Here is a 72,089-nt window from a genome sequence, read left to right on the forward strand (position 1 = left end):
GCTAGAGATAATTATGCTAAAATTAAAGTTAAAAAAAATATATGCCAATTATTATGACCAACTAAAAGGTTAAAATATTTCACACTTGCTTGATTCTAAAAATAAAAATTCACCCATGGGTAAAAATTATAGAAAAAAATTCTATTCTTAGTAAAATAATAAAAAGTTCATGTAGATATGAAACAATTACTATTTTAAATACCATAAAAAGACAAGTTAGTGACTCTCTTTAAGGAAATACTACTCATGAAGTAAGAGTTACTAAAAATAAACAGTTTTGTCATTAAAAGAAAATAATTTTAGTTTATAGTTCACTTCTGAAAAAAAGTATCAATATTTTTTGATATTACAAGTGTTAAATGTGGAGCTTCTAAAATGTAGTGAAGAAAATTCAGCATTCAAGTTTAAAAAATTAAGAAATTTTAAAAATCTAAAATGTATGCCCATAATTGAAAAAAAAACTATCCATGTTAACATGTACTGTATGAATGTATAAACTTCTTTTTAAAACCCTGCTAATACATGTAATTTACTAAACTTAAGAAGTAAGTTTTTTAGCCTTACCCAATAGGCCTTGAAACAATAATTTCAACTTGAGGTTCTGATTTTGATTCTAAAATAATGTTGTAAACTTCTTCATTTGTAGCTCCCGGCAGGGGTTTACCATTCCATTCTAGAACTTCATCCCCTTGAATTTAAAAAAAAGGGTATTTTTTTACCTTATATATTCTCTTTCTTTTTTTCTTATCTTTCTCTTTTTTTTAACAAAGAAATGCAAAACATATACAAATAGTTTAATTGTCTAGACCCTGCTCTCAAAAGCAAATTGACTGACATATAATGTCAGCTAAATGGTTCTTCTAAACACTTTTTTCTTTTCTTTTTTTTTTTTTTCCCTTTTTTCTTTCCTCCATAGAATATTACTGGTCACAGGAAACAGTACATTACAAAACTACCTTTATCTTTTGAAATATACCAGAAATAATATAAAAAATAATCTCATTCTATGGGATGGAATTAGCACAGCCTATTTGGAAACATAAAAAATAATAATAGCACATGGTCCTCCATATAATAAATGCAGGCCGGCTCTATATGTGAAAGATTCTATTGAACTCGGCATAACCTGCTTTTGTTTTTGGGGTTGAAATAGCAATTAATCATTTATTAGCATGAATTTTCCAATTATGAGTCATGCTTCATTGGCTTTTCAGACACAACAACAGAATAAAAATGCCTGAAAGATTTGAGTTCATTACCCATAGGGTTAACGCAAGGTAGCTATGGCAAAGTTACAAAGCAAGCATATGTAGAAACGTGCATGACAAGACAGTTAACCCCACTTCCATATGTTCATAACACACACATTTCATCCATATTATTATATAGTGTGGAGCATTAAATATAAATGATGAAAGAATATTTTAGTAATAATAAAACCTATAGTACTCTTATTAAATGAAACATTGGTTAAATATTTCTAAGCATTTGATCACGGAGAATAATATGTATATAAAATCACATAGAGCTCATTTTGATGATATTATATAATTAGACAGAATCATCACCCCAATAGATCATGTAGCCCGGAAAATTATTTTATTTTCATAGAATATTTAGAGCAGTGTTTTTAGATCCATAAATCAATTACTCTGAATAGTACCAATATCACATTCACCACGGAGTGGGAAGGGCTACCGGGTAGGCTTCTATATAGGCTACTAACCCAAAATAGCCCAAAAAACTTAAGAGATTACTTTGAAAAAGTAGTTAGTGTTTTAAATTTGTTTTTTTTTTTGTTTATTTGATTTTCTACTTACATGTTTTTATATCCTTTCAGTTGCACGTGTCTGCTTGTTGTCTTAGTGTACACATTTCAGGAGCTAAGGAAATGTAGATTATGAACTAATTAATTCAATATGATTGGTATACACCTAATGAAGCTAATTGTAAGCCCCATGAAAACTTTGTTGTTTTTAGGTCCATAATGTGAAAGGACGTAGAAACAAACGTCTTGTTTTTCCCCCAAATGCTGGCTTACTCAAAACCAATTTTAAAAAACAAAATTTTTTTTTAAGCATATATGATATGCCCTGCTTTGGTTTGTAAGAGTAGCTTAGTATCTAACACGTTAAATGCGAACATCTAATAGTCTTGTCCTACAGAAGTTATCCAGCAAGGTTTTTTTAAATAGGCACATTGAATATACTTCATTTTTTTAAAAAGAAATTAAAATGATAAATCTTTTAATTTCAATATATTTTCGTCATTTAAATTTTGTTTTGACTCCCCTTTCCCGATTTTTTGCAAAAAAGAACGCAAATAAAGTTTCAGTCTACTATTCATGTGGAGTTATGATATTACTGTATGTGTCGTGTGTTTATACGAAAAACCCCTATTTTCTGAAAAAACAGCTATGTACTTACCCTGCATATCCTTATCCTTTATCTATGTGCTATCTCAATTTTTTTAAAAAAATGGATACAAACCATTAAATTAATGTAACTACCCGGTAATGAGCTGCAGTCAACATTTTGCAAAAGCAACTGAATATAAAATTATTCTCCTAGGACTTAATAGACAGCAACACTGGAAGTCCATAACTTTTAAACACCATATTAACTTTTAATACATGCGTTTTTCTTTACAAATCAATACCTCCTAAACTAGAAGGTTGGGTGGTTTTTTTTAAACAATATGTATTTTATGTGGATAATCTCTTCAGGCAGAGACGTAGACAATACGATGATGGAAAGATGAAAAGGAGATTTCCTCTGTCCTTACATTTTGTGGGGGGAGAAACAGGAATGATTATCTTTACTAAAATGTCATATGCAATGATAGGAGTAATAGAAGTAGAAGAGTAAGAGCTAGTGAGAGTTACTGTTCCAGGTGAGGTATCAGGAAACACTTTAGAATTAAGGCAACTTTAGATTCCTTTTTGAAGGATGAAAAGGACTTCAAACACACACAGCACAGAGCAGAGAAGCAGCCAGGTAGACAAGAGGCATTGACCAGGTCCTCAGAGACAGGCAGCGTGCCAACGACATGAGGCAGACTGCCTTGGCAGAAGGTAAGGTGAATGGATTAATGGCTGGATAGCAGAAGAACGAACTTACATACTAGAGCTTTGACTTAAGCAGTTCTTTTATGAAGAGGTGGAGACAGTGAAAGGCTTTAATAAGGTGCATGTCAGCGTCAACTTTGTGCTTTTGATGATTAAACAAATTTGTGGCACAGTGCATGGATTTAAGGGAAAGAAGCAGTACAGAAAGTTAAGGCAAGATTTAAAGCAACAATGCAAATGCGGAGCAAAGGTCACGCTAATAAATACAGCATTGCATCGGCCCAATGGTGCTTATATGCAAACAGAAGGAAAACCATCCCTAAATGACAATGTATATCAAACAGAATATAGGACTTAATTTAATTAAAATACTTTTTTCAAAATGCATCAATTGCTTGAAGTGAAAAGTCCACTTGTATGTTTTATACTTATTTAAGCTGAGCTTTAGCATTTAGATTTAAGTTTTTTCTCTCAGGCTCTAGGCACACTAAGGGTTATTTAAGTGTGCCTAGAAGGGTTTTTTTCAGAAAAAACCCTTTACTGACTCTCTTACATAATCTTTAATTAAAATACAAAGACAAAATCAAAAGCTATATGTTTATGATATGATTTGCACATTCAGGATTTCTCACATTCTTCTTCTTTTTTTTTTTTTTTTTTTAAGATTGTATTTATTATTTGACAGAGACACAGCTAGAGAGGGGAACACAAGCACGGGATTACTCGGGAGAGGGAGAAGCAGGCCTTCCTGTCAAGCCCGGAACCCATATATGGGGCTTGGATCCCAGGAGTCCTGGATCATGACCTGAGACCCAAAGGGAGACGCTTAATGACTGAGCCACTCAGGAACCCCAACAAATTCAAGATTTCTATAGTAAAATTAGAGCATTACATTGATTTAAGGGATTTATACTTTTTTTTAAAGGATTTTTCACTTTCTAAGGCTGATTTTTCAGTCTTTGAACAAGCAAAGACTCAGTTTATTTGACATAGTCACTGCTGATTGAGTTTTTTTCTAACTAGTTTCATAACTATCCCTAATAGTAAAACAACAGTGCACTGTACCTCTATACATCTTCAAAGCCATATGTACTGCAGATGGATAAACTCTTTGATTTGACTTTTTTTTTCTCCCTATACAACACCTGCATAGGAAGTCTCAATCAAAGAAAAAAACCTAAATGATTTTGAACTGATAGCCTGGTAATTGATTACAACAAAATGTCTTTAACAGTTACAAACACTTTTCTAGAGGTCTCGGTTATTACAGTCTTAAGTTATAAAAATTGAAATCAGCCAAGAAAATGTTCTCTTTCTGTGTGTTATGGGTTACTGATCCTCAATTCTAACAGTTTAGCTTGTTCTGTTTTCACTGTAATTGTCTTTCAAATGCATAAGCAGACACGCCAACCAAAAGGTTTCTACTAAACTGTGAAGTAAACCAGAAAAAAAAAGTTAATATGATTTTTAACTAAAATGAAGAATAAACAAGTTAACCAAAATAGATTTTAAAGTATGTTGCTACTGAATATGGTATATCCGAATATATTAAATGATTTTATTAGATCACGTTAAGGTTACAGAGCAACAGGAGGTAAATTTCCAAATACCAAGAATTAGCACACCTGCATGAGTTCAATACACACCACAATTAAATTAACAAATATTTTATTACATCATCTGTGTAAGAAATGTGATGATGGTTGTATTTTTTACTAAAAAACTACTACTAGCAAGTGTTTGGGACCACTGTGAAAACCTTTAGCAATTCTAATAGTTTAAGATATAAACTAAAGAATTAAGTAGGATACTATTTTTTCTATAAGAGTAAATTGCTTTGGATTTTTGTAGCAACATTATGTAGTTATCTACAAAAACTAGGAATCCTGCAGCATTTGTATCTATTTTTAAACAAATAAAATTTAAAAAAAGATTCCTAAACTTACTCTCTCCAAACTGCTGATGTCCAAATCTCCAAACTGATGTATCATTGGCCTATTTACTGCAATCAGTAAATACCCACATCAGGACAAAAGTCTTTATTCATGCACTAAAATTAGTTATTTGATTCATATGTAACTTACCCCAAATTGAAAACCACCAATTCATGCAAGGAGTACAGACTGTTTAAATGTTAAAAAGAAAGTTTACCTGCTCTTAAGTGGTCCAACTACATCTGCAAGGCTACCCTTCTTTACTTTGGGTGATGAAGGCACCAAGGCGTCCTAAGTCGGTCATTTTTTCCTCCAACAACCTAAATAATAATAAACTTATAAGTGCCCAAAACTCATATCAGAACATAAGTTTATTACTTTGAGGAATTACTCTTACAGTCTTTTACAAATGTATTTAGGATTGAGTGTAGGTGTATTAATAAACTGAAACATATTTTTTTATAATTTTTAAAAATTTTTTAATAAATATACAGTGTATTATTAGCCCCAGGGGGACAGGTCTATGAATCATCAGGTTTTACAGACTTCACAGCACTCACCAGAGCACATGAAACATATTTTTGATTAAACAAGGTTTGCAGTATGTTTGTTTGTTGTTTTTGTTTTGGGGTTTGTTGTTGTTGTTGTTTTGTGTTTTTTTCTAGGTAGCCCCCCAACACAGGGCTTTAACTCATGGTCCTGAGATCAAGACCTGAGCTAAGATCAAGAGACAGATATTTGGGGTGCCTGCGTGGCTCAGATGGTTAAGTGGCTGCCTTGGGCTTAAGCTGTGACCCCAGGGTCCTGGGATCAGTCCTAGATCAAGCTGTGGCAGGTTCCCTCTTCTCCTCACCCTGGTATTGTTCTCTCTCTCTCTCTCTCAAATAAATAAATGAAATCTTAAAAAAAAAAAAAAAAAAAGACATTTAACCAACTGAGCCGTCCAGGCACCCCACAGAGTGGCAGTGTAGTTTTAAAAAGAAAACTCCTCATTGTATTTGAGATGACCATAGGTCCTATCGAAGTTCATATACTAATTACTTATATTGACCTAACAATGCAGGGGGACCATGAGTAACATATATTCTTACAAGAGAAGTGCCAGGTCTTCCCTACTTACTGTGTGACACAGTTTACATTAGGGTTCACTTTCCTTTATCTTCAAAATTCATACCTATCATTTGAATTACAGTTCCATATGCACATGATGCTGCACTGTTACATCAGTTATCTCTTGTGTATAACATTAGTAGAATACAGGTCTAAGACATAAAGACTATGGATTCAAACCAAGAATAGGCTACTTTGGGGAAGCAATTTACTATAATACAATGAGTAATAGCCTAAGTTTATCCCTGCTACAACCATCTGACTGACTTTATCCGAAATATATATGTATTTTATCTAACTCATGAAGTCTGAGTTATATTACTGAATATTTAACACTTTTATGTGGCTTTTTTCATTGTAACTAAAATTAAATATACATCTGAAAGTTTCTAAGTTTAATTTCTTCCAATGCAGTTGTTAAGTATATGTAATTAAAAGTGCAAGGCATATTCTCAAAGCTTGAGGCTAATCCATAATTCTTTAGGACATGCCCATTAGTGGAGGTGATCATAATTATCTCACAGCAAGAAAAATTAATGGCAAATAACCAATAAGTTGATATTATAATTTTTTTATTTTTTATTGACATATAATGTATTATTGGCCCCAGGGATAAAGGTCTGTGAATTGCCAGGTTTACACACTTCACAGAACTCACCATAGCACATACCTCCCCCAATATCCATCCATCCACCACCCAACCACCCTCTCCCTACCGCCACCCCCGGCAAACCCTCAGTTAATAAGGTGATATTATTAAGTGCATTAACTGAAGAGAGGTTTTAGTTAGATTAACAGTCAATAGTTTTGAAGAGGTCAAAACTATCACACAATTATAATACAATAGCTTGGTAAATAATTTCTTTTTTTAAGATTTTATTTATTTGAGAGAGAGAGAGCGAGCATGAAAGGGGCAAGGGGCAGAGGGAGAAGCCGGCTCCCCGATGAGCAGAGGGCCTGATGTGGGACTTGATCCTGGGACTCCAGGCAGTTGCTTAACCAACTGAGCCACCCAGGTGCCTGCTTGGTAAATAATTTTAAAGCCCATCTTTGAATGCTTCTCTAAGATCTGAATGCAAACAAAACCATGTGATTTAACATACACATGCACACAAACATAGTAAAATAAAACATGTATGTGTATTTTTTTCCTATAATAAAACATAATCTTTTGTAATTAATTAGTTTTTCATTATATCTGTTGGAAGTCAGTTAATAGTTTTAAAAGATACATTTTACTCTCTTGGTATTACCATAAATTCTATTGTACTTAGGAAACAATCTCTTTAATGATGTTTTATGTTGCTTATCAAGTTACAATAAAATTATGCAGTTCACATTATCTAACTTTACTACCATCCATTAAAACCTTTTTAATGTAAAAATCGTCCTTGAACTTTATACTCAGATAAAAATTCTTTATTTTCCTCCTTCTTATGGCAGTTTTCCTAACACATTAGTATGCCATATTAATACAATGATTTTAAAATATTAACCTAGATAAAAAACACTAAATCTACCATAAGATATCAATATATAAACAAATATATTCACTAGGAGGACTGTATTCTAGAGAAGAGAGGAAGATATTTAAAAATCATTGTCAGAAACTTTGTTGAATGCAGCCCACACTGTGCTCCAGTTTTAAGAAACACTTTAAACCAGCATACTTACCTTCAGACCCAGTAATGCACCTGATTCTTTGGGCATGGTTGTTCTCTTGTTAAGAATAACACGTCCAATTAATCTATCCCCCTCTTTAGATGGTTGCCACGTTACAGGATGCTATTAAAACATAAACAGAGTTAAAAAAAAGATAAGTTGTTTTCTTTCCTATAAACACATAATCATTGGTTGTAGCATGATGTGATTTCCTCAGTTAAAGGCACTCTCGAGGGAATTCTTTATTCTGGTGGGTTCTATCGTAGGCTTACAACAATTTTGCATTGACAGCTACATTTTATTTGTGGTAGATTCTTAAACTAAATAGTTCAAAAAGTTGTCAGCAACTTAGTGAATCTCTCGACAACTGCTCTGAAATAAATTGAAATTTAAAATGTATCTTCTAGGGGCGCCTGGGTGGCTCAGTGGATTAAGCTGCTGCCTTCGGCTCAGGTCGTGGTCTCAGTGTCCTAGAATCCAGCCCCGCATCAGGCTCTCTGCTCAGCAAGGAGCCTGCTTCCCCTCCTCTCTCTGCCTGACTCTCTGCCTACATGTGATCTCTCTCTGTCAAATAAATAAATAAAATCTTTAAAATAAATAAATAAATAAGTGAATTAAATATATCTGCTAATAGAAAGAAAACTGAATCTGTATTATGAGTTGTTAATGTTGATACCTTTAACAAATAATATCTCATTTATATACACTCATTATTTAATAATTATTTTCTATTTCTCTTCTAAACTGCACTGCCTTAAATTAAATGAACATTTTCTCTCTTAAAACTGAGTAAGATTGCCATCTATCATACATCGAACATAGGACAATACACAGCACATTTTGTTCCTAAGCTCCAAACTTTAGTTCTCCAAAAAGCTTACCGAACTAATAGGTGATGTTTCCCGGCTATGCCACGTGGCAGGATCCAACCAGTAATAATCCAAATCACCTGCACCACAGGAAAAAATGAAAAGTGCAATGATTTAAAGTGGAAAATGCATCATTGTAAGTATGACTTCTTCAGTCTATAAAATAAAGGGTTATAAATATCATAATCTTGACTGTGCACATCCCAGAATGATACACCCTTGCATTGCAAAGGCTGTGACCTGAATCCTTGCAATGAATGTGTGTTACACATGCACTTAATAGTATATACTACTTTTTATTCTCGTAAATCGGTCTAGAAACACACATAAAAAGTGCTGAAAGAGCTGGATTAACCTACTCAACCTTCCCTCAAAAGACGAACCATTCCAAGGCAAAGCCTGCCATCTAGTGATACTGGCAAAAATCTATTCACTGAGCTGAAATAAATACTAAAACTTAGTGTCTCTCTTTCTCCTCTTCTGTTATCATATCCTTTCATAATCAGTCTCTGGTCTCTATCCTCTTCCCTTAACAGCTGACAATACGGCATACATTTTTAGCACAGTGTTGAATAAATTAAGTACCATGAATAACTTTTAGCAATAGTACCATACAACAAACAAAAAATTCAATTTTATTAAAGCCATAAAAAAGACTTTAAAAACTTTAAAAATCCTAATTTCATAAGCATGAATTTATGAACCATTAATTTTGATTTTTGTGGCTTAAAAATAAATACTACAGAAAGCACCTGAGGGAAAAAAGAAAAAAAATAGTGGAAAGCCGCAGTGCTTTGCGTTTAGTATTTGCATAGGAGAAAGGCCAGCATGGGTCAATGTGAGAATAAATGATCTTTTACATTTTAAATACTAAATAGATCAATGGATATTTTTCTCCTGATGGATCTTTAAAGAGAAAAATATTAAGAAAGTGAGTCAGGCATGCCCACTAAGTGAGCTATCTAGCTGAGTGTTGGAAAAAATGCATTTGGGTGGTATCTGTGAAGGTCATAAGTAAAGAACTGTATATATATGAAAGGCATGGCTGATACAGGCACTATAAAAGAAATATGGTAGGAAATGTAAAAATGTTTAAAATCTACAGGCATAAAAAATCCATGCACCTAAGTTTCTTAGTAGTTGCTTCTCTTTTCCTTTTAGGTAGTATCTTAGAAAAGCTGAAGGAGATTGTTATATATAGTGCAATAAATACTAAAATGTTCTTCAAATACGTCATGGACATGAAAGTATATTCTGGAAAGGTTTGAATATTAGAAACTGCATTAGCAGAAACTATATTCTGTTTCTGTTTCTGTTTTGGACAGAGTCTCTACCCCTTTCAAAATCACATACTTTATAATGTATGCCTTGATGTCGAAGACTATATATTTCTACTCTTCTTTCTGGATCATCTCACTTAATGGAACATAAGGAAAGTAGTAAAAGAACAGGTTTTTTTTCCCCCCTTTTACTTTTACTGTTTGAAAAACTTTACTTTTTAATTAATTTTTTTCTTTGACTATAGCTGACAGGTAATGTTAACATTAGGTTTACACATATAACATAGTGATTCAACTTCTCTATACATTGTGCTAGGCTCACCACTAGTGTCGCTACCATCAGTTACCATACAACACTATTATATTATTGATTATAATCCCTATGCTGTACCTCTTATTCCCATGACTTATTCATTCCATAACTGGAATCCTGTATCTCCCACTCCACTTCACCCATTTTGCCCATCCCCTGCCCACATACTTATTTTTAAAGTTGCTTTGTCCTTACTATTATAACACTGTTCATTTTGAAAGAAAAACTATGTAGCATAAAATAAAACTGTTAAGTACTTTTAAGTAGTAACTACAAATTTCATTCAAAAGATTAAAATAATTCATAAAGCTTTTTTTCCCTAAATTTTCATATATGTAGGAGTAAGAAAGTCTGATGACTTTTTAAATGCTGACTCATTCTGAAATACTGTGACAGATTAATAGAATCTGGGATTTGTGGGGCTTTAAAGAAGAAAATTAGTCATTAAGTTGATAGCTGAACTGCTCTGAGAAGTCTTTGAGATTTAAAAAAAAATGACAAAATCCATCCCATTTTAAAGATTTCAAGGGAAGTTTTTTGTATTCTTCAATAACTTAGCTCTTAAAAACGGAACTTCTTATTGGGATCATTCTCTGGTTCATGTACCAATTCCTTGTATGGTGGGGTTCAACCCTGTGTTTCACTCCCCTTGTCCTAAATAAATCTGGTTATACATATCTGATGAATATCCTCTGTGTAAAAAGTGCTCCTTATATACAAGGGACCCAAAGCTGATGTTTCTGGTACATTTTGGTGATGATACCGAGCACTTTATTATAAAAACAATGCTTTCAAGCAATGGTATCCTACCATCTATAAGCTTTGTATCATAATGATCTCAAATGGAGAGTCTAATTTAAATGGTTTAAGATGGGATAATTTTGTTCATGCATAGTATTGTTGATACCTACTAAAAATTGCTACTTAAATGTAAATTAAGAGGGGATTCAATATTTTAAAAATACAATAATATTTGTACATATTTTAGTATACAATTATACTTCCTTCACATTCTGAACAGTTCCTAATAGTTTTCTTACCACAAATTTCATTATCATCTATTAAAATCTAGTATTTTTAATTAAAGACTTATGAAAAATAAATTCTAAGATCTAAATATGTATTTTTAAACTTATTTTTCTTCTTTCCATGTAATCACTAAATTTTAAAGATATTATTGACTTTTAAAGCCCTGTAATTTATCTTTATAATTCACATTTCTCTATTATTAATGGACTAAGCAACACTGGACAAAACTTTCTTCTAAAATATTCAGAATCTAGTATTTCATTAATATAAATCATTTTCCTTGATTTTTTTCTAACAGGTAATTAAAGGAATTGATTTCCAAGTAGCATGGCTACAAAATGATAAATTCAGGGTATTTTCTTATGGACTTAATACAAAACCATTTTGGTTCTAATATTCAATATAACTATAAAAGAACAAATTTACTATTAGCATTAACTTAGATCCAGGGAATATATCAGATGTCTGAGTCTACTGAAATGGCTCAAGTTCATAAACAGCCAAAGTTCAATGAAGTTTTGTAATTTTGAGTATTATTTTTTGTTAAGACTTTAAAAATAGACATTTTTATCCTATCCCTTATGAAAAAGTAGTTAATTAAACTTAATGAACAAGCACACAACATTCACTGAATGAATAAAAGTCAGCTAAAGGACCCCTGGGCCTTCTGTAAAGAGAACTAGCTTTTCCTAACCCAGGTCATGGTGACTAGAGAATGTAACAATGTATAAACATGCACCTCTATGATTTAAAATTTTGTATCCTGTGATATTTAATGTCAAAGCACAATGGATTCCAATAAGACCGAAGTCACTGGAACAAAAATGCTTTCTAAATCATACAGACACATGACTGTGTGTGAGTATGTTAAAACCATAAAGAGAAAACCATAATTCTGATTTCACACAATAAATATCTAACAATACATGATAATTACACTTGACCAAGTGGAATGGCTATCTAATGTGTAAGTAGTAGAGCAAAGGTTATCCACACCAAAGCATTTATGTATTAAACAATTTGAACTTCTTTTCCATTTGCAGAAGAAATACACCGCAGATTTTTAACCTCATTATAATGACTGGTGATAAAAGATGGGACTGAAATGGATTCCAAGATTGACTCCCAGTAACTGTGAGCAATTCCAAATACATATCCATAAGTGTGCTACTTGTCATCTCAAAGAAAACTATTCTTCCTATATAGTATCGATTGTTGATATCCAAAGAACTTATAAAACTCATAGACCAAAAATCAATAGAATCATCTTTACCAGAGGTTTTCTATACCTCTTAAACTGCTTCCCTCTTTTATTTCTGTTTATCCTCTATAGTAGGATGTATGTTGGGACTAAGAAAAATTAAATAAATCCTCATATATTTGATTATAGCATAGTACATAAAAACAAATACTCAGTAAAATTATGTTTGTTGAAAAGACATTCATGTTGAATAGACATACATGCGCACAAAAAAAACCAATTCAAGTTCTAAGTAGTTTTTAATTTGAGAGAAGGGAGGGTGTTTTTTACACTGAGCACCATGGTCAACACACATGAGTTAGTAAGTATTGCTTTGGTTAAAATGTGATTAAAAACTTTATACATTTTAACTCATTTTAATATTTTACAAGGGCTTTCTTTTCATAGATAAGAATTAAAATCCAAAGTTTAAGAACTGAGAAAAGAAGTTCTTAACTTCTGATTAATATGATAAAAATACCATTTTGAAATAACTTCCTCTTATTTTAGAAGTTTATTTCAAATAGTCCCATGCCTACAAAGGTCAAGTGTGTCTGCCCCCACCCCTAAATTAAAAATTATAGTGGAGCTAACTTTGAAATAAGCCATAATTTGCTATACAGTACAGCGAAGTCCCAGAAAGCCTGATTTTACTTAAGTTAAATTAGCAGTCAGGAATAAGAAACAAATATTATTTGACAGGTCTTAGAATACAGGCATTAAAATAAAATGGGAAGCTATACTTGCTAAATTTAATCATGAATCATATAATCAGTGAAATATTAAAGTCATAAATAACTATAAATACTATGTGTATGTAAAATCAATAAATTATCATTCACTACTGAATTACTATCTAAGTCCCTAGAATAGGGAAAACATTATCCCCCAAACACTTCTTGGTGATTTCATTCAATATATACACTAAGGTTCATTCCATAAGTTGACAGCATATGCTGCATAATTAAGGAATTTGTGTCCCTTGAGGCATGGTTAGAGACATCTCCAAATCAGTAGTCTTCAGCAAGAACCCCTTCAAAAGTTCTAAGTGTTAAAAATTCCAAATTCTGGTTTTGATTGAGAATACACACAAACACAAGGTGCCACTTGATGGAAGAATTACAATATATTCAGCCCGTAGGGATTCACTTGAGTGGCTGTTCTCTAAATGCTTGTTAGAAATTTGACTTTCAAATTCCCCTTTGTTAGCAATGTGCTCTGCTTCTACGAGAGAACCACCAACAGAACAGAACTGAGAAAAGAAGTTCTCTCTCTCGGGGTAAATGTTCAAGTAAATGCATCCACTATGATTTATTAAGTTAATGAGGTGCCAAGGACTTTTATATTCAGAAATTGCTGATACTCAATAGAACCTCCAGAGCTGAACTACCTCCAAAGAAAGATGTAAGGGCCTGTGATGCCATCTCTGTTTAATACTGCTAGGGCACGTGAACAGAGGCTTGGTAGCTGATCTAGAATTTCATGAACATATTTGTTAGAGCTAGTTCTTTTCTGGCTATTATATGTCCTTTTGGTGAATGTGAGTGCTGATGGAACATCAACCCTATGACCACACAATTCTACAAAGCAGTGATGTGGAATCAAAATCAATCTGACTAACCTCTGAGCTCAGGCATTCAGATTATCCCTCAATGTCACAGGAAACTCCCACAGTATTCCCTTGCTCTTGCAAGAGTAGTCTGAGATAAAGCACATGAGATGCTTTACAAACTGTAGAGTGCCACAGAAATGTAAGTTGTCATTAGAGTGTAAATATATATACTGAAAAGTATTTCCAATAATAATACTGATAAGCACCTCCATCAGTTCTAATGCCAGATAAAAATTAAGGAATTGCTCCCACAGTTTACTTATTTGAAAATTTGAATAATCAGAGAACCTCACTCTATATTTAATTCCCCTATTAATAACTTTATATTATATCTGAAACTAATAATTATGTTTTCCCTATAAAAAATAAAAGCTAGCTTTTGTATAAAAAGAGCATTTTACTTGACATTAGAGATTTGTGACTCTATCCCTAACTCTGCCATATTCTTGATAAATCTCTATAAACCTTGTCCTCCTCTATAAAAGGGGGTTAATGCCACTTTCTTTGCAAAAGTTTCATGAGGATTTAAATGAGATATGCCAGCTTTTTAAATTATAAAGGACTTCAGAAACAGATTTTATTTTATAAATACACAACTGAAATGAAGAATATGATATCATAGGGGCACCTGGGTGGCTCATTGGGTTAAGCCTCTGCCTTCTGTCATGATCATAGGGTCCTGGGATCGAGTTCTGCATCGGGCTCTCGCTCAGTGGGGAGCCTGCTTCTCTCTTTCTCTACCTGCCTCTTTGCCAACCGTGATCTCTCTCTCTCTTTGTCAAATAAATAAATAAATAAATAAATAAATAAAATCTTTATAAAAAATATGAAATCATAGGTGTTAGAGATCACATTAATCGTTAATTAGCTATCATAACTAAAATATATGTAGTATCAGTAATCTCTGCAAAGTATGCTCTGAAATGGGCTTAGAAAAATGTTAAAGTCACTTTGTCTACAGAAATTATTAATTGGCCTGGTGTAAAACCAATGCTCAAGTGTTCAGAATGAATGAGTATTTCTTTAATCCCAATTGCTAAAGGATGAGGGAAAGGGCCATCACATATAAAAAAAGTAACATACATCTTTCTGTTAATTTCCATAAAGCCAAGGGGAGCCTAAGATAATGAGAAAATGGTTTTTTTTATAGTATAGTCAGATGATCTATACATTAGTATCTAGATTAACCCCAACTAAAAATACCTGGACTGTGAAATAATTTTATCAGAATGCACAATGTATCCCCAATGTAAAAATAGGTATTTTGTCATTTCTTCTTTATAGGATCATGTTTTAATGTGGGAGAATAAAACACATCTATCAGCAAAATATCTGTGACTGAATTACTCTATATTATGAAACCAGTAGGCTCTTATATCCCTTCATCTTTTTTCCTGATGACTCAAGAAATCCTTGAAAATGTTTCCTTGAAACCAGCTTGTAGTATACCTTAAAAATTATTTGGTATAGATATGAGCTATGGAATACATTTTAATATTTATATCTTAATAGGTTACAAGCATCCTAACTTCCTAAGATTCCTTTTTTTCAGTTTATATTCCTAGCCAAATCATCTAAATAATAACAAGATTGATGGTCTTAAAAAAACAACTAGAAGTTTAAATATATATTAAGTCACCCTAAATTATGGGATTTTGGAAAAGCACAGAAAATTTTATGGATTTACTTTCAGTAAGCTAAAAGACATTGAGAAGTAAAAAGCTATTTGAGATCGTTAACATTGGTCATCAGCTTAATTTTTCCTAGTTTTGAAAAGTATATAAACTTAGATTTTTGAGACGATACAAAGCTTCAGAATTCAGAAACACTTTCAAAACACCATGATGAGTAATTATACCCTTATTCTTTATCTCTGCACTGACCTCATGCTGCAGGCCTCAGAAGAAGATTAATTAAAATTGCTGAAAGTTCTGAACAAAAACAAAAAACCACACATGCATACTCGCACACACACCTTTGTGTCTTAGAATACATAAGGATGTTCAGGGTCTTCAGGACATCTAGACCAAGTTGTATTTATTATCTATATTAAATGACAATAAAAATGTATCTAAAGAAAAGTGTTAAGATCATTGATGATAAGGCAAAAAGATGTCTACACATAATAGCTTAGAGAGGAATACCTTTCATGTGTAAATATGGTCTGAGGCCTAATGATGGAGAAATTTCTTTCCCAGAAGCTAAATATGAAAGAGTAAAGTACCCTGAATAACAAAGCACAAAATTAACAAATTTAGGGAAACTTTTTTCTTTTTTCTAACACAATGATTCTACATAAATAAGAATTTTGGAGGTGCTGCACACAGGAGGGAAATATTTTACTGCAACTTTCCAACTGACCAGGCTTCCACATTGAGACTGAGTATTCCATTCACGTGGGAGAACAGGTTGTCATGTGCAAAGCCTCGGAATAACCAGCCAGGAAACCCTGTGGAAAAAATTGGGGTTTATATGTTTTCATTGTTTGGGGACTGGATGTTAACCACAGGCTTAAGAAATGGTAGTGCTGGGCAAGTTCACAGCAGAGACATTACAAGAAAGCATTCTAGCTGTAAATATCTTTGATAAAGGAAAATGTTAATCCTTATCTAGACCTCACACCTCGGCAACACTAGCAAAACAATATTAATCTGCAATAATAATTCTGAATGTCAAATCAAGTTCTTCCTTTCTCTACATCCCAAAGACATGGAAATGAAAAAATACAGAGACTGATACATTATCACGGTTTTAGGGATATAAATAACAAGAACAATAGATGATGCTGAAGATGAATTCCAAGGGCACACGGAACAAAATGGAAGTACTTATGAGGGACTGATAGTGTTTAGCATTTAAAAGTATGTAGTAAAGTTATAAAAAATAGCAGGAAATAAATATACTCTAGCAAATATTTTAAATAGATATTTTAAAACCAGAGCTCTAGCAAAGAAAAGTTACGGTAAATATTGGGGTTCCCCCCCTTTTGTTTTGTTTTGTTTTTTGCTTGTTTTATTTTATTTAATTCAAACAATTTATAGTTATGTATTAAAAGACTTTTTTTTTTTAATTTGGAAATTCCTGTACTCTCAGTGGGAAATTTTGAGAACATTTTATGCCTCAACATTGTCCTAGAGAAAAATCTGAACAAGTATCCATATTCATAAACTTTCAAATGATAGCCACAGGAAACCAGGTTGCAAAATATTGCATGGTCACTATCTAAATCTCTGTCACAGTGTCAAAGTGGTCAGACTGTATAAGGCTTCTAACTCTACTCAAACTGCACATGATGGAAGATATATCAGGCAAGAGAAAGCACAAAAGGAAGGACCAATACTCACAATACATTTAGATCACATATACACTTATTTTTATAAAGCAAACCACATTAAGGTTGATCAAAGATTAACTTACTGACTCAAGAAAGGACTTCTCTACCAGAGTTCCTAAATATTTAAGGGCTGGATAAATGAAAAATATTTGTTTCCAATATAATAATTTCAAAATAGCTTCATCTTAGATAACATTTTCATAACAAAAACTGTTATTTAAAAAAAAATCATAAGTCTCACTGGCCTAGACTTAATGGGCCCAATAGGGTTTCTTGGCTGGGTCACAGGTGCTCTCGAGAGAAGACGGGATGGTCTTCTACTCAGGAATGTAAGGCAATCTCACGGCCAGTGTGCCTGGCTGTTTAAATCCATGATTCCACCATTACCTAGTGGCACTGAACTACTCCCAAGTGCAATTCAGAGAGAATATATTCTGAAATACAACGTTTCTCTCAATATTTTTTGGAATGCGTTATCTTAAAGCATTTAAAGTATTTACAGAGGTCTTTGTGAGGGATATGCAGTAGTCAACTTAGATACTCAAAAATCTAACTCTGAATTAAGCCAGAGTATCACACAACCATGCACCTGGTCTACATGACATTTCCAGATAGTCCCTTCCCTCTCCCTGCTTCCACAGTTCTTTTCAGATATTGTTCTGGACTATACGGATCATGGTAATGGTGTTACTCATACAGATCATGCTCTGATGGTGATTATCTTCTCTGTGAAACTATTCAAAAGAAATTTCTCTCTGATGTCAGTGTCAGGAAAAATTAGTGTTATTTAACTGGTTTATTTTCATGTTATGGAAGCTGAGGTTTTATGACTAATGGTACTTTTCTCAAAGCACGTGTGTTAGAATGTTCATGGTTAAATCTGCAGCCTAATTTTCTTCCTTTATTTTTCCTTGTCAATCTTTTCTAAACGTTTTAACTTATTTCATATGACCTTAAGTCACTTTTGATATTAAGGTAGACTTTAAAGCAGAAATCAAAATAAAATTAGAAGAATAGGCACAAAGCATGTTTCAACGAATTTATTATAACTTCTGTTTTCATTAAAATATGGCATTTTCCATCCTTCAATCTCAAAATACCTTTGATGCAATAAGAAACAACTAAAATGCAATTAATGTACAGGTGTTCACTTATCCATAGATTAAACAGCAGAATTCAGAAAAGAGCAAATTATCTCAGCAAACTATCATTTGGAAATCTTGCCAGAGAATGAAAAGCAAGTGAAAAAAAGGCTTCTAATTTAGCAATAAATAACACCACAAATCTGAGCTCCTAGACTTTATTCTTCCAAAAACCCACTAGATCCTCACTAATTTTACAGTCAAAATCCTGAGTTTTTCTATTACTCAACCCCACAGGACTACTGAAGATGCATTTTGTTGGTATTGGAAAGCATACTGACAGCAGTAAGAATTCACAAGGAAGGGGACAAGGAAATTAAAAACCAAACAAACAAAACTTAAATCAAGCAAATTAGTTAAGGGTATACATGTCCTCAATACTGTGATACTTGAGTAGCACTATGAACATAGCAGTACTAATGGGCAACATAATAACTGATGTTAAAACAATACCCAGTACTAATGGGCAACATAATAACTGATGTTAAAACAATACCCATTAGGGAACAACCCCAAAAAATTACTTTGTGACATATGAACTTTTAAGATAACAGAATGAAATCTCCTTCTCAGCTTTCCTGGTTTACTTTAAAACTAAAAATGAAAGCACAATATATAATACTGATGAAAAAGATTTTAATTAAAATAACATAAACAAATAGCATCAATAACCACCAGCTGGCTGGCAAATATTTGGCATTATCAGAAAACTCAGCTATCGAGAAGTAGCAACTTGAAGCTGAGTTTTCACCATTCCAAAATTAAATCATTACTCATAAAAGCAACGAAAAACAGACATGGCAGTAACTTTTCATCCAATATTGCTTTAGATTTATGAGTATTAAAGTAAGGATTCAGTGAATGATAAATAGTAATTCTTATTTTCTCCCTTTGAACATACCTATTTCTTCACATTTTGTAAATGCAGTACAAAAAAAAATGGGAAATATAGAGTTATTTGTTCTTTGCAAAATATCCTACACACAGAGTGGATGAAATATCTTCTAAATATTCTCAATCAAAATTAATTCCTTTTTAAAGTAAGAGTAAAGTGAACAAAACTCTTCTAGGAGATTGGTAAAATAACTGAATTAAATTGTGAGATTAACAACTGTTTGGTGAAAAAAATTGAAACAATATTGTTTTCACTGATATTTAAAATTTCCAGTGACATTAAATCTGTCAATTATTCTCTGAACTCTTTTTTTAAATGCTGATGTATTTTACTTTATTATTTTAAATTTAATTTATTTTTTTCAGTGTTCCAAAATTCATTCTATGAAAAAAAATTAAATTGCTATTTCAACAAAGTTAAATCAAGCAAATTAACGTGTTCTCTAATGCAAATTTCATAAATGTATAACAAACCTTTCCTGATGAAAATATAGTGATTTCACTCACAAAGACGGTAAATATCTTTAAGTAATTTCTCATAATAAATACGAGCACATTTGAGATTGGTTGAAAAATTCTAATGATTTTAACAACAACATAAGATTACACTGCACCTGATTTTGATATATATCAACACAAACTTTAGTTAGAGTGTCTTACTGATCACAGCAAGAATGAGCTGGGAAAATGGAAGAAACCCATGAGAAATATAAAATTATTAATGCAATTATAATAGTTCCAATATTAAGAAAAAAATAATTTGGGGTGCCTGGGTGGCTCAGTGGGTTAAAGCCTATGCCTTCGGCTCAGGTCATGATCCTGGGTTCTGGGATGGAGCCCCACATGGGGCTCTCTGCTCCGCGGGGAGCCTGCTTCTTCCCCTCTCTCTCTGCCTGCCACTCTGCCTACTTGTGATCTCTGTCTGTCAAATAAATAAATAAAATCTTAAAAAAAAAAAGAAAAAATAATTTACCTTAATCTTTCCCAAAATAAAAAGATATTTATTTTATTTTAAAAAATTTTAATTTAAATTTAATTTAGTTAACATACAGTGTATTAATAGTTTTAGGGGGTAGAATTTACTGATTCATCATTGCATATAACACCAACTTCTCATTATATCCAGTGCCCTCCTTAATGTCCATCACCCAATTATCCCATCCCCTCAACCCATCTCCCTTCCAGTAACCCTCAGTTTGTTTCCTAAGGGTTAATTTAAGTCTCTTAGGGTTTGCCTCCCTCTCTGTTTTTCTTTTATTTTTCCTTCCCTTCCCCTATATTCATCTGTTTTGTTTCTTAAATTCCAAATATGAGTGAGATCATATGGTATTTGTCTTTCTCTGACTGAGTTCTTTCACTGAGCATAATACCCTCTAGTTACATCCATATTGTTGCAAATGGCAAGACTTCATTCTTTTTGATGGCTTAAGGATATATTTATTTTATATATACTTTAACTCAAAGTAAAGGCTTATCTCCATTTAAAAATGAAAGAGTCCATTGACAGGCATCTCCTAAACTCAACCTCATTTTCTTCTATATGGTAAGACTGTGAGTAGCTTTTACTTTTAGGTATAAAACACTATCATGTTTGAAATACACTTTCAAAGAAACTAGATTAAGATAATTGTTGCAACTGTATTTTAATGACTAAATACTTATTTTTCGAATGAGAAACTTTATGACTCTAGCCTGGCTATTTTGCCTTTTTTACTGTTGAAGGGGATAAAAATAATGAAACACAACTTTCTAGCCTTTAAAATTGCACTTATTACCAATAATTTCTATAGTTCCATTTGTTTTCCAAAGTGATATACTAATAGTTTTGATGACAAAAAATTACACACATACACACACACACTCCAGATCTTTGGGCCTACTATGGTCTTTGTCCAATGTAATTAACATTGCATCATACTTTAGATCAAACATCCACATGTGCCCTTAGTTCACAGGCATGAAAACTGTACCCATTTTAATTTAGCCTTATAAGCTAGCCATGGCAAATGTGGAGACTATGTTCAAAGGATGGCAAATTCAAAAGGGACAATTTCAAGCAAAAAGTCCCCAAACAGATCCTTCCCCTCATTATAAGCCATAGGTTTCTTACCAATACTCTAAAGGGTCTAGATATTTTGGGGGCTCTTCTTCTGTACCCAATTTTTTCAGCACCTTCATGTCCACACTGAATAGCTCCAACTACAGCAACATTTCATACTTTCATACATTAAAACAAACCTTAAGAGATCTCTATAAGTAAATGGCTGCTGGAACAAGACTAGCCTCTGATATCAGGGATATTTTTCAAAGAAGCCTAATGTCAGAAAAAGAGCCTAGTGTCTGTTAAGCCATTCTGAACAGAAATAGCCCTAGCTGGCCCTTCAGGTGCAGATGAAATAATGTGGGTCCCTATGAAGTACAGTTCCCCATTTCCTCTAAATGAAAGCACTATACGTCACATTTGAATTTTCTATCATTTCTAATCTCTTTGCTTATATCAATGTGTTTTATCATTTATATACCCTTTGGAAAGTTAAGCTTGGGGTGGATTTTTTTTCCTATGATGTGGAATAAAAATCTCATGAAAATCTCAAATGAAGTTTTGAAGCAAGAGCATTTTGAAGTGAGTCTTGGGTTTACTCACTAACCACTGAGAAATGGCTTACCTTCATATAGGGCAAGACTTTTTTCTATTGTGGAATGCCAAGTCCTTGTGTTTTGTTTTTGTGACCTTTAAGGCAAACCTGAGTTACGTGAGTCCTTTTACATGACCAATAATTAGAGTTGGGGATTCATATACTGTTTAAAATTGTATGTAAAATTTTGTGCACAGTAAATATTTTTCTGAGAGTCCATTGCTTCCTTTATTTCTCTAATGGGCCTATCATCATTCTCCAAATTACAAATGGTCACTGGATGAAGGGGTGACTGGGACACTGGTATACTACCTTGGTGTTTTTTACCTTTAGCTTCCGGAATTATCCTCTCTTGCAGGGCCTCAGCCTCAGCCGTATGCTTTCATTAAGAACCCTATGCTTGGGAAATCAAGAAACCATACCCTGAGAAAATAAGCTTTATGATTACATAGAGAGGGCAAAGAAATTCATCTCAAAAAGCACCTTCATGAGCTATCAGGAGTCTAATGAATCATATTTCTGAAAAGACTTTAATATCAACAGGCAAGAGAAATACTATACACAGATGTGCTAATATCTCTTTCCTGATGAGTCCCTTAAACAATTTCAAAGACATTGATGAAGAAGGAAAATCTAGAAAAAAATAAACTTTATGTAATCTAAGTAAACTATTAGAAAACAAAATCTTGAAATAAAAGTAAAACTTCAAAGTGAATAAAACAATTGTTCCAATGTGGACCTACTTAGAAGTTAGGACTAAGCTTCAAGGGCTAAGCATTCTGTAGAGAGAGAAAAACAAATAAAACAAAAAGCAAAATATTGTAAGGTTAACAGCTTCTTATTACCACAAAAAAGTTCAAAAGCTATTAATAAGTCTATAATATCTGACAGATGTTATACAACTGAAAACATGTTTGCTAGAACCCACATCTGTTACAATCAATATGCCCCCTTTTCTGAAGTCAGCTTAAATTTATTCAATATTGACAATTTGTCAGAATAAGAATTTATCTCCCTGGTCTTTAAAACTCATGCAACTCACATAAAACCTTCTTTAAAATGAGTGATTTATAGTAAGTAGGCATTTACAATTTTTGGCTGCAATTCTGCAACAAACTAACCAACTCATTATATGATTATGAAAAATTACCTTCTTAAAGACGAAAGTCGGCCTACTCAAAGCAGGCTATCCAAAATCTAAATCCATGTCACTAGTCTACCATTTATCAGTGTGAAACTGAATACAGTAAAATAAGATGATTATTAATATTACTATAAGATAAGGAGTAAATCTTCACTGATCTCTATTTTTATAATTAGATATGCTTCTTTTTAATCTTCTTCTTAGAAAACCAAGAAGAAGAAATATTTACTTTATTCATTATTGACTCTCCTCACAGTCACTTTCCTGTTATCTCCTAATTGGATCTGGTTTTCCCTGGAGGCCACACCACAGTGGGAAGATGGCATCGCGGAGGGGCCTGCTGTGCTCAGTCTGTCTCAGTGTCAGCATCAGGGCCTCTTTGCCTCTGGCTGCTTTGATCTGCCCTCTGTTAAGACTCGCTCTCAGAGGCCACAGGTCACAGAGTTAGTGTAGGTATAGGAAGCAGTAGGGACCCTGGAAACCTTCTCTCACCCACCCCTGATATGCTCCTTCATTGCTATACAGATGCTGTTGTGATTGGAGTTTGTATATTAAAGAATTTTTATATATTTGACTGATCCAAAAATAAAAGCATTTCATCTAGGGGAAAAAATTATTTAAAAGGCATAAAAACTGCCTGCATTGGTCATTTCTTTAGGTCTCAATTTCTTTATTGGGCCTCTATGCACATGTAATCAAATCTTGTTCTTTTCTTTTTCCCCCATGTTATTCTGGTTCATGTCACTTTAATTCTTAAATCAGCTAGAAGAATTCTGAATGGTAAAGAAATTTTCTTCTCCCTAACATGCCAGGATTACCCAGAATATATACTTGCTGTTCACTGAGATTAATTTTGTCTTTGTTTTCCAAATGAATTCCATCATCTAAGAGAATTTTCCTCAGGGCCATTCACGGGCAATAATTCAGAATGAAAATATCTCCCTCTCCTGAAAAGCTTTTCTTTTTTTTTTTTTAAAGATTTTATTTATTTACTTGACAGAGAGAGATCACAAGTAGACAGAGAGGCAGGCAGAGAGAGAGAGAGGGAAGCAGGCTCCCTGCTGAGCAGAGAGCCCGATGCGGGCCTTGATCCCAGGACCCTGAGATCATGACCTGAGCCGAAGGCAGCGGCTTAACCCACTGAGCCACCCAGGCGCCCATCGACCACGTGTTAATAACCAACAATATCACAAACTTCAAAGAGAACTGAGTGGGCGATCTTCTGTATGATAATTGCTTCACTAATGAAGTTACTGCCTTTATACATATATTTGTAGAGACTGTAAACTCAGACTGCTCCCTCAAAGCTAGAGAACAAGAAATCAATCACATTATTTTCCTCTCACCTCTCAGGTGCAGTGGTATGGGAGCATGAACCATCATTGCTTGAGTCTTCATCTCAAAATAGTGGATGTCTATCATTAAGAAGACACATTAAGCGTGACCAAGAACACGAGATTCATGATCTTTATTAGCTAGCAACTATAGCCCTCTGCAAGCACATGGCTCAATTCACAATAAAATCCTCTATCCTCTTGAAAGAACGTGTTATTTATCATGAATGTTAACTATCATTTGATAGACAAGCAATCTGATTCATACTTTTACAAGCAGGAGGTGGCTGGCTTCTTCTTTTCCTTTTGCCTCTGATCACTTGGATTTTAAGCTTGTCCTCAGCAAAAAGTGGACCTCTTGAAAGTTATTTGCTGGGAAAAGCAGGCAGGCGCTTTCTTCAGCTGCTCTCAGCAGTACTTGCTGTACCTGAGAGGGAGCAAGGAGTAGCCAGGAGAGCTTGTGTCCCTGGCAGGCTTTCAGAGAGGCCCAGAGCCTCTGCATCCAGGACCTTACCCTGCTGCTGCATACCTGGAGATGCCGCTTCTCCCCAAAGGAATACAGTCTAACAGTAAGTGCCCCTAGGACACCTCAAACTTGCTCAATGCCAGTCTGGCAAAAGAGTTACAATGAAGCCAAGAGATTTACCAGTTTAATTTAAAAGAGCCATAATCTTCCTTCCAAAAAGCCTCAGCTGCGATAACCCTGCAAAGACAAGACAGGAAGAGCACTATCCCTTCCCTTTATTAAGAAAAATGTATGCTTTTAAAAATTTAATAGTGGGGGTGCCTGGGTGGCTCAGTGGTTTAAGCCTCTGCCTTCAGCTCAGGTCATGATCTCAGGGTCCTGGGATCGAGCCCCACATCGGGCTCTCTGCTCAGCGGGGAGCCTGCTTCCCCCTGCCCCTCTGCCTACTTGTGATCTCTCTCTGTCTATCAAATAAATAAATAAATAAACAAACAAACAAACAAATAAATAAATAATCTTTAAAAAAAAATTGAATAGTGTCTTTTTCTACACAGAAATCATCATCAGAGGATCCTGAGGACCTGAAAAATGTTATGTCATTCACACTGAGAGTAACAGTCGTCTCTTTTCAAACAGGCAGAATGGAAACAAGAGTCAGGAGGGGTTGGTTACTCTTTTACTCAAGGTCATACACCCAAACCTCTGACCCAAAGACTGCATTTTCTTTTCTTTCTTTCTGTCTGGGCTCTCTATTCATTATATCTGAACAGTTTTCCTTTTAATCCACAGCTGAACATCACAGAAACACAGGCAATTCCATGCTGTGCTCTAAAATCAGGACTGTCGATTAGGAGAAACCAGGCCTTGGCAGCCTTTGTCTAAACACTTCAAAATAACAATCTATGCAGAAACTGGTATCTTTCTCTCTTTAAGAAGATTAAGTTCTGAAGCTTTCTAATTTTAGTGAAATTCAGTAAACAGGGAAAACAACTGTCTTTTGTCCATCAGAAAAGGACAATATATACTTTCTGAATTGTGTACTACACACACACACACACACACACACACATCAAGCTGGAAGTTAAATACTAAATAGCAAACAATTTAATGTACGCTTCAAGTAGTCACTTGAAACATGAAAATAACTTCATAAAATGCAGCTCGATGATCACCACTATATTCTAAAATGATGATATATTTGTGTAATTGCCACATTAAAAGCAAACTATTCCTTATTCTATATTGATAGGCTCTGAATGAAGCACTTTAGTATCTTACTCTTGGGATAATTAAACAATATATTCCATGAATTTTACATTTATGTATAAGATTAATATAGCTTAGTTTACCTGCTCCTGAGTGCAACGTATGAAGTAGGAGAAACTGCAGAAACCCAGCAAACATAACAGCAGCATCGGAGTGGTTAAATAAATGCTACTGGCATCAAAGCACTAAATTCTAGCTAGCAAAGGCAGCAAATCCACAGCACAATAAAAAATCCGCCAAAAATGCAAAAGAACTTTTAAAATTCCTTATGGTCCTTGCATTCTAAATCAAAACCAAAAAAAAAAAAAAAAGGCTGCAGTGTCCAACATTATACAACGGTGACACTAAGCAAGGCCATAAGTGCTGCTGTCATCAAAACAGATCTCTGCAGTGTACAGATTCTCATTGATTACCGCATTAATCTATAGTGCTCTGTGCTGTACTAAAGAGGTTCCCACTGTAGCAAACACCAAAGCTCTGGTAAGTCTGTAATTAACCATTTCCTGAAACAATGCTCCGAAGATGTTACCTTCCCATAGGCAGAGAAACGAAACGAAACAAAATGAAATGCTGTGGTCCCTTAAAACCAGCACAACAGAAAAGACTCGGGCATATGCTTAAAGAGCTCCTCCTATTATGCCCCCAGTGACACTGCACTGAGATATCCATAAGCTAAGATTACAAAGTCAAGCAGACCCCTGCTGGCTTGTGGACCACAGAAAACTCACCTGAAATGATATGGTCCATTATCAGTCACTGGCAATGGTTCTGCCAAGCTCTGTGTAACAGACCATTTCCCCTGCAGTTTCCCTGAGAGGTCTTACTCAGCTCAATGACAACAACCGGCACCAGGAGGCATCAACCAGGAGTACAGGAGTGATTGTTGAGAACAAGACAAAAGTGTTCCGGTATAGCCAGCCTAGTGCTAATAGTGGCTCATCTCCAGGGGGCAAAAGGACAGCTCCAAATAGGTTTTGCCAGGGATTTGGCGGTGGCAGGGGCGGGGGGGGGGTGTCATATTATATTAAAAGATGCAGTTTTTTGATGATTGTAGAGTCACAAACTCATAGTCTTTTTCACACAGAATCATTCTCTGTTAGGTCACTATATTTATTCTATCAACCCCATATCATGAATTACAGAACAACAGCAACAATAACAACAAATATTAGTTGATGTGAAATTATGTCACTCCTGAAATTTCATTTTTATCATGGTACATCACTCAGGTTCCAGAGACAACAATGAACAATGATACACTTCTCTAATTACTGGGGAATATTACTGAAAAGTAGAGGCAGACTGTTTCTAGTTTGTTTTAGAAGATTAAATGATCAAATGATAATAGGGGAAGAATTAAGAACCATGTTTCATTTATTTAAACTAAATGCACTGTGTTTAATTAAATTATATATACCTGTCAGAAATAATTATCTGATGAGAAAAAAAATTAATATTGAACCATGGATCATCTCACCAACACCAAATGAACTGCAAAATATCAGTCTCACACAAATCAGCAAATCTCAACGTTTTCAACCTCTTAAGGAAACATGTCTTTAGTCTCTATTTAGAATCTTTGCCTTTTCTTTACCCCAAATAAGTATGCCTAAACTGGCTTAAGTTAAAGACTGGCCAAACTGCTGCTTGGAAAAGAGAAAAGAGAAAGAAATATTATTTGAATAATTGTTATGTGCCAAATATTGTGCTGCGTTATTTTACTTACTACATGTCATTCTCATAGGTATGGCAAAATCAGTATTACTTAACCCATATTACTAATGAAGGTCAGAATCGCTAATTAACTTGCCCTAAGTCAAATGGTTTATAAGGAGGAGAGCTGGAATTTGGACTTGACTTTGTCTGACTTAAATGTCCATGCAAAGGCTTTTCACTACACTACGGTAAGTAGGAGTTAATTATTTTGATGGATTACCTCAGAGCTGAGGTGCCTGTGACCTGGTGTGGAAAACCATGGTGATGCAGGGGCCTACAGTCATCTACCTCTATTTCCTACATCTGAAGCCAGGGAGGGTTTTTCCAGAACGGTTTTTGTGGGGCTGAACTCTTATCCTTGTTGAGTTTACATTTCTTTCTCTATGGCCCTGTCACAGAGAACACATACACATGTCAAGGTCTAGAAACTGAACTGCTGACCCAGCAAGTATACTCAAGATAATCTATGGAAGGAAGTCAAACTTTCAAAAATCAATTCACCAATTTCCCCTAGGTCCAAGTGATACCATACAATTTTGTTTGATTGAAATGTAAGAATCTATGGACTTTATAGACCTATGCAGGCTAAGCCAACTGAAGTAAAATATCTTAATTCACTGCATGGGACTATTATTGTATCTGAGTTTTGAGGTAATTCTTTTTTGTATTTTCTCATATTTCCCTTTTTCTCATTAACTGGTATGAATTTATTTGAGATTATAAAGTCATTCTGAATGCTATTAATCTAATATTTTCCTCTCATTCCATGTCATGAATTTATGTTAATTTGGTAGAATTATCTTGAATTCCCTGAAGTGTCTCCATATGAGGAAATTAATCAAATGGTAACAAATTGTATTTCTAACAAAAGATGTTTTGGTAAACCAAATAAGTTCTCTGAAATGGTACACATAGATTTCATAACTAGAGTTAAAATACAGAATCAATATGAGAAGGGGCTAATATCGACCTCATTTTAAAATATCCTTTCACTTATTTCTGGGTACCACATACTCTTGAGATCTTATGCACAGTAACAAGTGTCAGTCACCTAAGACACTGTCCACATATACATAGAAAAAGAAAACCCTTCCATTTTTATCTGGTCAATTCAGAAATTTGTATTTACAATATTTACTTATGTAGAGCATTTCTATCCCTTTGTCCATTTTGAACCACACATATCCCAACTTGGGGTTATATATTTCATAGCATCTCATAGGCTCTCACTCAGCTGTGACTCCACAGCCTTTCAAAGATCAGCAGACTGATTTCCCTGGGGAGAGAACACATAAAGCCTAACATCAATTGCAATTTTGAGCTTGCTTCACATACGCCATTTGACCTTGTGCTACTATGGTCCAGGTCAAGGCCTGTGTGGAAGCGTTTCAGCTCTTTTCAAGAACTGGGATCCATTATTTTGAAAAAGTGACACAAACTTCCTATTTGGGGGCTGAATTATCCACTAATGATGACTCTTATTTGTCCAGTATTTCTTACTTTCCATACTAGCATGAACCAAAGCATGATATCCACTGACTACAAAACAAAACTCATGCACAATTAAACAACTTGCTATTGCTTTTCCTTATTTTCAGAGAATACTGGCGGTCTAATCTTTGTATCTTTTGGGGCTGGCTATTACACAAGAAAATAAATTGTGAATGTGATTAATCATCTTACAATCCCTAGAGCTATATTACAAATCTAGTAATTTCTTTCCAGAGGAAATGAAGATAAAGTTGATAACTAGAAACTTTACTCTGTTGAGAAAATGGAACAAAATCACACCATACCTGACACACACAGAATGGGAATAATTACACTAGAAAAACAGATACAGAGGGAGTGTTAAATAGAGGTTTCTTTTTTTCTTTTCTTTTTTTTTTTTTTTAAATATAGGTTTCTGTCCAACTCTTAAAAATAATGAAGTGGGATTCCCGTGCCCCAAACTCATTGTCGCTTACCAGCACCAGCTCCTCGGGCCTTGACTCTTTCCTCTTCGGAATCAAGGGACCTCACTTCTCCCCACCCTTCTGACGAGATGGGTGTCCCAGGTGCACACATGACAGCAACCTTGTAAAGAAATTCAGCCTAGGGATTTTCAGCCTTGCTTCTAAACAAAGTCAAGATCGTATCTAAGAAGAGCACAAAGTGCTTCCTCCACCACTCCTCTTACATCATTGAACAATAGCACCAACCCGTGGGTCAGGAGCAGCAGAAAATGGAAACTAAAAGAAAATATTGGTGTGAGCTTAGGAAAGTCTCTTTGCATGACTGACTCAGGTCACTGCAGGCACTGTGCAGCTATGCAAAGGACTGCTTGGATAAAATGCCACGCATAAGCCTCAGTGGGCCTGGTGGTGTGGAGACTGGTAGCATTTACTGAGGAGAAGCATATTGGCATCTCTGTTGGGTTTTAACCAGATCCACAGGATTCAGGAAATAAGCTCTCTGCCAGATGACACTCTGCTCCTAGCCATTCCTTCTGTTTACTTATCCTCCAAATTGCTCTAACTAGTGGCCTTTCTCCTGCTGTGAGCTTATTTGTGGAGAGGGCTAAATAAAGGATTTTTTATGACAACAAAATGGCCATTAGCCCATAGGATGATTTCTTAAAACATAACTCTTCTTTTGTTTAGTACTATTAAAATCAATTAAATGAGAGAGTTTCTTATTATTATATCTTTGATTTGTGAAAAAAAAAAAAAGGTCTGTTTCTTCCTGAAGACATATTTGAAATTAGCTTATCTTTGAACATATGTACTAATTCTTTATATATTATTTTTCTCCTATTTACATAAACTATTAAAGGTAGATTCCCTCTTCTTATTGCTGTATCTTCCTAGTAGAGGCAAATAATTTTAAATATATATATGGATCTTTTTTCCTACTATATGTGATCTGGTGCATTTCTAGACTGTGAAGAGCTGTACCTTCTTTCAGATAGAATGCAAACTCTTAATTTATGGGGGAAAGAAAGGAGTTATACTTTTCCTCTGTCATAATGTAGTCCTTTCATTAAAACAGAAATGTGTATTTTAATTTAAGCATATTACTCTGCAAGTAATCATTACTTTTTGGATTTTAATACAGAGAATGTTGCAAAATGTAAAAATAAGGTATATCATGTATATCACACTTCCTAAGGCATATTCATGTGCTTTAAAACAAATCTGAGAAGTGACCAGGATAAAAGGCATTATAAAATAATCAACCATTTATAGAAACAGACATGAGAGTATACTTCAAGATTGACTTGTCTCGAAACTAAATTCCTAACCCATCAACCTAAATAAAGCTTCTACTTCACCAAATTTTTATTTTCTAATTAAACTTCAGTACTAAGAGAAAAGCCAGAAAGTATAGATAAAACTTATTACAATCAACTGACAGTACCTTTAAGCTTTAAATATTAATTATATACAGTAACCTGGAAATTACGGGTTTTTTTTTTTTTTCCCTCCACAGTCCTAACCATTGATGCAAAAAAACAAAAAAACCAAACAACAACAACAACAAACAAGAGACTGATTTCAAATCACAAATCTCTTACAAGTACACTTTGAAGTAATAATGCTGTATTGAATTTCTAAGTTTCATATAATACATATTAAGGAGATGGCCCTGAAATGCTATACAGTAAATATATACTTATTTCCTAACTCTCCTCAAATACTTAAAAAGTTAAAAAACGTCTCTGCTCATCTATAGCTGACTCATCTACGTAAACGTCCTCTGCTGGTCACAATCATTATCTTATTAAAAAAATAGGGTATACCTCTACAAAGATAAACATATCAAGTAATTGTACATAACAGGGATGTCTAGGTTATAAAATCTCAGTGGGATGTAAATAAAGCATCTGATTCCCTGTGGGACTACGAACTGAAGACTGTCCACGTGGAAATAACGTGTTGTATCTGCCACTTTGTGAGCCACACTGCATTGTATTAATATTTTGGCATCCAGGGCAGGACAAACTCTGGGGGAAACAGGGTAAATATATTGTTTTTCAGTCTATGCATGTGTAAACTCTACACCATCTTAGTAAAAATCACAGTTCTTAATCTTTACAACCAGTAGCAGAATACAGTATTTGTAAAAAGTTATGGCATAAATGCAAGTTCAGTTTCAAGGTACCTCTTCTGAAACATTTTCACTGACTAAACAATCCATGTGGTTCTCTTCATTGTTTTTCACTTCTCTTCAGGTCTTAACCGGTGAGTTCCATATTGGACTTTATTCTATTATTTCTCAAAAGTTTCATTGATCCCTGCATGCATTCATAATTTCTTTCACCTAGCAAAAATTCTGAATATTGGATATGCTAAGCACTAGAGTAAAGAGAAAAAAGAGCTACCCCAGTCTCTTCCTTGAAGGTTTGAGTGCTATTATTATTCCCATATGGCAGATGAAGAACCTGAGGCTTAAGTATGATATGTGACATATCTAGTCCATGGGCAGAGTAAGAATCTGAATTTTAAAATAACAGTAAAAATCAAAGCTAATCTTGGTTTAGGTCACAACATCCTTAAGTATGGGAACTAACTTTTATGTAGCTTCTAGTACAAAACTGTTCTTGGGGGTTCGTGATTGAGGCAAGCAAATCTACACCAGGTAAAATGCATAGGATATTACAGGCTGAGGTCCTTCCCGAGACTTTAGCATGGCGCGCCCTTGCCTTGACCTCAGAACACTAGTTTATAGAGATATTAAGGGATTGTTCAGAATCAAAAGTACCCTGATCAAATGTATTCAGGACACACTGTGTATTGTATTATTTTCTAGAACAATCACAGGGCATATTACCTTTAAAGGTGGTAAGAAGTCCTTAATTATAGAAATTTTGCCCAAAGTTCGCACTGGCCAAACTTGATCACACTCATTTTTGGCAGCACACTTATTAAAACTATTATTGCTTTGCTGAGATGCTAGATGGGAAGGGAGGGAAGTACTGCATTCTGTTTTATAGATTCAGAGTTGATTTTTGAGGACCATGTTGTTTGTTTGGGTAGTTTCTGTAGTAAAAGGCGCTGTTCTGTGTCCTCCTCTGTCACTGTGCTATCTGTGATTCTGCTGTCACAAAGCACCAGCTCCCCTATCTCCTTCCTGACCCACACAGATATGCTTCTGGACCGAGGTCTTCGATTTATTTACTTCTACATAACCATACTAAAGCAACTGTTCTGAAGGATCCTCAGCTAAAACAAAACAAACAAACATAAAACAAAACACAAAGTCCAAATGACATATTCTGGGAAATCCTAATTGTATATATGATGGACATAGAATAGACCAATATTCAAAATACAACTAGGGGACTTTGTGGAGTAACAAAAAAAGGTTAGTCCTAAAGACATGAGAATGAATAAAATACAGGTAGTCCTTGACTTACAATGGTTTCACTTATAATTTTTCAGCTTTAGGATGGTATGAAAGCAATATGCATTCAACACAGACCACAGTCTGAATTTTGAATTTTGATCTTTTCCTGGACTAAAAACACACAAGGTATGATAGCCTGTCATCATACTAGACCTTGGCAGTGAACCACAGCTCCCAGTCAGCCACGTGATCACCAGTGTAAACAACAAAATACACTTACAACCATTCTGTGCCCAAGCATTCTGCTTTTTATTTTAGGTACAGTATTCAATTAAGTGGGATATTCAATACTTTATTATAAAATAGGCTTTGCATTAGACGATTTTGCCCAACTATAGGCTAATGTAAGTATTCTGAGCACATTTAAGGTAGACTAGGCGAAGCTATGAAGTTCAGTATGTTAAGTATTAAATGCATCTCAATTTAAGTATTTTCAACTTATGATGGTTTCATCAGGATGCAACCCCATCCTAAGTAAAGGAAGAACTGTATTAGGATTTGGGAGATTAATATATTTAATTAACTTTTTTCTTCCCCCCCAGGATTGAGAGCTACTTTCATACCTGCAATTTCCTGAGTCATAAGGCTGCAACCTATCTTGTATCAGGATTTATGCTTCCTACAAGGCTGTGTTGGATACTAGAAGACACTCTGGTTATATAATGCCTTGCCTGAGAAAGTTTGAAAGAATAAAAACACTCAAAGAGTTTATTGCTCTGAAATTCTGAAATACAGGTATGGGAATCTCAAGCTGTGGTAACGAAACCATTTGCAATATAAATGAATGCTAGCACCCTGTGAATGTTACTATTCTTTTGTCTCACGGTGTATTAGAGGACAAGAATGCATGAAAAGAATCTTTCACGAAGAACTGGTCAGGGGCGCCTGGGTGGCTGGCTCAGTCGTTTAAGCAGCTGCCTTCGGCTCAGGTCATGTTCCCAGGGTCCTGGGATCGAGACCCACACTGGGCTCCCAGCTCAGCGGGGAGTCTGTTTCTCTGCTACTCTCCCTGCTTGTGCTCACTTGCTCTTTCTCCCTCTCTCTGACAAATAAATAAGTAAAATCTATTAAAAAAAAAAAAAAAAGAAGAAGAAGAAGAAGAAGAAGAACTGGTCAGTACAACCTGCCTTGATCTGCACTATCCTCCAAGCTAGGGAGACTATCTTCTAAGCTAGCTATCTCCCAGACCCTGAAACAACCACATGGAGAAACTGAGTCAAAACTGGGTATCAGAATAGCCCATATGTGGGGGCGTCTGGGTGCTCAGTTGGTGGAAGTCTGCCTTCCACTCAAGTCATGATCCCAGGGTCCTGAGACTGAGCGTGCCTCAGGCTCCTTGCTCAGCAGGAAGCCTGTTTCTCCCTCTCCTACCCACTCATGCTCTCTCTCACTATCTCTGTCCCTCTTTCTCTTTCTCTTTCTCTCTCAGGTAAATGGATAAAATCTTAAAAAAAAAAAAGAATAGCACATATGCCAAAATGTCAGAGAGTAGAAGGATATCGGCCAGGGTGAGGTAGGGAACACTTCAGAGAGGACCTTTTTAAGGAGAAGAGGGGGAAAGGTGAGTGGGCGATGAAAGGGAGATTAAAGAGAGGAGCAGAAAGTAAAGGCAGGTTGGTATTAAGGATAGCGATTACCCTGTAAACCTGACTCACCAATCCAGAATGTTTCTCCAACTCATACCCTCTGACTGATCCTACACATTTTCTATAGGAGACCTAGCAAAGTAGGGCAATATGAAACTGAGTGGTTTTCATGGTGCTGAGATATTTGAAGTATAGTGAAAAATTGACCCCTTCAGCCTAAAGCGTGGTACAAATGATTTAGCCATTACCGCACTTCTCTGTATAAGATAGAAAAACATGCTAAAAGAAAAGGGAATCCAACTGACAAAGCCAAAATACTGAGTGCCATTTCTGAGCACTTGTGTGTCCTTTGTAACTTAAGTTATTGATTATAGCAAAATGGGAAGGCTTTTCAACTTGAAGCTAGATAGGAAATGTATTACAGAATGAGGTATCACTGATCAAGGACCAAAGTTAATGTTAATTTCTTGTCCTGGGATTAAATCATAATACAGGCAATATAAATTCAGTCTACAAAATCTACTTAAGGAACACAATGAGGTTTCAATTCCTTACAAGACATTTGTTGATTTTTCACCCAGGGTTCAGACAGAAAAAAGTTTCCTCATCTATCCGAGCTGTATAAAATTTAATATTAATCCTTTCTTTGTGGGGGAAGCACTCTGAGGGTGATGACCTTATGCACAGATGTCAGTTCCAGTTACCTGCTTCTTACAAGGGCAAAATTGCCTCTGGTGGCCCTGTGTTTTTAAACCCAAACCTTGAGACATTACAAGTCTTAATTGAATCAGAGGTGTTGCTGAAGTATCACCCTATATACTTCAGGATTGGCTTTCTCCTTTCTATTCTGACTCCCGAGATTTCTCTTCATGTAAACTCAGGTATACCTTTTTAAATAAACATTATCTTTCATCATTTATAGGTTTTCTTTTAGTGGAAATCAGTTTTGCTTCTTTTCCATTTCTTTAACTTAGGCAGCCATATAATCATAAACAGGAAGTAGTTTCAAATATTGTGTTGTGTAACTTTTCCCTTTTGATATGTTGGCAGTTTCAAGTCCCATTTATAAGTTCAAAAAGCCATCAAAGGTATATATGTATTTGTCTTTATAGGATATAATTCAAGTACTGCTATCTAGTGAGTAGTAATGACTTTTTTTTATACTGTGGCCCAAACACCTAGCTTCCTACAATCATGGACATTACTTCACTAAGAAAACAACAAATAAAAAGGCTAAGTAGAAACATTAGGCCACATATGACGAGACTTCAAACAGCAAGAAATGAAATCTTGCCATTTGCGACAACATGGATGGAACTAGAGCGTATCATGCTTAGCGAAATAAGTCAAGCAGAGAAAGACAACTATCCTATGAACTCCCTGATATGAGGAAGTGGTGATGCAACATGGGGGCTTAAGTGGGTAGGAGAAGAATCAATGAAACAAGATGGGATTGGGAGGGAGACAAACCATAAGTGACTCTTAATCTCACAAAACAAACTGAGGGTTGCTGGGGGGAGGGGGTTTGAGAGAAGGGGGTGGGAGTATGGACATTGGGGAGGGTATGTGCTTTGGTGAGTGCTGTGAAGTGTGTAATCCTGGTGATTCACAGACCTGTACCCCTGGAGATAAAAATATATGTTTATAAAAAATAAAAAAATTAATAATATAAATAAATAAATAAATAAAAAGAAGACACAAAGTCAAGGAAAGAGAGAGATGATCACTTACATGATGTATAAGCTAATTAACTAAATGCTATATAGAAACTTGCATTTCCACTTCATTATTTCTATTTCCCTTTTCTATTTATTTGTATCCATTTGTTGTCTTTATTTGTTGTTGTTTTGTTAGAAGTACTTTTAAAACGTTTCAGGAATGAAACAAATCAGAATGAGTGATTTCCCAGAACAGGAGACTCCCTAAATTCTACCACAATAAAATTTCCAAACAAACCATATAAAAGGGCAGCATTTTTCCCTGGTTTCTACTATGACTAAAGGACCACAGTAGTACTGGTTTGTTTATTCCTTCCTCAATTAATTTTAAAAACAGTATGTGTGCTGCATGTCCAAGTAAAACACACATAAAATCCTCCCTCTACTCAAACACAGTCCAATATTTATTCCAAACAATAAATGCTATGCTACAAAGCATAAATAAGACAAGTGTAGAGCTGAAATTTACAGAAACCACAGAGGTGAAGCTGTGGAACCCGCTGACAAGGAGACCGGTGCTGGGTAGAGGCGGCTGCCACCATGATGGCCTGTCCCCCTGACCAACGCTTCCCCAGGTAACACGGCTCAGAGCAACTCCAGTCAGCCTCCCAAGATTGCTGCCTGGAAGGTGAAGCAGAGGAAACCGTGGAAGAGAAAAAGCCTCTGCCGTATATTCAGCTGAACTACCACTCAAGAAATGATAAACTAGTGGTATTTTCCTACTGCTAGACTCTCACAGAAAGAATTAATAAAAGATAAGTTCTAATAAAAAGTAAAATGAAGTCAGAAAAAAAAGGAGATATGGGAAGTAATTATAAACAATGAAGTCAATAAATCATGGTAAACATGTTAGTAAACCTAAGTATTAAATATAAAAATAACATTAACATTTATTTATTCAAATGTTCAAAAACATGCTAGGCCTGTTCCAGGTAATAGTAATATTGGGGCTAGAAAGAAAACAGTAAATTTTGGAAGAAAGTTAAAGCATACTAAAGTCTTCCTTCATAGAGGGCTCTAAGAACTTTTAGATATTGCTAAAAAACTGTAAAACTAAATACTGCACTGAAAAGCTAAGGTTTGCATTAAAGGATAGAAAGAAAAAAAAAAAGAGGTACAGTGTCCTAAGATCTAAAATAAATGAATAGGCTCAGAAAATAACTAGACTGAGCCACCTGGGTGGCTCAGTTGGTTAAGTGTCATGATCTCAGGGTTCTGGGATTGAGCCCCACACCGGGCTCTTGGCTCAATGAGGAGTCTGCATCTCCCTCTCCCCCTGACTTGTACTCTCTTTCTAATAAATAAATAAAATCTTAAAAAGAAAGAAAGAAAATAACTTGATCAATATAAATAACTTGATCAATATAACAGAAGGCATGAAAGGAGAAAAAGAAAAGCAAAGCAAGAAAGAGTAAATAGAAAACCCAAATTAAATTAGTATAAAGGAATATGTTTATGGTAGGAGTTTTAAAATATCAGGAAGACAAAAAAATGAAGAATATACCTTATTTTATCATTTAGATATAAGTATAATCAACATTTCCTTTCAGTTCCTTCTCTGTGTACATAAATGTTTTTTCAAAAACATATAGTATATATACAATTAGCAATGTCTTTCTCTCAGTCATTACAAATATATTTTTATAAGTAAACATGAGAATACATAATAGAAGTTTTATGGCTACACTGCATTCTTTAAACAGTGCCCTTTAATCAGAAAATTGAGCTAGCTTCCAATTTTTACATTATACATTTATACATTACATAAATAAATATTTATCCATATCCATCATGAAGAGTTTATTCTGCCAAGATACTCTTTGAGATGCAAACATATTTTGTAAACTTAAAACACAAATAGGTCACTTAGAGGTAAGGATCCTGGCTATTAAATAAATTTGACAGTTTACTCATTAATTGGGCTATAATTTCTTATGTGACTTTGATTCCAGCCATCTAGACTGAGTTTGAGAAATTCCAATCAGTATCCCAAGCACCCTAACCCTGAAAAATACCAGGTCTTGGATGATGGTACTTAATGTACCTCACGGTTTCCCAGAGGTTCTTAATCTCTAACCTAATTCATGAACTCCTAGACAAACTATTCTCTCTAATTTATAATTTTTGGGGGGGGGAGTATATCAATTAAATTCTCAGCTCTGTCCTTTCTGACCACTATTAGTTCTCCTTTAACTGCTTTTGCTTTTCACTACTATTGCTGATGTTATTGATGTTGTCTTACTTATTTTTTAAGTCTAATGGCAATTCCTTACTGTAATTCACACTATAATTTCTCCGTTTCAGATGACTGATTTTTTTTCTTTCGAAGTGTGTAAACCTGGTGATTCACAGACCTGTACCCCTGGGGATAAAAATATATGTTTATAAAAAATAAAAAATTATATATAAAAAAACATACAGTAAGTTAATATCTAGTGGTAGTAATATTGTGGTTTCCTTTTCATAGTTTAAAGAATTAAGTAATGTCCAAATTACTAAAAATAAAGAAATAGAATTCTGAGCACAGAGAAGTAAGCTGTAATCACACAAGAAATAAAGAATTTCTTGCCATTGCATGAATAGGTACTTATTGACTGACGTACTTTTACCAAATGCACAGTCATTAATTCAATAAACTAAAGGGCTGCACCAAGAATTAGAAGACAAGAAAAGCTACCCCTTTTCAAACTAAATTATCCTTAACTATACTTTTGGGTATGTCTTTTCTCTCTACTCAAATATACAATTTATTAGCTTCTTACTTTTATAATTAGCTCCACAAATTTAAAAAATGGAGAAAGATCTAGCAGTGCACAACTTAATCCAACAACTACATTCTATGTATGTAAATATAAACTACTACTCTAAGCATAAAGCGCTATATAAACACAGAAACATACTGTCTTTACTTACACTTACAATCAGTTTCCTTCAGGAAAAGACGCAAAATTGCAAACATTAAACATAAAATTGGTTCAAGAGAACAAGAGAGGAACTGAAATTTGGTCTAAGTTTCAAATCATAACTAGAGATAGGAAGGCACTTAAATGCTAAAGAACAGAGATGGAAAAGTATCTGGTAGGCATGAAGGGCAGGGTGTAGATGCTAATCAAGAAGACCACAGGGTGGGGCGCCTGGGTGGCTCAGTGGGTTGAGCCTCTGCCTTCGGCTCAGGTCATGATCCCAGGGTCCTGGGATGGAGCCCCTCATCGGGCTCTCTGCTCATCATGGAGCCTGCTTTCCCTCCTCTCTCTGCCTGCCTGTCTGCCTACTTGTGATCTCTGTCAAATAAATAAATAAAATCTTAAAAAAAAAAAAAAAGAAGAAGACCACAGGGTTAGAGAAAGTAAGTCTGTGAGAGTAAATTGGTGCTACACTGAGGACTGACAGGCTTGGCTTGGGTTTTGGATTTCATTCTCTATGAAATGACCCAATCTGTAAGAGCTTTACCACTAATGCAACTGGGACAAAGATTAGGAGAGTCACAATTACTCTCATTTGTATAATACTCTAGACTCTGAGAATTACTTTCCTATCTATTGTCTCTACCTAGGCATGGCTTCTGGTTTCTGTCCTAGACATTTGCAAGGTCACTCTTCTATTCTTCAATCCCTCTCATTTGTGGGCTCCTAAGCACTACAGTCGCCTACAGAATTCATACCTGTTCGTCTGACACAAAATAAATTTAAAGTACCAGGGTCAGAGTTCTAAAATGTATCTGGATACATACAACTTTTTTTTATTCTGTCCCCAAAACGTAAGTTGAATTATTTCAGATCACAAGTTGTGTCATTTTGGCTGCTTTTCCCATCAAATACGTGTTCATATACATAAGCAACTTTTTAAAATGGGATTCTCACATTATGATACAAAATTAAAATTCTCTTGGAAGAACCAGCACTTCATAATTTATAAAGGGCCAGGGCTGAGATTTGGAAAAGTCCTTGAATGAAAACTGTCAAGATCTGCCATTCATAACCTTGACTACACACTGGAATTAGCATAATAGATCCTTAAGAAACAATTAACGATTGTTAATTGTTTAACCCAGAACAATTAAATCAGAATCTGTGTGCTTGGGGCTTAACCACTGGTATCATTTGTAGGAAGCTTCTCAAGTGATTATAAAGTGTATTCAACTAGTCCTGTAGTTCTCAATTTAGTTGCACACATTAAAATAAATCGGGGCATGGCTCCACAATGACTAAGTCAGAATCCTTTCTGGTGCTACTCTGACAATTTTTATAGCATATTCTAAGGTATGTCCAAGGATGAGGATCACGGATATAATCCATCCCTCTCATTCTAGAGTCCAAGGTAACTCAATTCTTGAACAAACTGGGATTGAAACTGTTCACATGACCTGTAACCTGTAGGCTTTTTTCTTCCACAAGTCTGTAAGCCTAACAGTTCCCAGAATACTCTGTATGTCTCTCATTTTTCATCCTAGGCTCTCTAACTAGAATGACACATTGAATCTTCCTGCCCCAATTCTACCCCAGTTCCACCATGAAAACTTAAGCTTTCTGGCTTCCCTCTGATTTTCTGTAGCATGTATTATCTATAGCTCCTATATGGTATCATAGAAATAAAGGTATTTTTTAAAGATTTTTTTTTATGTATTTATTTGGGAGAAAGAGAGAGAGAGCAAAAGAGTGGGGGAAGGGAGAAGCAGACACCCGGCTGAGCAGGGAGGCAGGTCCAGGGCCTTCATTACAGGACCCTGGGATGATGACCTGAGTCGAAGGCAGATGCTTAACCAACTGAGCCACCCAGGCCACCAGAAATAAAAGTATTTGTTGAGCCCTTGCTGTGTGTCAGGTACTAGGTATATGGAGCCATATGAAATTATCTAATTTAATCTCAACAACTACTTCATGGGGTATGTACAGTTATTCCCAGTGAAAGAAATGGAGGCTTACAGAGGTTAAGAAATAAGCACACTGTATTTGGTCTCTGGCTGTGCCTAAAACTGTGTCTTCATCACCTTGGATATCAGTTCTCTTCATAAAGTAGGTACTTGATAAGACTCTTTTTTAAAAAAGATTCATTTATTTACTTTAGAGAGAGAGAGCAGGGTAGGGAGGGGCAGAAGGGGAGAGAATCCCAAAGCAGACTCCCCACTGAGCATGGAGCCCTACACAGGATTAGAGTCCAAGACCTTGAGATCATGACCCAAGCTGAAACCAAAGAATTAGACCCTTAGCCAACTGAGCCATCCAGGTTCCCCCCCTCAACAAAATTCTTGATATTCTTATGTTTTTTTATGTGTGGAAAACAGTGGAGACAAATGCCAAACATTACTATTTATCATGTATGCACATAAGTATACAGATGACTTGGTTTCTTTCCTACTCTGAATGTTACTGTTATGAACTGAACTGTGCCCTGCCCCCTGCCCAATTCATATGTTAAAGTCCTCAAACCAAGTGAGAATGTAACCATGTTTGGAGACACAGATTTTAAAGGGATAATTAAATTAAAATGAGGTCCTGGTGTGCCTGGATGGCTCAGCAGGTAAGGAGTCCAACTCTTGACCTCAGCTCAGGTCATGATCTCAGGGTGGTGGGACTGAGCACTAAGGTGGGCTCTGAACTCAGCTGGGAGTCTGCTTGTCCTGTTCCCTCTGCCCCCACTCCTGGCTCTCTCTCAAATTAATAAAATCTTAAAAAAAAAAAAACATTAAAATGAGGTTGTTAGGATAGCCTCTAATCCAATATGGCTGGTATCCTTATAAGAAGAGGAAATCTGGACACACACGGAGGAAAGGCAATGTGAAGACTCAGGGAGGAGATGGTCACCTACAAGCTCTGGAGAAAGTCCTGGAACATATCCGTCTATCATGGATCGTAGAAGAAGCCAACACTGCCAATATCTTGATATTGGAGTTCTAGCCTCCAGAACTATGAGGAAAATAAGTTTCTGTTGTTTGGGCCATCAAGTCGTATCTTTTATGACAGTCTTAGTTAAAGAGTACACTATTATCTCAGCCTCAGAAGAGTTTATTAGGATTAAAATTAATCTGGTCTTTGGCAAGGGACAGGTGCTTAAAGAAAAAAAAAAAAACAAAAACCCACAAAACACAAAAACAACCTAACTACAGAAGTTCAGCTTGGTAGAACTCAAAGATGGTTACAGGCAATAACAATTAAATCCAGAATAGTAATAAAAACTAGAGATACCAATACCACAATGTATGAAAAAGAATGATGTAGGAGGTAATATCCATATTTCCAGGACGGCAGTTGGCCTCAGGGAAGTCAGTATCTAGACATTCAGTTTCTAATTACTGGACAGGGATTGGTGAGGGCAAGGCAAGGTTGTTCTAGACGGACTTGGGCAGCAGAATTAGATCCAAGAACATAACCAAAACATGGCAAAAATGTAGCGCTTGGGCTCAGGAATCTGTTAGAAGTCAGATTGTTAGGACTGGGTCTAGACTGCAGAAAGAACAAGTAGTTGGACTGCTAAATGCTAATCCTCAGAAGGTCTGGCTGGAGCTAGGGACAAGATGAGTTCCAAGCTCTTCCAGATACAAAGAGAAGATGGCTACAGGGGCTAGGAAATCAGGCAGACCTCAACACCCATAATGTCTCCTTCTCTGTTCATTAGTGTGGGAAAGGAGGGATTTTTTTTTTCCTCCTGAAGTTTCTCCCGGGTCTAAGATTCTGTTATTCTGTTAAATTGAACCAAAAGTAAGAACAACCTTTTCATTCACTGGATAAAATGGGTCAAAAACACTGCAGTATGATTCTGCATTTTAAAAGGATACTGAGGAACAACTTACTGAGATAAAATAGTGGCACTAAAATCTTCAATATCAAGTCTTTTTCTAAATATACTTTGAAACATAAATGTTTCCCCTTAAAATGACCTTTAGTTATAAATCTTTTAAAATATTCTATGTTAAAATTGTAAGCATATATTATATATAAAGTTTGTGTGATTATTTTTGAAAATGTAGCCCAGATTTTAATTTAGTTTTTCCTGATTCGAGAATAGGAATCTCTTTTAGATGTAACTAAATGACTAATATTTCCAGCTATGGATTATTTTAGGAGAAATATTATTGGGTATAATCATGTTAGACTTACAGACTTCATTTCTTTTCTTTTTATAGAATTTCCTTTTAATCACAGCTCTTGTTTTAGAATCAAGGCGATTTTTTTAGTAGTTATATATTGGGCAAAAATTGTAACTCTGAAAAAGCCAGCTTCTCACCATGACTTCCAAAATTTGCTTAACACATATTCTTAGAAATTAGGAATTAGCCTGTTGGCTCAGACCACACACATGCACACACACACACAGAGTTATTTGTGTCCTCTCAATCTCTTCCTAAGATTTATATTGCACAGATGGTTTAAAACAGCTAATGTCCATTCCATATCTACTGTAAGAAGAAATTAGTCCTCAGAATCCCTGTAAGGCATATAAACTGTAGCATCTAACAGCCTAAATCATGCCTCTTTCATTAGTTGAAAGGGAGAAAGAAACTCATCTGTCCCTCAGCAACAGCAGATAGTAGTCTCCCTTCTCTTTTGTGATAATTCTCTTTGCTACCCTCTCTAATACCAAAGAAAACCAGGACAGGTAAAACTGTTGGGCTTTGGTACTAAATGTCATCCTGTTCAACTGCTGGCCCTACAGCAATCTCTTTCCTCTGAATAGATTAAGAGGGTAAATTTAAAAAGATGTTAGAGAAAGCATTGGGTTGAAAGTTAAGAAGTAGAGGCAGAGGTCTATAGAATTGTGTTTCATCAGCATCTGTGTGAAATGGGTCGACCCGAAGTACCTAAAAGGAAACAGGACAAAAGAAATGAGGTGGGTTCTTCTGAGAGACCCACTAAGGGCAGGGGTTATGTTCTAATCATATTGTCCCAACGCCTGATAAGTGCCTATCATATAGTAGAAACTCAATAAAAGTTAAAAGAGAAGCCAATTCTCTTATAATTCTATGTGGATCTATCGCTGTTTTGAAGTTCTGGAAGCTAAAATGCCATTTATGAAAGGCCCCAGAAGATACCAAAACTGGTTATTTGCAACTTAATAAAGGGGATGTTAAATAGCAGTTTATGTTTTCCTATTCAAATGGGTATCAAATTAATGCATACACAAGATGAAAATTAAATAAAGGCTTGATACATAGCTACAATAATTCATTTCCCCTCACATACCTTCAGCCCACGCTATCAATTCCACTTCTCAAAATTATTTTCAAATATTTATTTTCTTAGTCCTTCAAAGTACTCTATTTTTTTAGAAATAATTTTCTCTCTATATGTTGACTGCCTTATTGGAGATATTATCTACTGCTTTCTAATAGTAAGATAATACTTATGGTTAAAACTTAGAGACTATTTTTTTTAAGATTTATTTATTTATTTGACAGAGAAAAAGAGACAGAAGAAGCAGGGGGAGAGGCAGGCAGAAGGAGAAGCAGGCTCCCCTGCTGAGCGGGGAGCCTGATCTGGGACTCAATCCCAGGACCTTGGGATCATGACCCTAGCGGAAGGCAGATGCTTAATTGACTGAGTGACCCAGATGTCCCTCATTAGAGCCCTTAGCTCACTTTATGTCCTTTTGCTTTCAAAAGCCAACAGTTTTATTTCTCCTTTTATACTTCTGTATTTAAATATACATAATCCTGTATTTCTTGTCCTAAAATTTGAACAGGCTATTTTAACTTTTGAACATTTTAGATGAGAATATTCATGTGTTAACTGCACTTCTCCCCTGTCCAAATCCTTTCACCCCCCATGTTGGTCAGTTTTACCTTTACTTTGACATGGACAAAAATTTTTTTTTTAATTTTTTATTTTTTTATAAATATATAATATATTTTTATCCCCAGGGGTACAGGTCTGTGAATCGCCAGGTTTACACACTTCACAGTACTTTTTTTTTTAAAGATCTTACTCATTTATTTGACAGAGAGAGAGTGAGAGACACAGTGAGAGAGGGAACACAAGCAGGGGGAATGGGAGAGGGAGAAGCAGGCTTCCTGCTTAGCAAGGAGCCCGATGTGGGACTCCATCCCAGGACCCTGGGATCATGACCTGAGCCAAAAGCAGATGCTTAACAACTGAGCCACCCAGGCACCCCAATGCAGACAGAATATTTATTCAATTATGTAAACATATATAAGTATTCAATGTAGAATGGAGTTTATTCTACAAATTGAAAAACAGTAAGGGGCACTTACCATATTATTACATATAAATACTCCAGAACCAGGTAAAAATAATGTACAGAAGTTTCAATTTCCTTTTTTAGGTATGAACTATCAGTTCAGAGGAATTGTGCCTAGGTTAATACTTGAATGTATCAATTATTTTAATTTAATGTCATATTTTTGTTTGCTTCATATTTGAAACTTTATTTTCCTTAACAGTTTTTTTTTGTTTGTTTACTTTTCTCTTATTCTCAGTCTTTGTTCCTTTTTATTGTTGAAAAAGAGACAGCCTTTTCCTTACCTAGTCAATAACGTCATGTAACTCATCAGTCATTGGATATTTCTTAGAATCCATGACATTATCCTTAATAAAGATTTTCTTTGAGGAGCCTCCTGGAAATGGTCTCTGGTTTTAATTTTTACGGCTCGCTTTCTACACACAATGTCATTCAGAGATTTCTTTGCACTGGATTCCTGGGATAGCTCTGCTATTTCTTGTTTCTAATTTGTCCCACTTTTTTAATTATTATTCTAAGTTTTCTTGAATATCGATACATCTTTAAATAGATGTATCCATTTCTCTGAAGGAAATTGCAAAGTAGGTTTCCTGAGAACCTGGAGGTGACTGATGGTTTGGCTGTGCACAGGATTTTAGTTTCAAAGGGTTTTGATCCATATACCTTAATACAAAGGTATTAAACAGTTATAGTCTAGAATCTACTGCTGATCGAAGTCTAAGGCCAGTTTAACCCTTCCTGTTGTGTAATTGACCTAGTTTTTTTCTTAACCTCTAAAAGTTTGTAGATTTTTTCCCCTTATTCCTTGGCATTTTTAACGGTGTTAAACTTTCTCCTATGTTTCACAATTATAATCTCTGGACTCATCCTCTGAGCTCCTATGTGTTTCCTCATGGGTCAGTTTCAGTTTCACGTTTACTTCTTTTTTTGAACCGAAAGAGGTTTACAGGCTTTGCATCAGCTGTTATTCTAATATCTCAGATCAAGTTATTTCACTTCCTGGCTAGGAGAATCAACTCATACCTGCGGCAAGTTTGGGATCTTCAGTCCGGCTATATAGTCTCATATCTTGTCCAGATATCCCTGTCCAAGCACGTCAGTGTTAAGGGTTTTGGTACGCAGGGTTTTCCCTTTAAACTTAGTTAATAGGGACGCCTGGGTGGCTCAGTTGGTTAAGCAGCTGCCTTCGGCTCAGGTCATGATCCCGGCATCCTGGGATTGAGTCCCGCATCGGGCTACTTGCTCCGCAGGGGGCCTGCTTCTCCCTCTGACTCTGCCTTCCACTCTGTCTGCCTGTGCTCGCTCTCACTCTCTCTCTCTCTTACAAATAAATAAATAAAATTTTTAAATAAATAAATAAATAAACTTAGTTAATAACTTGAATTTTTCAAAAAATATTTTACACAGAGTATCTGTGTGTTGGGCGAGGAAGCTGCCCTGGGGGTGGGGCATAGGCATTTCGGGATGTGTCAAACTTGACCAGGAATGTGGCATTTCATACTGTTTGGTTTCTAAGCACCCTTCTGCTCCTGCACTAACTTCTTACTTGTAGGGTCTACTTACTCATCTTGATTTTTTTTTTTTTAGCTCCTCCTGCTGGCGCTCTTCATAGTTTGTGGCCTTTGTTGTTCAATCATGTTGAAGACTGACTCCTGGCTGGATTTCTGTGTGTAGCTGGTGAGAATTTCCACGTAGGTCTTTTTAGCCACGCTGCTGTAATGGACACTAACAGCATCTCCAGCATCTGTGAATGAATGGAGCTTGGAAGCTGGCAGCCTTCACTTTAGGGTAAACAACATATGGAACTCCGCATTAAGCCATATGGGTGTGGGGGCAACAACTCCAGATTCTCTGGCTTTTGCTTAGGCGGTTCACTGGATTTCTTCTGGATTTATACCTGGGACTTCAGTGAGGGGCTGCTCTTGCTGTCGGGTAGGGGGTAAAGAGGAGGAGGGAATGGTAAGGAGAACAAACAGAGTGATGCAGTTGCTCTGTCAACAAATATTGAATGCATCTGCCAGTCTGAAGCTCTCCTTCTCACTTCCTGCTCCACAGACTCTGGCATCTGGGTCTCAGGTTTTCGTGAGGTGCTTCGTGGCAAATAGTCTTCTTCACTACCACACTCGCGTTCACTTGAAAACCTCTTATGTCTAAAAGTAGGAGCTAGAGTGTATTATGCTAAGGGAAATGAGTCAGTCAGAGGAGGAAATACTGCATAATTTCACTCATATGTGAAATTTAAGAAGCAAAAGAGATGAACATAGGGGAAGGAGAAAAGAGAGGGAGAGAAACAGGGAAGCAAACCAGAAGTGACTCTTAACTATAGGGAACACGCTGAGGGATGCTGGAGGGGAGGTGGGTGAGAGGTCGGGCTAAGTGGGTGATGGGTATTCAGGAGGGCAACTGCTGTGATGAGTACTGGGTGATATATGTAAGTGATGAATTACTAATTCTACACTTGAAGCCAATTTTATCACATATATGTTAACTATTAAATTTAAATAAAAACTTGAAATAAAAAATAAAAAACACAAAATAAATAAAGCTGGGTAGGCTACTTTCTTCTTTCCATTCTAAAATCATCTCATCTGCTCATAGCTCACTTTCTTTTTCTTCATTTTTATGGGATCTCATGGGGTAAGAAAAATCAATGCTTAGGTTTGGGTAGTCATTTGAAGTTGAAGTCTTTTAAATTATTATCGTTTTCAGCTTACAATTTATTTTTAAATGTCTGTAGCCAAATTCTTACCAAAGAACCTGATTTTATCTCTCGATAAAGTCCCCAATAAGAATCCTCTAGATAGCCAATAAAAAAATGTCATGAAGGCAGAAACCATGGCTATATGTGTGTATTTATTTATTTAATCACTGTACCTCTAGAACCTAGCACTGGGTACCTGGAATGCAGTAGGTTTTTATAGATATTTTGTTTAATATCATGTGTATCATCCAATATTCATGTAATATTACATATAAACTAATATATAAATAAATCTGACCAAATTTTTTAATTGCAAGTTAAGTTATAGGTAGAAGGACCAAGACTACCAAAAGGATATAAAATACATTCCTCACTGTCAAAATACACAAGTAACTCAGAAGCTTTTGGTCAGAATCAAAAGTTCTGTCAACGGTAGGCATTGTACTGCTGGAGCACAAAGAAGATACTCCCAATATTTTAATGTTTAATGTTTAAAGTTTAATGATTAAAAAATAACATAAAGAATTACATTTACATTTAAAGAATTTAGTACCCGATTTTTGCAAGGGTTTCCAACTCTTGTTCCTGATTCCCCAATGATTAAGTTGTCAGGTACACAAACTTAATAGTCAATAATTCACAATACCTAAACCCTATACTCTGGCCCATGGAAACAGTCTTTGTATTTAGGGGGAAAGTTCACACCTGGTATTAAAAGTCCATAGTCTTATTTGATACCCTTGCAGGGATCATTTCTTAGAGTAATCCAGATATCACATGCTCCTAAAAGGACTGCTAAACACTGCCTCGCAGTAATAGTTACAAACAAACCAGTTAGCCCTTGTTAGACAGGCTGACCTCAAGCCGTGCACAGAGGACTTTAAAAGGAATAATCAATTTGTGTTGCATTTTCTGAGTTTATTCAAAGTCAGTAAGCGGGAGAGGATAAGAAAGGAAACCCTGTTATCCAATGTCAGGCTCTTCTCCCAACCGGCTCTGTCAGAGGATTTATACTTTAAGTTCCTTGTTAAGTTTAAGTAGCTTACTCCCCTGATCAAGACAGCAAAACTTCCGTGTTTCTTCTCAGAACTGGTGCCATTTCTTTCTCTCCTCTACACTGGCACCATCTTTGTCTCTTTCTTTCTTCTCAGACCTCTCTACTCAATTCCTTGAAGCACAAATCTTTACTAGGCCTTGCCCCAGTGGGTCATATTACACATTTCGTTTATACTCAACTGCTATCTTATAAACAAGAATTAGTTCACTATCTTTTTCTTCAAAAAGAAATTTATATTTTAACGTTTATAAGCTAAGAGACAAAAGATGCCCAATTTTCCCCAGATGGCTAAAGCAATATGGCATTCACTTTGAAAACATGTGATAACTGACCTCAATTTTGAGACAAGCCCACTAGAGCTCACTGTTAATCCCTCTGTGTGTGTGTGTGTGTGGGGGTATATGAGTGGAATTATACCATACATAAAAGATTATATTGAATATAAAGGCTGTGTTGCCTTCCAGATGCCATTTGACTAGGTTATTTTTTTGTTGTTGAATTTTAGGACATAGCAAAATTATATCAACACACCTAGAAAAAAATGTTCCTTTGAGGTATTTATTAAACTGCAGAGAAATTAAATACATTTCATGGTGTAGTTTTCTTTGCTTATTTCTCTACAGAATATAAACTCTATGAGGGCACGAAACATATATTTTATCTTTCTTTTTAAAAAAGTATTTAATTTTTTAATTCACATACAACATATTATTAGCCCCAGGAGTACAAATCTGTGAATCGCCAGGTTTACACACTTCATAGCACTCACCATAGCACATACCTTCCCCAATGTCCATAACACCACCACCCTCTCCATATCCCCCATATTTTATCTTTTATAAACATCAGTTTATATATGGAAAGTGTTAAATACATATTTGCTGATAAAAAAATAAACCAACTGCATAATGATAAAATTAGAATAATAATATCAATGACAAAAATGGTATATACACATTAGACCAGTGATATGGTCTAAATGTTGTGTCCCCCCAAAATTCACATGTTGAAATCCTAAGCCCCAGAGATGATGTATTAGGAGGCAGGGTCTTTAGGATATACTTAGGTAGCAAAGGTGGGCCTTCATAAATGGGATAGTGCTCTTATAAGAAACCCCACAGCCCCTTCAACCAAGTGAGGAAATAGCAAGAAGGTACTAGCTATGAACCAGGTGGAGGGTTTTTAGCAGAACTCGACCAAGTGGGCATATTGACCTTGGACTTCCCAGCCTTTAAAATATAAGATATAAATTTCTGTCATTAATACACTACCTAGTCTGGAGCAAAACAACAACAACAACAACAAAATCAACTTTTTTTTTTTTGGAGCCTGAACAGAATAAGAGAGCCAAGCATTGTGTTTAATGTTTAATTATATGTGTAACTCTTAAAATGAACTAGCAAATGAATGGATGTAAAACTATGCCTTACAACAAATAAGAAATATATATTTGGTCTTAGTGAAGGTTCTAGTAAAGAGCTTCTAAAATCACTGGGGTTTTCTGGGGTGCTTCTGTGGCTCAGTGGGTTAACCATCAGCTTTTGGCTCAGGTCAGGATCCCAGGGTCCTGGAGTCTAGCTCCTTGCTCAGTGGGGAGCCTGCCTCTGCCCCTCTCCCTGCTTATGTTCTCTCTCTCTTTGAAATAAATAAAATCTTTAAAAAAGTTAAAAATAAAAAACTTGGAATTCCCGAAGTAATGAAAGCCATAAAGGTATCTTTTCTTAGGTTAATGAGGTGACTATTAATACATGTGCTTCAGAGGCCAGCACTTACCAAGGTGACTTTTGGACCACACGTAAGGATGGGGACTGGTAGCTTGGAGAACCAATCATGTGATTAGAGGATTGGAACTTCAAGGTTCCAGTCCTCTGACTTCCTGGAGGAAAGGGACTGGAGGTTGAACCAACTGCCAATAGCCAATGAGTTAATCAACTCTGCCTACTAGGTTCTGAGAACTCCCAGGTAGGGAGCACATGGAGGTGCTAGGGGCATGGCATACCTGGAGAGGGCATGAGAGCTCTGTGCTCTTTCCTCAGAACCAGCACTATGCATCTCTTCCACCTGGTCATTCCTAAGTTATATCATTTTATAATAAACTAGTTACCTAGAATCCAAATGGTTTCCTAAATTCTGTGAGCATCTCTAAGAAATTAATCAAACCCATGGAGCGGGTTGTGGGAGCCTCTGATCTACATCTGTCGGTGAGAAGCACAGGTAACAACCTGGGCTTATGACTGGCATCTGAAGTGGGGAGCAGTCTTTTGGGACTGAGCCCTTAACCTGTGGGATTTGAGGCTATCTCTAGGTAGAAAACGTCAGAATTGAATTAAGTTGAATTTACTAGGACATCTTGCTGGTATATGAGAATTGCTTGTTGGTGTGGCAAGTCATTCATTCTCTCTCTCTCTCTCTCTCTCTCTCTCTCACACACACACACACACACACGGGAACTGAGTCCACAATCCAAAATAATGGGCTATAATTAAAATGCAATTTCAATATGTCTCCCACTACCCTTTAAATTTTATTGTATGGGGATAATCTTCCCTTGACCCTGAAACTCAAAACATGGCATCCACTCTCCTAAGACAGCTCTTCCCAAACCAGTTTTCCTCTTCTTGTTCCATTAATCTTATAGGACATAAAAATAGTTTTTACCTTTTCTTTATGTCTTATACATATGAGTGATTATCTCACACTCATTGTGATATTAGATATTTATGTACAGGTTCCACAAGAAAAATCAAAACAGGAAGAATGTTAATGTAGCATCCTACTTTACATGCATCATCTCATGAAAACCCTCAATAATCTTACCACGTGGATAGTGGACACTCTTGTCTCCATTGAGCCCACCAGCAAACTAGTACTTACAGAGGTTAAGTAACTTGTGCAGAGTTACAGTACACTGTAGATTATCATAGCTGGTTCCCTAGATCGTCCTTTAAGTAGACAATGGTGGGGTTTGGTAATAAAGCCTTTAATCAATATTACAGAGAATGGAATTTCTAATTCATTTTGAAGGAGGAAAATGTCTCTGCTACAGAGACAGAAATACATTTTGTAAATACTGAGTTGGGATCAGTTAAAATATTAGAATAAGGCAACTATTTGATTGGAGTTTATTTTCAAGGCATTTATTGAAAATGAGATTCATTATAAGAGAAAAGAGTTGTTTGAGACAATGGCACATGTGATGCTCCTGCGTTCCCAGAAGAGATTTAAGTCAAACTTCAGAGGTGTGTGTATAGTCACCAGTGTTCCCAGAATGGTAATTCCAAAGGAAGGGAAAGAGGGAGCAAAGGCAGTAAGTTCCTCACATTATACCAGCTCCATCCTTCCAATTACCCATGCCACTTGTCATTTTTTTTCTTTCACAATCTGTCGGTATTGTGAATAGTTGTGAGAATCAATTTGGTCTGATTCTATGCCCACTGTGATTTAAAATACATATTCAGTAAGAACTGATGTAGAGTCCTTACTTTAAGAAATGGGAAAATATACATATATATAAATATACATAGTTATATCCATTAAGAGTTACCTGCACACCAATTAAGCATACCCATTTACACTTTTATTTAATATTTTATTATTTCAGGGGAGAAACATATGTGTTTATAAAACAATGCTAAGGCACAGAAGGCAGCAAGAGTATTGTCACCATGTGATTTTTTAAAGATTTATTTATTTTAGAGCAGGGAGAGATGGGGGTAAGGGTGGTACAGCAGAGGGAGAAGGAGAAGATGACTTCCCACTGAGTGTGGAGCCCCAGTGGGGCTCCATCCCACAACCTTGAGATGACCACCCCAGCTACAACCAAAAGTCAGATCTTCAACCAATGGAGCCACCCAGGTACCCCACCATGTGACTTTTAAAAAGCTCATACACAATATGCATAAATATATGCACACTGACTTATAAGTCAAACATAAGTCACAGAAGGTATGCTTAAAGAGCCAAATAATCCCTAATACATATAATACTTTAATTTCTGTCTCCCACTGTCCTAACAATTTTATTCCATGGTGACAGTCTTCCCTTGACCCTGAAACTTACAACATGATATCCACATCCTGCTAAGTAATCTCTTCCCATATCACTGTCCCAAAACAGCTATTTTAACTTGAGATGCAGTAATTATGACGGAGTGGACTTTCTTAACTATTCCGAAATACATATATCCATTCACCCATACATCTGTATATACATCCAGCCATCTATCTAGACAGATAAATACCTAGATGGATATATGTTTGTATATATCTATCTATCTATCTATGTAGAGAGAGAGAGAAACTAGACAAAGAGGACACAGCAGTTTGAAAATAGAGAAAATGAGAAAGCAAAGTTACTTTTTTATAAATTTGTAATATTTAGTATATAATTTAACAACTCTAAGACAGGCCAGAAATCTCTAAAAATAGTTACTCCACATTATTACTAAGAAACATTACAACAAAGATGATGACCACCACTACCCAATTTAGGATTGTGGCCAAATTAAATGGGAGTGAATAGCAAAATGAAAGAAATACATAATTTCAACATTAAATTGAAGTATTTTCTAGACCAGTGTTATGTTATCTAAAGGAACTTTCTGTGATGATTGCTCTTGAGCACTGAAATGTGGCTAGTGTAACTGGGGAACTGAATTTTTAAGTTTCTTTTGTTGTAATTAATTTAAATAGCAACATGTGGTCAAGGTATTGCAGATGGCAGAACAAGACCAAAAAAAAAAAAAAAGCCAGCTTATCACACAATGCTTCAAAATGTTTTGTAATGTGATAGGTAAAATAAACTTTGAACTACAAAGTTACTATCCAAACAGTATATAACATCAGCATGGTACACTTTCTTCACAAGCTGTGAAGAAGATTGACCCAAAACTTGAAAAATACAAACTTGAAAAATACTACGTCTCTGGAGTATCACACCACTAAAGTTAAAATAAATAAATAAATAAAAGGGTACATTCCCCCTTTTCAGGAATAGTTTTGGTTTTCTAGAAAAGTGTTTCCCCTAAAATCCACCCCAAGATAATAGCTTAAAAACACAAGACTGCATACTGAACTTCCCAGAATGACAAGAGCCAAAGTCTTTAAGAACTTTTGTAACCCAAATTTGAAGCTTGTGATTATGTTTCAAAATTCTACCAAAAAGAAAGCTAGCAAGCAAAGCAAGCTAAAACCTTCTACTCTGTTCTCTGTGAGGCTGTGTCTGTAAGCATTCCACGCCGCACTGTTTTCCCCACTTCCGTGGAACTATGGAGATGTAAAGGACATACAGCTCCGTATAAATGTTAAGATATACCGCATAATGATGTGACAGCCAAATGAGTACCAAAGTTTCGCTAGCATCCATCTTCCTACCTAGCTAGAATTCGTTTTCCCCCTGGGATGTGAACTTTCCGAATCTACCCTCAGAACTTTCTAACACACCATACTGCAGTGTTAAGTACTATCATCACGTTACACCTTTCGACCCGCACTTCTCCCCCCGCCCACCCCGCACACACGCGCCTCGGATCCCCCTGCGCGCGCACCTCCGAGCTCCGCACACCCGCGCCTGCGGGGCCCCGCACACGCCGCGCGCCTCCGAGCTCGGCCTGGGCGCGCCTCCGAGGCGCAGCCGCGTCCCGGTGCCTGCGGGAGCCGCTCTCCGCCTTACCTTTCTCGCTGACGCTCTCGCTCTCGAGCTCCACGTCCTCGCAGCTGGTGTACTCCGGCGTGGACACGCCCTCCTCCTCGGAGCTGCTCACCGACATCTGCCGCTTCTTGCCGCCCCTCTTGGAGCGGTGCGGCTTGGGCGGAGACGGCCGCACGGACTCGGACTGATCAGAGCTCAAGGAGTCGTTCCGCAGCATCGTCTCCACCTTCTCGCGCTTGGACTTCCTGATGAGGACGGCGGAGCTGGGGTCCAGGCGGCTCTGCTTCCTGAGGGGCTCCTGGGCTTTGGGCTCCAGGGCTTCTGCGGGGACCGGCCCATGCCTGGGTGCCGGCGGGCTGTGGTTCGTGAGCTGCTTGGCGCCCGGCGCCCTGGCTTCCGCAGTCCTCTCGGCCGAATAGGCCCGCGGCGACTCCGGCGGCGAGGCCCTGGCGGCGGCCGGGGCGCGCTTGCCGGCCTTGCTCTCGGGCAGCGCGGTGCCCGCCTCCGTGCGCGGGAGAGCCACGTCGCTGTGGCGCCGCTCGTGCCTCGCACGGGACACGCGGGCGTGCATGCGCATCTGCTGCTCCTCCGGCGGCGGCTTCACCGGGTACCGCGCCAGGTTCGGATCGCTGCGGTACCTGGTCTGGTACTCCTCCTCTTTCCTCTGCTTCTCGTCGTCCGCCGCTTTGCGGTCCTCTCGCTTTTCCGGCACGTCCGGGTAGTCTTGTGACCGCCCTTTCTCGAGCCTTCGGCTTTCCCGCCTTTCTTTCCGCTCGCGTTCTTCCACCGCCCCCTCTCCCGGCGGCGCTGAGGACTTGGGCACGCGTTTCCGCTCGCTCTTCGGGGCTCCTTTACCGTTCTGCTCCGAGAGCCCCGGAGTCTTCTTCCTGTGATAATACGGGGACGTGAAGAGGGAAAGCAATGTATAAAGCTACAAATGGAGACCAGATCTAAGAAGCGTCGTTTCTTCGCATTCCATTTAAATCCTTTCAAAGGACTCCCTAGAATTTGACGTCTAATTAAGCCAGTTGATAACCACATTAAACCTGTGTATCTGATTAGCTTTCTAAATAAAGCTCTTTACAGAACAGCATCCCAAGGAACTTTAAAAAGTTGTTTTCACATTTCAGATTCTCCATAAATTAGCTAGATGAATAAAAAGGACCAATAAATTAATAAGTTGTATGCTAAATTCTGCTGTGAATGAAAGACTTAAAAATGTTTTAGATGAAATTAATATGGGTAATAACATAGTACCAAAAGATAATACACACATCAGCTCAATTCTAAATATATACTTGATATATACATAGTGACAATCTATCATAATAGAAACTTTTAAAGAAATGTGAATACAAGTATGTCCATTTCAAAAACTAAATCTAGTGGCACTTCTTTAATAGTAGAACAGAAGTAATTTTAACAAGGTCATGTGCACCTAAACAATTTTAAGGGAGTTGGTTAGGAAATAAATGATTGAACCTTAGCCTTCATTTTACCTTCCTTGGGCAAAAATAATAGAAATACTGATATGTTTCTAATTATTATTCATTTTTCCTCCCCCCTTCCTTTCCCTCTCCCCCATTTAAGAACATAATGCAAACCCCCCCCCCCCCCCACACACACACACACAACAGTTTTGTGTTCCACTTTTCTCCCCATAAGGTTGAAGGCACTGCAAAGATAAAAGGTTCTGGCAGTCTTTAAGTATTGTAGATATCTCACTCATTTGCCCCTTTCAGCCCATTCTTGTACATTGGAGTGCCCCTAATTTGGGAAAGTTCCAGCAATTATACCAGAAGTTACAAAAAGTAGAGGCCTTGTCCAAAGTGTCCTGACACTACATGATAAACCATGCTATTAAGGTGGGAACAACCTAAGCTTTTCTGTTCTTTTTTATTTTATTTTATTTTGAGGCCCATAAAGGGCTTTCCAAAGGGAACATCTTTTGACTGAAAGTACAAAAGCAGACATTATCCATAAAAATCAAGAAAAAGGGCACCTGGGTGGCTCAGTTGGTTAAGCAACTGCTTTCAGCTCAGGTCATGATCCCGGAGTCCTGGGATCTAGTCCCGTATCAGACTCCCAGCACCACGGTGAGTCTGCTTCTCCCTCGACCTTCTCCCCTTTCATGCTCTCTCTTACTGTCTCTTTCTCTCAAATAAATAAATAAAATCTTTTTAAAAATCAAGAAAAAAATACAAGATGAAGAAAAGGGCAATTTCTATTGCGGGTTACCAAAGTACCTTGGGGTCAGTTTGAGGAGGGTCTAGTAATGGTGGAAAGAAAAGGTGAAGGGTTTCAAACAGCATAAGTAAGCAAAATAGCATGGCAAATTGTGCTGTGGACATTTAGTTCACAATGGTCTTTTGAAGTGAAAGGGATTTTCATCGGAGGGTGTAATTCCAAGGGTGGCTCTGCAGTTTTACAATGTAAGTTAGAGTCTAAAAAGGATCATGTATCAATGATCAAACATTGTTTCCGTAAGAGTGAGAGGATTGTACCACAGACATTTAGTAGCTCATTAAGGCACAGTGGATCTTCTTTGAAGCTTATACTGAATCCATTTACTTTCTTTGAAATGCTGATAAATAATGCTTACCTTGCAAAGCTCATATGAGCATGAGAAAGACCATCTGTGAAAGTGCTTTGTGGAAAACTAGAGTGTCATGAAAATGGAAGGAGTTTGGCAGTCTTTCTGATCTTTGCTTCCCTGAGTATGCCTTTCCTCACCCCTCCCTCTAATTATCCCATTTCCATTAACTCTCGATGAATAATTCTTCAACAATCATTGTAAACCAACTAATAACCTTCTTTTGGTCTCACTTATCTCCCCAAAGTTGCCACCCATCTCTTCTTTTCCTTCTATACCCCCAATGACCTCAGTATTTTCTTAAGTATTTATATCATCAGTAAGTAGCTTTTATAATCAGTAACAGCATTTGTCCCTAACAATCTTCTTTAAATTTCATCTAAAATGTTACAAAAACTTGCTTCTCCATCCTTATTCCTGCAATCTTTGCAGTTGTTTTTTTTTAAACCATATATCAAAAACAGGTTTCATATTTTCTCTTTAAAAACTCAACAACTCCAAATTCTTTTATTTAAAGGTGTCATTTTCTGATCAATCCCAAAGTGCACTTTTAATATTTTTATTTCTTTTTAACTCACCAGTCTGTCACCAAAAGCTATCCATTATACCTTCACTGAACTCTATCTGGTGTACTCTCCACATAGCTTAGGTGCACTCATTCTCTCTTTCTGAAATGTCCCCTTCTACCCTCTCTACCCTATAACTCCCGGAAATCCTAGAAAGCTTAATTCAGAAGGCACCCCCACTTTCCTGTGGCTTCCAAAGTACTATATGTATTTTCTAGGTTTGATCAAATCAGCCACCATACAGTTAATTGCCCAGGTGTCTGTCTTCCTCAGGATATTGTGTGTTGTCTTCCCTAGGGTCTGTCAGAAAAGAGATCATGTCATGGTCTTATTTATATTCTGATTCTTGGCACAGTGTTTGCTTATAGTAAACACACATTGGCTACTAGCTTGCAAAATGGCTTCTTTCATTGAATGCCAGCTTCTAAACACATGCTCCCACTTAATCCTTGCCACAGCCCTGCAAGATGGGTTGTTACGGCCTAGTGTGACAGAACCAGGACTGGAAGATCTGCTTAACTTAGATGTTGGGGCGCCTGGGTGGCTCAATGGGTTAAGCCTCTGACTTCGGCTCAGGTCATGATCTCAGGGTCCTGGGATCGAGCCCCACATTGAGCCCCACATCGGGCTCTGTGCTCAGCAGAGAGCCTGATTCCTCCTCTCTCTCTCTCTCTGCCTGCCTCTCTACATAGTTGTGATCTCTGTCAAATAAATAAATAAATAAATATCTTACAAAAACAACAACTACAACAAAGAAGTCCTTGATGCTATTATATGGGCTTTGCTTGAAACGGGGAACCAAAGTCTTCCTTGGCACCTACTCTCCCACACAGTGGGATGCATAAGGATTATACAAACATAAACAAAACACTTAGTCTAACAATATAAAGGTCCCCCAGACTACCAACCTCATAAATAAGGGCTATATCCTCCTTGTTAACACTGTCTCCCAGTGCATACCCTCCTGTCTGATCATAGATGCATTGTTGAATGAAGGAATGAATCAATTAAAGTAAATTATCTGATCACGTTAGCCCATGATTAAAACCCTCAGTAGCTTTCCATTATTCCTAGGATAAAATCTATAAAATTTAATCTGGCCAAAAGGCCCAGTCTGATTTGGGCCCTGATACCTAACCAGCCACCTGTCCTGGGCTCTCCCCTGATCTCTGCTACTCATACTCTTGGCAGTGGGCATCCTTTAGGTTCTCACATGAGAACTTGTTTCCTCAGGCCACATGCCTGTGCCTATAACTGCAGTCCTCATTTCATTCTTCAACTGATTCATTCCTAGTCACTTGTCAGAGCTCAGCATAAAAGAAATGTCCTCAAAGAAGGTACCTGTGTACCTTCCAGTGGGTCAGGTTTCCTCATACTCTCTCAGCACAACTTCCATTAAAGTGCTAATTCTGTAAGTGAATAAATGATTTAAGAGCTCTTCTGAGTTCAAGGCTGTAAGTCAGTATCTCACTCGGGTAACCTGTTTACCTGTGTGCATGTTATGAAAGAAAAGCTTTTCAATAAAGGTCTCCTTGAGGAACAATGCTTTCTAGAGATGAACAAAGCACCTTAGGCCTGTTGCTGCCTTCCCTTTGGGGCCTGAGAAGTACCTCCACATGTTCCTCTTAATAGCAATTAAATTCTTGAAAATAGGTTTACTCTTAATACAAAACCTTGCCTTTTGCTTACAGGGTTAATGAACTATTACCTCTCTCTCGGAGGTTCACTTCTAGACCTGGATGAAATCGGCTTCTGCTCGGGCCCCACGGCTTGCTGTGAGGACTCAGCCCCTTTGCTCCTGTCGGGTTGAGCGCTGGGAGGAGCTGTGTCCTGGGAGGTGGCAGCTGCTGTGCTCAGGGGTGTCTGAGACCGTGACCGCTCTTGGAGCCGTGCTTTCTTTTCTCTTGGTACCTCAGAACCAGCACCTGTAGCTGTGTCACTTAAAGTTCCATCCTGACTTGGCTGCTGAGGACCACTTCCAAAGAACCACGCCCCAGATTTGGTTAAGATTTCTTGTTGCTTTCGACATAAATTGCATACCCACATAACCTATTCAAAGAAGAGAGAACAACATAAATTTTCTATGCCATTGGGAAATAATTTCTCTTTAGCACATTAAAATATCTTTTAAGGAAAAGAAGAATGCTTGGCATCTTACTCCTTATCCTTGCAAATTTCTTATGAAAATGATCCTTGCACAAGTCACAGTCAAGTACATAGAGGCCTAGACTGGCACCCATGTGAAACCACAGTACCTCTAGGTTACCAGAGTAGAGTTGTTTCCTGGTGTTCTAACCCTGTAATTCTGATTTTCCTTTTACCTTGTACCCATCACATTTTGTAAGACTGAATCTGAAGTATCATTTAAAATGTATGTTAGTAAAAATGTTCTGAGCAGGGTTTGATTGATTCGAAAAATGCTGTAAAGAGCCATAGAATTAATATTTATGTACATAAGCCTCGGTGTCTTGAAGGATGTAGAAAATATCTGTCTTCTCAAAACTTATGTATTATTAAAGCCAGTATGAAAAGATATTCATATGGAACAAACAATATAAGGTAGGCAGAAAAGAAAAGGTCAACCTGTATATCTTCTCTAGCTTATTACTGCTACAGTGACCTCAGGTTTATATTGTGCTATAAAAGTTTCCACGTGCATATTTACTAAAGCAATAAATTTGGGGCTGGGTTTATTCATATGAGACCACTCCGATACCATTTCCACTAGAGATGCTACTTTGGAACAGTCATCCAGAAACACATCCACTGATAAATTAGAAAATGTTTTACCACTTAAAATAAATCTATACATCAGCTCTACTCTTGGTGACATTGAAAATGAATGCAAAAATGAGGACAGTAATGATAACAGAGATGATGAATAGTAATAGCAGCAACACCCAGTAGACAGAGCTAAAACAGGTGCCTGCCGCCCCATGAGACTTTTTTTTTTTTTAGTTTTATTTATTTATTTGACAGCGAGAGATCACAAGCAGGCAGAGAGGCAGGCAGAGAGAGAGGAAGGGAAGCAGGCTCCCTGCTGAGCAGAGAGCCCGATGTGGGGCTTGATCCCAGGACTCTGGGATCATGACCTGAGACCAAAGCAGAGGCTTTAACCCACTGAGCCACCCAGGTGCCCCCACCCCATGTTCTTCTCAAACAGCTCCATTCCCTCTGCCTTGTGGTATAATTCCACCTCCCTGTCTCAGAGGCTTTGCTCTGAACACAGGTCAGTTTTCCTTCCTACTTCAGAGACAGCATCTGCAGGAAAGGTTGTTCACCAAACTCCAGGCCCTTGTTTTCACAAATACTGACAGTGAACCATTACTCAAAAATATCACAAAAGGATGAATAAATCCCAGCTATATTAAGTGAGAACCAATATTAAGATAGTGAAAGATGAAGCCTTGTTTACTAGCAAAAAGAAGAAAATGTACTACTAAAAACCTTCGGTTGAAGAGGAGAAAAACTATAATGGTAGCTACAAAATAAGATAAAAGATAAAGTGAGAATAAGAAAAAGAGGGAAAAAAGAATATATTTTGGGGGGCGCCTGGGTGGCTCAATGGGTTAAAGCCTCTGCCTTCAGCTCAGATCATGATCCTAGTGTTCGGGATCAAGCCCTGCATTGGGCTTTCTGCTCAGCAGGGAGCCTGCTTCCTCTTCTCTCTCTCTCTGCCTGCTTCTCTGCCTACTTGTGATCTCTGTCTGTCAAATAAATAAATAAAATCTTTGAAAAAAAAAAGAATATATTTTTAACAAGGGAAATTTCATCTGTATGAACTATTAAGAACTGTTGCTTTCCAAGCCAGAAAACTCAAATGAATTCATACTATGGGGACAACTAAGACTCAAGAGATGTTTACTATAAAAAGTTTAAGATGGACACAGCTTATTAATTCATTCCTCTACACTTGCTTGGGTCATAAAATGAAATGAACTAGATTCACAAAAGCAGTTAGTTGAATTCCCACTTGCTAACATGTTGAACAAGGAAAACAGTTCATTTTATAAGCCTATAACAAAATAAAGGAATTATGGAATATATTTGTAATTCAAAATTCTTCTCAAATGAGGCAATATTATGCACAATGTATCATGATCTCTTCATGTCATAAATAAGGTCCCTCAGAAATTCTGATTGATTGAACACAGTCTTATCAAGAATAACATTATAAAGGCAATATCCCCAGGCCAGGACTTCATGCCAATGATCCCAATTATCCTCTGCCCAGACCCTAGCTGGGGCAGGTGATATGCCACCTCATTGGTTGCCTCTTTAGCTGACAAAACAGCAATAAGGTCTGAAATCATGCAATTCAAAGAGATTGGTGAGAATCTTTTGACGATTTTAAATCACTAATTAGACGTTAAATTTGTATTTACTACACTATAAGCAAAATACTATTTATCATCAAAAGTAAGTCCAAATACTATTTATCATCAAAATACTATTTATCATCAAAAGAAAATACTAAAGTATATTTAGGATAAACATAAATTTCCCTTAAAGTCACCCAGAAAACACAATAAAATATACAATTAATAAAAAAATCCCAAAGTGGAGTTAAGTTAAATAAAGAGGCAGAAAGGAACATTAAAATACTGATAAAAAGAAGGGTAAAGGAGACTCTTCTTTATACATCTGAATATTTTCTAGAAAATTGTTAGCATAATCTTATTTAGATTGTTTCATGTTTTTTTAAAAATTTTATTTATTGGGGAGCCTGGGTGGCTCAGTCAGTTAAGTGGCTGCCTTCTGTTCAGTTTGGGATTGAGCCCCACATCAGGCTCATTCCTCAGTGGCTTTTTCCTCTCCTTCTGTCTGCCACTCCACCTGCTTGAGCTCTCTATCTCTGTCAAATAAATAAATAAATATAATATTTAAATAAAAAATATTATATTTATTTATTTGAGGGAGAGTGTATAGGCATGAGCAGGGGAAATAAGGTCTGGGAGTGAGCTAGAAGTAAGGTCCAATCTTACAACTTTGAGGTCATGACCTGAGCTGAAACCAAGAGTTGGATGCTTAACCCCCCGAGCCACCCAGACACTCCAATTTTCATATTTTTTAAAAAAGATTTACTTATTTATTTGACAGAGAGAGAGACACAGCAAGAGGGGGAACACAAAAAGGGGAGTAGGAGAGGGAGAAGCTGGCTTCCCGCTGAGCAGGAAACCCAATGAGGGGCTCTATCCTAGGACCCTGGGATCATGACCTGAGCCAAAGGCAGACGCCCAACAAATGAGCCATGCAGGTGTCCCCCAATTTTCATATTTTTAAGTGTCATAAAGATGGGCCAATGAAAAGTAATTGCCAGATTTGAGCAAGTTTCAAATTTTGAATATGTGCAGAATTGCCACAGGAGTGTTTTATTAAAAGCAAACAAAATATGGTTATCATTAAAATAATATTAAATTACTAAATATCAAAATTCATTTAATTTCATTTCAAATTGATTCAAAAGGTTACAGTCAGTAACTAGAAGCAACTACCTTAATGTTTTTAAAATATTATTTATTCACTTAAGTCTGGATGTTTCATTAATTTTGTTTATTCTTAACACAAGAAAATTTTTTCCGATGCTTTATTTCCTTGAGTATACATTTAAAAATGTATATTTCAAGATTAATCATAAGTGTGGCCAATCTATACTCTAATCTGAAATCAAAATTAACTACAAAAATAAAAAACTTTTTATTAAATAAAATAAAATAAAATCTTTCTCCCAGTCTCTACCATTAGTTATATAAATTACTCTTGCCACAGAGTTTTCAAATAAAGAAGAAACTCTTTATACACATTTTAAGGAAATTAGATGAAAATACAATAGAATATTTGTTGTACCTTTCAACATAGTTCATATCAAACATTTCAGGCATGTATAAAAATGGTCCAAACAGTTGCTGAGAAGCAACACAGTTATGTATTTTTACAGATAGTTTTTGAGTTTAGTATCAAGTATTATGCTTGCCTACAACTATAGGTAATCTAAAAAGTGGGATAATAATCCAAAAGTGGGATAGGGAGCCTTTCTTAACTTATTTTTTTAAAAAGGACAAGACACAAATATTTCTACAAAAAAAAAATTCAATTTATTTAAAATACACACACACACACACACACACACACACACCTTTTTAAAGACTTCACCGTGCCGGATTATATTCTGATTAAGTACCCTGGGATGTGTTCCAAACTGATCTAAACCAAAACAAGTCTGTGTAATACCTCATCTTAACAATTTACAGATGTTAAGCAACAAACACAAACTTAAACGAAAGATTATTGTGATGAGACATGGCTTCTGAAACTCCATGCCATACATCAGAAATATGAACATGTGAAAATTTTATTCAGAACTTTTGCACTAACAGTATTTTAAATTCCATCTAAGGAATCCTTAAGAAATACAGTAGACCATTTTATGGGAGAAAAATGATATTCAGATGGAAGAAATACTTTATATTTTCCTTTGCATGAAATGTTTACAGATCTAGACACACAGAGCAGAAAAAATGAGCCTTAGATTTACTCTCAATGATATTAAACTAAGGTGATTCATGACAATGAGGTACAGAATTCCTATATTAACCCAAGCATGTTGCTTATAAAAATCCATCTGAAGTATTTAGTTATTATAACATAAAAATAATATAAGCATGAAGATTTTTTTAAAAAAGATCAAGAGTGAAAATATTCACTTGTATTTAATACAGTATTCAAAAATAATTACACTACCATTTTGAAAAACATGAAAAAGAAAACAGGGGATACTCGACTTTATTACAGATGTTGCATTTTCTGAGTACTTATATTCATTTTCCTAACTCTCTCTATTCAGTGAAGGCACTCCTAGCAGAATCTGGGAACAAAATTTTCAAGGTGATATTTCAACTTTTTTGACAATAGTAGATGAGATAGTAGGAAATAATCGGTAACTAAGTAGGTGAAAATGAGAGTTCTCTCTGTACTTGTTTCAGTGTGTGTGTGTTTCTCCCAGTCTTTTGTTATTTTTGTTACTATTTCATGGGTGTATGGTTTCCCTTTTGAAAGTTTATAAAATATACGAGCACAGAAATGACCTGATATATATTAGGTTTTAACAGGGTTCCTTGGTTGCTGTGCTGAGTTAATCATAAAATGTAGGGAAGCAATTGTGGAATTTTTGTGAACTGAATTCTAATATTGCTATTTTTTATTCTCTTTTGGCTCATCTTTGACAGATATGTTTCCCTATCCTTAGGTTATCTACTCATCTAATTTTGCTGAAGGCATATTTCTTTCTATATACAGCACAAGACTGAATCGTATTTTTTTTTTATTCAATCCAAGAATCTTTGTGCTTTAGTAGCATCCAAATACATGCTGATACTTGTTTTCTATGTCCTGACTGACATTACAATATGTTCCTCCATTAGGAAATAATACAAGGTATAAGATGTCCCTCCATTCATGGAAAGTAAATGCACACACCTGCACTCTGGATACCAACCCTTCTGCCCAGTGAGGACTTCATTCATTCACTTACCCTTTCATTTTCTCGTGTCTTCAATCTTGCTTTCTCTATTACTCCTTCCATCTTAGCACATAACTATTAAAGCATATAAAATAATCCAAACTTTTCTTTGAACTTATTCTTTCTCTAGTCACTTTTTCTCTATCCTCTTTACTTGAAAAAAAGAAATATAAGGAAAATAAAATCAAGCTACCTGATGAAGAAACCTAAATAAATATCCTCTCCACTTCCTTATATCCCCTTTATTTCTCAACAATCTGACCCCACAGCTGTATTTAATTATCTTTCACAGACATTAGTGATCTCTTCATGGTACTAATTTCACTTATAGACACTGAATACATGAAATTTATGACTACCCATCTTTCTTGTTTTCTGCATATTAATGATAATTTTCTGTTCTGGTCTAACCTGATTTGCATTACCTCTTCTCATATTCCTCAGTAAAAATCTTCCTTCTTCACTCTCTTATTAAATGTTAATGTTACACAGAGCTCCATTTTTGCTTCTCTGCGTTTCTTACTTCAATATATTCCATGTATGATGGAAACAGGATTTCTATATTTTTACTACAACCCCTTCCGAAAAATATTTTTTCAGAAGGCTTATATGATAAATGAGTATTTGTTTAATAAATTGTATGATGATTACTACACCAACACAGTATTTCCATTATAAGAAATGTAAAATAGAAACTAAATTAATGAGATTTGAAAAGTAAGTAGCCATTTAATTTTATTTTGTATCCAAACAGACTATCCTATACTATGAGCTTTAGATTTTAAAGTCATAATCTCTAGCTCAGGCATCTAGTAAAATATCTGAAACTACATATCCTCTTACCTACTACATATGGCCACTTGAATGTAACACAAGAGCCTCAAACTTAAAACATACCAAACAGAAGTGATTATGCTTTCTACAAAACTTACTCTTGTGTTGGGGTTAATGTAAACCATGAAATCAGCCATAATACCTGGCTTGGTAAAATGTAACACAGAGGCCAATGGGGGCAAAGGAAGGTTTTGGAGAAGGATGTAGGTCTTCTGCGGGTGAAGGAAGATATCAGAGAAGAGCATAGGCCTTCGGAATGCTCCAAGGCCAGCGTGACCACTCTGCCATTGGAATGCTGTGGGGAGTTACTTTCCCCAAAGCTTTCTTAGCCCAAACCGTCACCCTGTGATCTAAGAGCTGTATGCATTGTCCCTTAGGCTACATTTAGTAGAACACCCAGATTAGCATATGCTATCAATCCCTTAAACAGATCCTCCTACTTTCAGTAAGACCCCTGGTCACATGTCAAATGCTTAAGAAACAGTGATAAGGAGTTATCATTATCCCAAAGGACCAATAAATGTGGGAGCAAAGAAGAGCAAAGGGTCTTCATCTCTGAGTGCTGACCCCCTTGACTTCTCCGCTCTTTCACAGGGAAGTTTGGACTAATCTTTCATCCGCTGGTACAGGGATTATGGCCATTCCTGGCACTCTTATTGTGTATTGTTTGTGTATTGTGTATTGTGTATTGTTTGTCTCAGTTAATAGTACCACCACCCACAACTAAACCAAACAATCTGAGAATGATCTAGCTTATCTTCTTCCCTAATGCTTCATCAAATCTTAACTGATTTCTGAATATCATGACTCAAATTTGCTTCCTCCTGTCTGTTCCCATTGTACTGACTTATCCGAGGTCATGATCTCTTCATATCAAGATTTCTATAAATGATATCCTAACAGATTTTCATCCTCCTCCTATTGCCCCTGCAATAAATCTTCCAAACCATTTTCACATCTTCCAAAATTTAAATTCGACATCACTCCCTGTATTCAAGATATAATGATAACTCTTGTTTAGCATACTGTGGTTCTTTCCTACTTTTTTCAACATCATCAGCAGCTGTTTCCCACATATACTCCATTCTCTGGTTTTCTGAATATTGTGTAGTTCCTGGAATTTGTACCAGATGTTTAGCTAAATGACCTTATTTAATGGTTCACCCCATTTCCAAATGGATTATATACATTTGATAACATCTGCATTTTTCATATCTGATACAATACTTTTTTATATATTCATTGATAATACAAAATTTTCATATGTATTTTATCTCACATAGGAATGTATGATGAAGAAAGGCAACAAAATTATTGTGTGTAGATTCAATGCAATCTCTATCAAAATATTATCAACGTTTTTTACGGAGCTGGAATGAATAATACTAAAATTTGTATGGAACCAGAAAAGTCCCCTAATAATCAAAGGAATGTCAAAAAACAAAACAAAAGCTGATGGCATCACAATTCTAGACTTTAAGCTATATTACAAAGCTGTAATCATCAAGACAGTATAGTATTGGCACAAAAACAGACTCATAGTTCAATGGAACAGAATAGACAACCCAGAAATGGTCCCTCAATTCTATGGGCAACTAATCTTCCACAAAGCAGGAAAGAATGTCCAATGGACAAAAGTCTCTTCAACAAATGGTGCTTGGAAAATTGGACAGCTACATGCAGAAGAATGAAACTGGACCATTTCCTTACACCATACACAAAAATAGACTCAAAATGGATGAAAGACCTAAATGTGAGACAGAAATCTACCAAAATCCTAGAGGAGAACACCGGCAGCAACATCTGTGACCTCGGCTCCAGCAACTTCTGGAAAGGCATGTCTCCAAAGGCAAGGGAAAGAAAGGCAAAAATGAACTATTGGGGGGGGCGCTTTTGGGTGGCTCAGTGGGTTAAGCCGCTGCCTTCGGCTCAGGTCATGATCTCAGGGTCCTGGGATCGAGTCCCACATCAGGCTCTCCGCTCAGCAGGGAGCCTGCTTCCCTTCCTCTCTCTCTCTGCCTGCCTCTCTGCCTACTTGTGATCTCTCTCTCTCTCTGTGTCAAATAAATAAATAAATAAATAAATCTTTAAAAAAAAAAAGAACTACTGGGACTTCATCAAGATAAAAAGTTTTGCACAGTAAAGAAAACAGTCAACAAAACCAAAAGACAATTCATAGAATGGGGGAGGACATTTGCAAATGTCTTATCAGATAAAGGGCTAGTATCCAAAATCTATAGAGGACTTATCAAACTCAACACCCAAAAACCAAATAATGCAGTCAAGAAATGGGCAGAAGACATGAACACACATTTCTCTAAAGAAGACATATAAATGGCTAATAGACACAGAAAATGCTCAACGTCACTTGGCATCAGGGAAATACAAATCAAAACCACATTGAGATACCACCTCACACTGGTTCAGAATGGCTAAAATTAACAAGTCAGAAAACAACAGATGTTGGCAAGGATGTGGAGAAAGGGGAACACTCTTAACACTGTTGGTGGGAATGCAAGCTGGTACAGCTGCTCTGGAAAACAGTATGGGGGTTCCTCAAAAAGTTAAAAATAGAGTTATCTTAAGACCCAGCAAATGCACTAGTGATCTGAAGGGGCACCTGCACCCCAATGTTTATAGCAGCAATGTTCATAGTAGCCAAACTATGGAAAGAGCCCAGATGTCCATCAGCGGGTGAATGGATAAAGAAGATATGGTATCTATATACACTGAAATACTACTCAGCCATCAAAAAAAAAAAAAAAAGAAAAAAGAAAAGAAAAGAAAAGAAAGAAAGAAATCTTGCATTTGCAATGATGTGGATGGAAGTAGAGAGTGTTATGCTAAATGAAATAGTCAATCAGAGAAAGACGATTGTCATATGAGCTTACTCATATGTGGAATTTAAGAAACAACAGAGGATCAAAGGGAAAGGAAGGAAAAATAAAACAAGATGAAATCATAGAGGCAGACAAACCATAAGAGACTCCTAATCATAAGAAATAAACTGAGGGGGGACGCCTGGGTGGCTCAGTTGGTTAACCAGCTGCCTTCAGCTCAGGTCATGATCCCGGCGTCCTGGGATCGAGTCCCACATCGGGCGCCTTGCTCAGCAGGGAGCCTGCTTCTCCCTCTGCCTCTGTCTGCCATTCTGTCTGCCTGTGCTCGCTCTCTCCCTCTCTCTCTCTGATAAATAAATAAAATCTTTAAAAAAAAAAAAGAAATAAACTGAGGCATGCTCGAAGGGTTGTGAGCAGGGTATGCACTAAAACTGTGATAGGTATTAAGGAGGGCACTTGTAATGAGTACTGGGTGTTTTATTTAAGTGATGAATCACTAAATTATACTCCTAAAACCAATATTATACTCTATGTTAACTAGAATTTAAATAAAAACTTAAGACATTTTTTTAAAAAGATTAAAAAATACATGTGTAATTCCTATGGTAAAAAATATTTTATTCTGGTGTATAAGTTTTGTGTGGTACCATACCGGTAACCCATAAATGGGTATAGCTGGATCTTTATGAGTCTTTATCCAAATAGTAAATTGCTTTTGTGCAAGGTAAGACTTTGGAAGGCCTGACAGAGAATAGCTATCGGGATCATGAAGCTGAACAAACATTCTTCTCAAGTCAAAGGGAATACCCACCAAGATAAACCACAGGTTGGCCATTAAAAACAAACAAACAAAAAACTCAATATATTAGAGAACTGATACTACATAGCATATATTCTCTGATCAAAATTAAATAAAATTAGGGGTGACTGGGTGACTCAGTTGACTAAATATCTGCCCTTGGCTCAGATCAGGATCTTGGGGTCCTGGGCCCTGCATCTAGCTCCTTGCTTGTGGGAAGCCTGCTTCTCCCTCTTCTCCCTGCTCATGCTCTCTCTCATTCTCTTTCTCTCTCTCTCTTTCAGACCAAAAAAAAAAAATTCCAAACTCAATAAAATTAGAAGATAATAACTTAAAAACTCCAGAAATAGCACTATTTTGGAAATCAAGCAACACATAACCAAAATATGACAAGGTCCAAAAAAAAAAAATCACAACTTAAAATATGTATTAATCAAGATAATAAAAAAAGATAATCTATCAAAATTTGTAAGATGCACCTAAAACACTTCTTAGACAGAAAATTGTGGAATTAAACATTTTATTGCAAAAGAAACAATTAGGGGCACCTGGGTGGATCAGTTAGCTAAGTGTCTGACTCTTGGTTTCAGCTCAGATGAAGATGTAAGGGTTGTGGGATTAAACCTCATATCAGGCTCCCCACTCAGTAAGGAGGCTGCTTCTCTTTCTCTTTCTCTCTCCCTCTACTTCTCCCTCCCCCTCATGCTCTCTCTCTCTTTCTCTCTAAAATAAAATGAATAAAATCTTTAAAAAAATTACAAAATCAATGATCTAAGTTTCCACCTTAAGAATAAAACTAATGAAATAACAATAATAATTAAATATAGGGTAAAGAAGAAAATAATAAAGATGAGAGTGGCAACTAATAAAGTATTAAATTTAAAAATCAATAACCTAAAGAAAATCAATAAAATAAAAAAATATGGCTCCTGGAAGGGACTAATAAAACTGATTCCTTTGATCAAGAAAAAGAATATAAAATGTAATTACCAGAAGAGCGGACATCATTACAAACCCTAGATTAGTTAAAAGATAAACGAAAAAATATTATTAACAATTTTATGCCAACAAAATAATTAACATGGATTTAATAGAGGAAGTCCTTAAAATTTTCAAATTAGCAAAACTAAGATAAAAGAAATAGAAAACCTGAATATCCCTATAACTAATAAAGAAATTGAATTCATAATTAAAGGACAACTAAAAATAAACATGCTAGAACGAACTATCTTCACAGGAGAATTATTTGAAATATATTTGAAGAATAAATTATACCAATACAAAAGCTTTTTTTTTTAATTAAAAAAGAGGAAATAAACCTAATTCCACCTCTGAACTCATTTTGTAAGGTCAACGTAGTCCTAATACTAAACTCCTGGTACAGGAAACCCTGTTATGAGAAATTAAAATTAGAAACCAATAGCCCTCTTCTGAACAATTATATGCCAACAAACTGTACAAGGTAAAATAAAGGAATAAATTCTTAGAAATATGCAACTTGGCAAGACTGAATCATAAAAAATATTAAATCTGAACAAATGAATTAATAGTAAGATTGAATCAATAATCAATACTTCCCAATAGACAGAAGTTTAGGTT

General features: G+C 36.2%; 1 protein-coding gene across 1 annotated transcript; it reads right to left on the minus strand.

The window, feature by feature from the left end:
- Window positions 1-5,265: 5,265 nt before the first annotated feature.
- Window positions 5,266-30,482, minus strand: LOC123388941 (regulating synaptic membrane exocytosis protein 1-like; the record flags this gene model as incomplete). Its single annotated transcript, XM_045069377.1, has 4 exons — window positions 30,016-30,482; window positions 8,655-8,722; window positions 7,786-7,896; window positions 5,266-5,321 (listed from the first exon to the last, which is right to left on the minus strand). Coding segments are annotated over exons 1-4 (335 nt in total), but the record flags the coding sequence as incomplete, so codon positions are not given.
- Between the last annotated feature and the right edge of the window lie 41,607 nt (window positions 30,483-72,089).

This window comes from Mustela putorius, unplaced genomic scaffold, assembly GCF_011764305.1.
Source record: "Mustela putorius furo isolate JIRA1106 unplaced genomic scaffold, ASM1176430v1.1 tig00003927_pilon_pilon_pilon, whole genome shotgun sequence".
Lineage (NCBI taxonomy): Eukaryota > Metazoa > Chordata > Mammalia > Carnivora > Mustelidae > Mustela > Mustela putorius.